Source organism: Pelophylax lessonae, assembly GCF_965119305.1.
Source record: "Pelophylax lessonae genome assembly, chromosome: 3".
Lineage (NCBI taxonomy): Eukaryota > Metazoa > Chordata > Amphibia > Anura > Ranidae > Pelophylax > Pelophylax lessonae.
This window is the reverse complement of record NC_138770.1, coordinates 219,084,053-219,156,141: the sequence shown is the minus strand read 5'-3', so window position 1 is coordinate 219,156,141 and position 72,089 is coordinate 219,084,053.

The following is a 72,089-nucleotide window of genomic DNA, read 5'->3' as shown; positions in this document are numbered from 1 at the left end:
TTAGCATCCAGATAAGGGTGTTTGAACGAACACATGTGAGTGAGAACCGAGGCCTTAAATAGCCATCTAGTCCGGCGCTGAGTGATGACAGCTCCAGTCTTAAAGGTGTATGCGCACCTTTCCAAAAGTAAATGGTAGGGCGCATACACTTGTGGAAAGTGTAATTTAGGGTACCAAAGGTACCGGAACATTACAATACCCCCCCCCTTAAGGCCTGCTCCTGAAGGCCTCTGGAGCTGGTTTGTCTGGGTATCTCGCATGAAAATTGCAGATTAATCTAGGGGCATGTATGTCAGAGGTGTTTAGCCAGGTGTCGTCTTGGGGCCCATAGTTCTTCCATCTAACCAAGTACTGAAGTCTTCTTCTGTAGATACGAGAATCCAGAATCTCTTTTATCTCGTATTCTTCTCCACCTTCAACTTGTACAGGAGGGGGAGGTGGAATATTAGGCCTTATTCCTTGGTCCGGAACATGGGGTTTTAGTAGCGACACATGGAAAATGGGATGGATTTTTAGGTCCATTGGCAATGTAAGCTGCACTGCAGCTTTTCCAATAAGTTTCTTGATTGGGAAAGGTCCCAAGAACAGAGGTCCAAGCTTTTTGCTAGGGATCTTCAGTCTCAAGTTTTTTGTTGAGAGCCAAACGAGGTCCCCGATAGTATACTGTGGAGAAGGTCTTCTACGAAGATCATAGTACTTCTTTTGTTGACTGTGAGCGTGTGCAATGGTAGTATTTAGTAAACCCAGAGAATCCTTTATTTGGGAAAGATAGTCTGAGGCTACTGGGTTATTTGAAGGAAGGATGCGTGGAGGGAGAATAGAGGGATGGAACCCATAGTTCAAGTAGAACGGACTCTGCTTGGTTGTACTGTGAGTTGCGTTGTTGTAGGCAAATTCTGCCAGGGGGAGAAGATCCAACCAATCATCCTGTTGGTAAGAAGTGTAACAACGTAAATACTGCTCGATGCATTGGTTGACTCTTTCAGTCTGTCCGTTGGTCTGCGGATGGTAAGGAGAAGTGAGCTTCCGCTCAATCCGTAGTATGTGACATAGTTCTTGCCAGAATTTAGAAATAAATTGGGATCCACGGTCAGACAAAAGAGTTTTTGGGATACCATGTAATCTGAAGACATGTTTCATCAGGAGTTCTGCCGTTTGTTTGGACGAAGGTAGTCTGCGAATAGCAATGAAATGTGCCATCTTTGTCAGATGGTCCACTGACACCAAGATGGTATTAAATCCTTTGGAAGGAGGCAATTGTACGATGAAGTCCAATGACAAACCTCCCATGGAGTTTGGGGTATTGGTAGACTGCATAGTAGACCGGATGGTCTCGTAGTGTCAATTTTGGACCTGGCACAGACATTGCATGAAGAGACGAATTTTTGTATAGATGTTTTCATGTCAGGCCACCAGAATTGCCGAGAAATCAAATTGAAAGTCTTTGTCATACCCATATGTCCTGCCATAGGCACATCATGCGATAATTCCAAGATCTTGGTGCGTAGGGTAGGTGGTATGTAAAGTTTGTCGTTGTAGTAGAGGAAGCCTTCTGCATCGGTAGTTAGTTGTGGTGGGGGTGAATCCAACCTTATACCATGCAGAACCTCTTCCTTCAAGGAATGGACAACTCCAATAATGCGTTTGTGAGGTATTATAGGAACGGAAGGAATTTCAAAGTAGTTTTCTTCAGTTAGTCGTGATAGTGCATCCGCCTTTTTGTTCTTATCTGCAGGTGTGTAGGTCACTAGGAAGTTAAACCTTAGAAAGAATAGTGACCATCGTATCTGTCGATGCGAGAGAGTTTTGCTTGTCTGAAGATATTGGAGGTTTTTATGATCCGTGTATATAATTATTGGTAATTGGGTGCCTTCGAGTAAATGTCGCCAATTCTCCAGAGCCAATTTTATAGCAAGCTGTTCCTTCTCACCCACGGGGTAATTTATCTCGGGACTGCTCAGGGATTTAGAAAAAAAGGCGACTGGATGAAGTGGTGAAGTGGGGGTAGGTCGTTGGGAGAGTATTGCTCCTACTGCCAGGTTTGACGCATCTACCTCCAGAATGTATTGGAGGGATGGGTCTGGATGGCGTAATATGGGAGCGGAAGTAAACCTTGTCTTTAACAAGTGGAAAGCCTTATTTGCTTCTTCTGACCATTTAAATGGTATTTTTATGCTAGTGAGCTGTGTGAGGGGTCTCACAATAGCAGAAAAGTTTTTTATGAACTTCGTGTAGAAATTTGAAAATCCCAGGAATCGCTGTAGCGCCTTGCGTGTAGTTGGTGTAGGCCAATCCTGAATGCAGGATATTTTACTCATGTCCATCTCGATTCCTGTTTTGGATATGATGTAGCCTAGAAAGAGTACCTCATCTTTATGGAACAAGCATTTCTTCAGCTTCACATAAAGATTATGTGCAAGCAATCTCGATAATACAAGTCTTACATGTCTTATGTGTTCAGACAGGGTCCGTGAATATATAAGTATATCGTCCAGATATACCACAACACAGACATCTAGTAAGTCTTTAAAAATATTGTTTATAAATCGTTGGAAAACTGCAGGGGCATTGCATAGGCCGAATGGCATCACAAGATATTCAAACAATCCGTATCTAGTTCTGAACGCAGTCTTCCACTCGTGTCCATCACGGATTCGAATGAGATTGTATGCTCCTTTCAGGTCTAATTTTGAAAAATAGGTAGCTCCACGCACCTGCTCAATGAGCTCAGGGATAAGCGGTAGAGGATAGCGATCTTTTATTGTGATAGCATTCAATTTCCTGTAGTCGATGATAGGTCTGAGACTTGAATCTTTATTGCGAACAAAAAAGAGTCCTGCTGCTGTGGAAGAAGTGGAAGGTCTAATAAAACCTTTTTCCAAGTTCTCATCCAAATAGGTTTTGAGATGGGCAAGTTCATCCTGTGAAAGAGGATAAACATGACCGAACGGCAATTTGCTATTTGGGAGTAGATCAATGCTACAATCATAGTCTCGATGAGGAGGTAATGCTTGAACATTTTTCTCAAGAAAAACCTCAGAAAGATCCTGATAACATAGTGGTGCAATCTCATCTGTCACCACAGACAGAATCTTCCCGGAAAACGGGAGGTTACACGTTTCCTCGCAATAACAAGAAGGGAAGGTCAAGGACCGTTTCTTCCAATCTATGGTTGGTTGGTGTGTGTGCAACCAGGGAAGTCCCAACACAATGGGAAAGTGGGGTGATGGTATTAAATCGAAGGTAGAAGTCTCCCTATGAGACTCGTTAATAATGACTAGAAGTGCTTGTGTCTGATCGGTGATCGGACCAGAGGATAACGGAACACCGGTAATAAGACTTACTGAGACAGGTTTGAGTTTAGAAATAATAGGAATTTTATTTAAAGCAGCAAAACATATATCCATATAATTTCCACAAGATCCTGTGTCAATCATGGCCTTAGTAGTAATCCTGTTCTGGTCCCACTGTAATGTCAAAAAAACAAAAATGTAGGGGTTAGTGAATGAAGTTGTCAATCCTCCTAGAGAGACATGTGAACACTCACCCTTCTTTTTGTTGACTAGGGGACAGACGTTTATCTTGTGATCCGGGGATGCACAGTACAAGCAGAGATTTTCATTTCGTCTTTTGGCTTTTTCCATAGTTCCATAGCAGTACTCTGCCTATTGGGGTCATCATATAGGCTAGTGAGCTCTGCCAGGAACAAGGCATAGGAGTTGAGAAGCTGGTCGTTTTTCTCAAAAAGAGAATCTGCCCAGGCTCGAGGATCGCTTGATAGGTAAGAAATAATAGTACAAACCTTAATGTGATCAGTAAGGTAGGTACGAGGTTTTAGCAAAAAAAGTAACTCACATGCGTTTTTAAATTCGCGAATTTTTTTGCGATCGCCTGTAAATACCAAAGGGGGATTTATCTTGGGTTCAGGGGACTGAGCAGAGGTAAGTTGTGTCAGTCTAATTACCTGCTGCGACAGAGCCTGATTGTCTTCTTTTAATTCAGCAAGTGCGTGTATTAACGCAGATACTAGCTGTTTTAATTGTGTCACCTGAGTGGTTATTTCTGGAACTATTTCTGCTGAATCCATTTTTTGGTTCGTTCAATCTGTAACGCTCCTGCGTTTTTATATGGTGTGGATTTTCAGCTGCAGAAATAGTTCCACGTCAGTAGCCATGTAAGAGATATGCTGAGATACCATTCCCAACCTCAATGACTTATCATGTGTGGAAGGTCTTATTTCAGCCAGTAAATACACACAATTAGCAAGCTGGTTCTTAGAGTGACTTTATGCATGTGGTAACACAATGATGAAGGTTGAGGGATAGGTTGAGTGGAGGTGGTAGGTGATAGACACTTGAAGGTGAGACAGTAGCAGATGGATGCAGGAAGATTTAGCAATGTTGTATGATAGCAGATGACAGAATAGCAGGTGGACATACAAAAGAGATCAACCCAGTGCAGAAAAGTAGCAGTAGTCTCAAGAGCTAGCAATCTAGTTTATGCAGATGTGATAAACAGTCTCTACTATGCAGAGCTAGATAGTGTAAGCTTAGTATAAGTTTATAGAGAATTCCCCTGCGGGGTACTTAGCACTATTAGCGATACAGCCGAAGGGTGGTTCAGGAGAGGCGGATGATCCAGTAGCGGGATACAGGGATCAGCGCAGCGAGGTTCCGTCAGCGAAGTAAGCTTGCAAGCATGGAAGCTTCAAGCAAGGTTAGCATCCAGATAAGGGTGTTTGAACGAACACATGTGAGTGAGAACCGAGGCCTTAAATAGCCATCTAGTCCGGCGCTGAGTGATGACAGCTCCAGTCTTAAAGGTGTATGCGCACCTTTCCAAAAGTAAATGGTAGGGCGCATACACTTGTGGAAAGTGTAATTTAGGGTACCAAAGGTACCGGAACATTACAATAGTACATTGATGATATCACATGTTCACAGCATATTGTAGAGTTAAAGTGATACAGGTTTCTTTTCTGCACATATTAGGTTAGGAAATTACATTTAGCCCACCCAGCAGTCCAAAAATCCCATCTACTGTATTTGCCATATATTCTCAGAAATACTTACGTCTGGATCAGTCTGATCTGTAGAAAATCAAACAATTTTTTTAAACCAGGCAATTATGATTTATGAATTACTGTATTTATCGGCGTATAACACGCACCTTAATTTTATGAGGGAAGTTTCAGGAAAAAAAACTTACATTTTAAATAAAGAACTTTGAAGCAAAATAAGGTTCAATGCCCATCAATGCAGCCTTATCAGTGCCCATCTGCAGCCTCATCATTGCCCAACATTGCAGCCTGATCTGTGCCCATCATTAAAGCCTGATCTGTGCCCATATGCAGCACAATCTGTGCCCATCATTGCAGACTGAACTGTGCCCATCGTTGCAGACTGAACTGTGCCCATCATTGCAGCCTGATCTGTGCCCATATGCAGCCTGATATGTGCACATATGCAGCCTGATATGTGCCAATATACAGCCTTGCCATTGCCCATCATTGCAGCCTGATCTGTGGCCATATGCAGCCTTGTCATTGCCTATCAGTGCAGCCTGATCTGTGCCGGATTACTCAGAGGGATCTCTGTGTACTCAGCGCTCCCAGTCACACACATTCCCGCCTCCTGGACTGGCTCTTATGATAGACAGAACACTGGTCCAATGCTGGGACATGTGACATCTATCCTAAGAGCCATTCCAGGAGGTGGGACTGTGTATGTCTGCGAGCGCTGAGTACACAGGAGATCCCAGCTCACCCCACCCCCTTCCGCCCTGAGCCAGCCAGGTACAATATCGGCGTATAACACGCACACATGTTTTATTCCCTATTTTTAAGGGGAAAAAGTGCGTGTTATATGCCGATAAATACGGTATATGATTCCTTGCAGGCTGGTAAATATCCGTGCATGAATTCAGGATAAATAAACAAATAAGCAGGTTTTCTTGTTTTTCAATAAATGTAGTTATAACTAAGTTATACTGTTTATGTATGGTAAAATTTATTCCTACAAAGTTCATGTGAAGCTCTGACTGCCCTTTGAGAGATTTCAATCAATAGGCAAAAGCCTATCATGCCTAATTTTGCATCCTGAATGGAGGTCTTAATTTTTGCTTTCACACATTTAATGCAGTATAAATATACCATTATAAATGGAATAACACTTATTATTTACTTTAATATTTCTGCTCAGAAGAGCTTTCATTTTTCTTTGAGTACCTGAAGTCAGGATAGCTCTTATGCAGCCTGTGCATTGGTATTTTTAGGAACAGAACAGTGATATATGTATATATATATATATATATATATATATATATATATATATACAGTATCTCACAAAAGTGAGTACACCCCTCACATTTTTGTAAATATTTTATTATACTTTTTAATGTGACAACACTGAAGAAATGACAATTTGCTAAAATGTAAAGTAGTGAGTGTACAGCTTGTATAACAGTGTAAATTTGCTGACCCCTCAAAATAACTCAACACAGCCATTAACCGCTTGCCGACCGCCGCAAGTAGATTTACTGCGGCGGTCAGCCCCGGCCAGGCAGAGTGACGTTAATTAACGTCACTAGCCTGGGAGGGTCTGGGGAGCGAGCGCGCGCCCGCGGAGGCGCGCTCCCGCGCGGTCACGGACCCCCCCGCGCGTGTGACTGGCGGACCCAATGTCCGCCGGTCACTCGGCGATCGTCGGGGGAGAGGGAGAAAGTCAGGCGGCTTGTGTAAACAAGCCACCTGTCATTCTCCTCAGTGTAAAGACACGGATCAGACGGATCTATTATGTAGAACCGTTGATCAGTGTCCTTACACCTCAAGCCACAGCCAATCACAGTAGAAAGCATGCCCCTAGGGGCACACATAGCCCCGCCATTTAAAAAAAAGTTAACCCCTTCACTGCCAGTGTATTTTTACAGTAACAGTACATATGTATAGCACTGATTACTGTAGAAATGTCACTGGTAACCCCAAAAGTGTCAAAAATGTCAGTCAAGGGTCCGATCTGTCCGCCGCAATGTCGCAGTATTGCAAAAAAAATCGCAGATCGCCGCCATTATGCGTTAAAAAAAAAAACAACAAAAATGACAAAAATCTTTCCCTTTGTTAGTAAACGCGATAACTTTTGCGCAAACCAATCAAAATACGCTTTTTGCGATTTTTTTTACCAAACATAGGTAGGATAAAACAAATTGGCCGAAAATGTTAAAAAAGTTTGATTTTTACATTTTTTTGGGGGGAATTTCATATAAAAAAATGTGAAAAATATTGTTATTTTTGAAAAATTTACGCTCTTTTTTTGTTTATAGCGCAAAAAGTAAAAAGCGCACAGGTGATCAAATACCACCAAAAGAAAGCTCTGTTTGTGGGAAAAAAAGGACGTCAAATTCGTTTAGGTACAGCGTCGCACGACCGCACAATTGTCCGTTAAAGTCACACAGTGCCGAATCGCAAAATACCCCCTGGTCGTTTAGCAGCCAAATCCTCCGGGGCTTAAGTGGTTAATGTCTAAACCGCTGGCAACAAAAGTGAGTACACCTAAGTGAAAATGTCTGAATTGGGCCCAGTTAGCCATTTTCCCTCTCTGGTGTCATGTGACTCATTAGTTACAAGGTCTCAGGTGCGAATGGGGAGCAAGTGTGTTCAATTTGGTGTTATCGCTCTCACTCATACTGGTCACTGGAAGTTCAACATGGCATCTCATGGCAAAGAACTCTCTGAGGATCTGAAAAAAGAATTATTGCTCTACATAAATATGGCCTAGGCTATAAGAAGATTGCCAAGACCCTGAAACTGAGCTGCAGCATGGTGGCCAAGACTATACAGCTGGTTAACAGGACAGGTTCCACTCAGAACAGGCCTCAACATGGTTTACCAAAGAAGGTGAGTGCACATGCTCAGCATCATATCCAGAGGTTGTCTTTGGGAAATAGACTTATGAGTGCTGCCAGAATTTCTGCAGAGGTTGAAGGGGGTGAGGGTTCAGCCTGTCAGTGCTCAGAATATACGCCACACACTGCATCAAATTGGTCTGCATGGCTGTTGTCCCAAAAGGAAACCTCTTCTAAAGATAATGCACAAGAAAGTCCACAAACAGTTTGCTGAAGACAAGCAGACTAAGGACATGGATTACTAGAACCATGTCCTGTGGTCTGATGAGACCAAGATGCATTTTTTAGGTTCAGGTTGTTTCAAGCGTGTGTGGCAGCAACCAGGTGAGGAGTACAAAGACAAGTGTGTCTTGCCTACAGTCAAGCATGGTGGTGGGAGTAACATGGTCTGGGACTGCCGTCACTGGGGAGCTACAGTTTATTGAGGGAACCATGAATGCCAACATGTTCTGTGATATACTGAAGCAGAGCATAATCTTTAGGGGGTAAGTCCACGCCCCGCACTATATAAGGCTGCTGCTTACACGGCAGCCGTGTATAGTGTGTGACAATAGAGATTAGGCAGATAGTTAGTGGATAGTGAGCCAGTCAGTGTAGTGTACAGGCATACCCCACTTTTAAAATGTATGGATATGTTGTAGTCCTGGGTGCCCTCTTTGTGCTCCCCAAGTTTGGTGTCCCTGTCACTTATGGTTCAGGAGCAGTGCCATGTCAAGCTAACCAATATTTCCCATAGATGCCAATGTTAAAGACAAGGAGCAGTACCATGTCAAGATGATCAATATTTCCCATAGATGCCAATGAGCGCTGAAAGCTGAAAATTGGTCTGGGCAGGAAGGGGGTGAAAGTTCCCTGTATTTAAGTGGGTAAGGGGAACCCTATTAAAGAATTAAAAAAAAAAGTGCATAGGGCCCCCCCCAAATCTATACCAGGCCCTTTTGGTCTGGTATAGATTTTAAGAGGAACACCATGCCTGAATTTTAAAAAAGATGGCGTGGGCCCCCCCCAAATCTATACCAGGCCCTTTGGGTCTGGTATAGGTTTTAAGGGGAACTCCACACCAAAATAAAAAGAAGACGGCGTGGGGTCCCCCACAAAATCTATACCAGGCCCTTATCCGAACATGCAGCCTGGCAGGCCAGGAAAGGGGTGGGACGAGCAAGTGCCCCCACTCCTTAATCATACCAGGCCACTTGCCCTCAACATGGAGAGGGTGCTTTGGGGTGGCCCCCAAAGCACATTGTCCCCATTTTGAAGGGGACAAGGGCCTCTTCCAGACAATCCTGGGCTGTGGTTGTGGAGATCTGCGGGTGGGGGGCTTATGGGTAGCTGGAACCCCGCTTTAACAATGGACCCTCAGATCCCGGTCCAGCCCCTATGTGAATGGGTATCAGGTACATCGTACCTCTACTCATTCACCAAAAAAGTGTAAAAAAGTAAAAACCGCAGGAAACTGTTTTTGACAAGTCCTTTATTAAAAAGAAAAGAAAAAATAGTGTCCCTCAATATAAATCCATCATCAATCACGATGCCTGCCGGACCCAAAAAATAGAGAAAAATTTAAAAAAATGCTTCGCCTCTTAAGAGGCTGCCCAACATATACCCTGTCTTTGGCTTTGACAGTTCTTTCACTCGGCTACGTCACATGGTGGCACCGCCCCTTCTGACATCACATGACGTCACATCACCACCGGATGATGTAGCTGGGTGGCCCTGTCCCTTGCCTATAAAAGAACTGTCAAAGCTGAAGATCAGGCATACGGCGGGTAGCCTCTTAAGAGGCAAAGCATTTTTTCTTCTTCTATTTTTTGGGTCCAGCAGGCATTGTGATTTATGATGGATTTACATCGAGGGACACTCTTTATTTATTTTTTTTAAAAAAGGACTTTTCAAAAACTGTTTCCTGTGATCTTTACTTTATTACACTTCTTTGGTAAAAGGGTATGGGTAGGATCTACCCGATACCCATTCACATGGGGGGGAAGCTGGGATCTGGAGGCCCTCTTGGTAAAGCCCCCCACCCGCAGACCCCAACAAACACAGCCCAAGGTTGTCGGGAAGAGTCCCTTGCCCCATCAACATGCCCCAAAGCACCCACCCCCCATGTTAAGGACATGTGGCCTGGTACGGTTCAGGAGGGGGCGCACTTGCTCGCCCTTCCCCCCTTTCCTGACCTGCCAGGCTGCATGCTCGGATAAGAGTCTGGTATGGATTTTGGGGGGGACTCCACGCTGTTTTTTTAAAAACATTGGCGAGGCTTTCCCCTTAAAATCTATACCAGACCCTAAGGACCTGATATGGACTGGGGGGAGACCCTACGCCATTTTTAATTTTTTTTTAATCTGTGCTGCCGGAAGCCGACAATACATTATAGCTGCGAGTAAGTTTAAATGACATTTTGTCCTTTAGAAATGTCAGTATTGCTGCAGCAGGCTCCATACATTGTGCAGATGCACCACTTTACAGGCAAACTAAGGGGACCCCCCAGGTACGCTATTTCAAATTTTCATTTTTATTGTTTTACTTTAAGCATCATTAAAATCACTGCTCCTTTAAAAATGCATGTTTTCTGGAACTTTTTCTCTGTTCGAGATGTTCTGGTGCGAACCAAACAGGGGCAGGGGGATGTTCGGCCCATCCCTAGTGTATATATATATATACCCTCAGATCTTTTCAAATGCCATTGGGTGCATGATAAAATTAAATGCAATGTAAGTGGAAAGGAAAGAAGCCTACACAAAAAATGCCAAACCAAATCAGATGCAATATATGCATAGTTATGTCAATTAAGGTGAATTCTTACTGGTTGAAAGCACACTTGTATGTGCCTTTATTTATTAAGCCTATTAGTATAAAACATTATTGAATTAGTTGAAAATACATCTTCCCTATATTTTATTGAATTGTAGGAATATTTCTGTTCAATAACTCTACATAATTGGGTTGATTTACTGGCGAGTGCAAAATTTGCTACAGCTGTGCGAAGGAACCAATCAGCTTCCATTTGTTTTTGTCAAAGCCTTATTGAACAAGCTGAAGCTAGAAGCTGATTGGCTACCGTGCAGAGCTGCACAAGATTTTGCACTCAACCCCAGTCTTTCATGTTGCAGTTGGACTAGAAATAGAAATTCACAATCTTTAAATGTATTTCTTACCATAGCAAGGTAATCAGTGGATGGTGACAACATAAATGCAATCACACATTAAAAAGAATCTAAAAAGCTTATATGATGGTTGAGTAATATAAGCGTATACTGCAGCCTCTGCTACTGTCCTTATCGCTTACATTCAGGTTTTTCTGATGTCTTGCCTTCTAGCCTAGCCATCATTTACCATCATTTCAGTGATGATCTTTCCTCTGATTGCTCTGTATTTTCTGCTCTTCCCAGTTTCCCATCTTATTGTTGCACCTTGTATCCTGACATCATCAACCAGTTCTCCACTTTATCTTTCCTCCATGTCATTATGTCATCAAAACCTTCTACGGATCTCACTTTCAGTTTCTCTCTCCCATCCCCCCTTAGTTCTTCCGCTGTGCCTCCTTTTCTAATAGAGGAAGAGACATCAGGCAGCATGCAGTGAGACACATCAGATGCTTCAGACTTCAATTGTTTCTCTTTGTGTTTCCCCAGCTGCTTTCAGACTCATTCACTACTAGACTGCTCTCTAGCACAAGGATAGCTGGGTATATCCATGGTCAAATACGACTTGAACAGACAGAAAATAAATAGTTTTTTCTTTTCCTCTAGTTAGTGTATAATGTCTTCCTTTCTTCTCTAATATTCATCAATACTCCTGTAGCCACAACTCCACCATGTTTTCCTCATAAATTGAAGGTAAGAAGGAATTGAAACTAACTGAACAATTTTGCCATTTGTTTTTTTTTATATAATTACAAATTTCCGTCGAAAATATCTGTAATATGTAACTATGGGTATTCTGTCTGATGCAAGCCATATGTAGTGCAAAAAAAATACAAGGTTATTAAAGCCCACCTCTGAGTAAAAATGAGTCCATCCTGTGTGTTTTTGTTTCTCTTACCTTGAAAAGCAAGATACCATATACTTTCTGTAAATCCACTGTGGAGGTCTTTCAATTACTTTATTTCTGGGTGCCGAGTGGCAGATGTGCCCATGCCAGCTGGTCCTGGTCGGTCCTATTGAGAGTCTTCTTCTATCTTCAATAGAACATGACCTTAGGCAGTGATGTGGACACCTGAAGACGGACCCCACCTTCTATACATAGAAGTAGATGCAGGCCTAGAGTGACCACAGATTTAGGTGTGTAAAAGGGGCATTTTGGTCGGGTTGTTTTTAGTAATGCCAGGAAATTAGTTAGAGGGTATATAAATAATAGGGGGAACCCACAGAGCAGCTTTAAAGCCGTTCTACAGGCAGAAGGTTTTTTTTTTTAATCTTAGTGCATTCTATGCATTAGGATAAAAAAAAACCTTCTGTGTGCAGCAGCCCCCCTAATACTTACCTGAGACCCATTTTGATCCAGCAATGTTGCACAAGAGCCTGATTTGTCCAGGACTCCCCCTCCTCATTGGTTGAGACAGCAGCGGCAGCCATTGGCTCCCACTGCTGTTAATCAAAGTCAGTAAGCTAATGAGGGGAGAGAGGGGATAGGGCTCAGCCGCGGCTCCAAGTCTGAATAGACACACAGAGGAGCTGCTCAGCCAGGGTGCCTCCATAGCAAGTTGCTTGCTGTGGGGGCACTCGGCAGGAGGGAGCTGCCAGGAGAGCCAGTGAAGGACCCAAGAAGAGAAAAATACAGGCTGCTCTGTGCAAAACCAACTGGAAGGATTTGCCCTCTTAACCTCCCTGGCGGTGATCCCGAGCGTGACTCGAGGTTAATTTTTTCTATCAGGAGCGGTAACCCAGAGTCACGTTCGGGGTAGTATTGCAGAGTGCCAGCGGAGCCCCCTTAGCTCCCCGGGTAATGCACTTACCTTGTCCCGCCGATCCAGCGATGTCCTTCGCTACGATCGCCGGGTGACCGGCGTCTGACTTCCTGGTTCCGTTCCCTGCGAGCAGAGGCGGTGCACGGGAGCGGAACTGGGCAGGAGTTTCAAATAGTAAAGATAAATAGAAGAGGTGATACAATGTAATCTGAGAGGATTACACTGTATCACCACAGATTACCTCAGATCTGACAGTACAGTGCCCCTTCTGACATTATACTTGTGATTTGTGCCCAAAAAAATATATATATTATGGCATCAAAAAAGCGCCAGTCTAAATCGCTTTTGGACCAGCTGTGTGACAGCCGCAGCGACAGCGACCCGAAGGTGCTCGCGGAAGTGAGCGATAGCGAGTCATGGGGGGATTTGTCGTCTGACACTGACACGGATCTGGTAAGTGACAACGGCGATGACCCTGCACCTGACCTGAGCGATGTGCGCACTTGGTGCGCTATTGATTGCGATGCGGACCAGGTAGCGCCCCCAAGATTCCCGTTCACTGGATCACCTGGGATGAAGGTAGATGTCGAGCGTGACAACCCTCTGGCATACCTGCAATTATTCCTCACTGAGGAGGTAATTGAAAAAATTGTCACGGAGACGAATCGCTACCAAGAGCAGCAATCCGCTATGCTGCATGCCAGGTTTTCCAGAAGCAGAAAGTGGGAACCGGTGACAAAAGAGGACATGTGGCTGTTTCTGGGACTCCTCTTTCTTCAGGGGTTGGTGGGGAAACCGTTCCAGAAATGGTACTGGACCACCAATAGGTTACTGGCCACTCCGTTTTTTGGCACCGTGATGTCTGAGTATCGCTTCTCCCTGATTATGAAGTATTTCCACTTCACAAACAATGAGGAGTTTGATGAGGCCATTCATCCTGCGCCCAAACTGAAAAAAATCTGGGAGGTATGGCAAATTATTGTGGCCAATTTCCAGCGGACCTATGTGCCAGAAAGGGACGTCAGCGTGGATGAGAGTTTGATGGCCTACAAGGGACGCCTAAGCTGGATTCAGTACATTGCAGCCAAAAGAGCGCGGTTTGGCATCAAATCATTTATGCTCTGCGAGTCATCCACGGGGTACATCTGGAATTCGGTAATTTACACCAGTAAAGGCACTAAATTCAACCCCAGGTACAGCGGCTATGGGATGGCCACATCATCTGTCCTTACATTTCTGGAGCCATTGCTGAACCAGGGATATTGTGTGACCACGGACAATTTCTACACCTCCCCGGAACTATATGAGGTTTTGCTACAAAATAAAACCGACACATGTGGTACCGTTAGGCCTAACCGATGAGACATGCCATCTTTGTTTGCCAAAAAAAAAACAAAAAAACGAAGAAATGGTTGCCTGGCAGAAGGGTAAGATGATGGCAATGCGATGGCGAGACAAGAAGGACGTGTGTCTCATGAGCACTGTGCACAATACCTCCACTGCCATGGTCCACACAAAATGTGGGACAGATGTGCTGAAGCCGCAGGTCGTGATAGACTATAACAAAACAATGGGAGGTGTCGACAGAGCCGATCAGGCCATGACCTTCTATCCGGCTATGGGAAAACAGCAAAAAAAATATTATAAAAAAATATTCAGACATCTTCTGGAACAATGTCTTTGGAATGCATATATCCTGCACAGAGCAAAGAGTGACAAGCCTCTTGCTCATTCCGAGTTTGTCTGGAAGGTGGCTGAGCAGATTTTTGTAAAGCACCAGACACCATCAGGAGTTGTAAATAGACCTGGATGTCGTGCTGTTGACGTTGTCAACCCAGAACGTCTGACCGGCCGTCACTTTGCAGACTATATCCCGCCAACTGCAAAAAAGGCAGCACCGACCAGGATGTGCGTAGTTTGCTGCTCAAAACGCGATAGCAATGGAAAGAAAGTCCGAAAGGAAACCAGGTTCCATTGTCCTGATTGTGACGTCGGACTTTGTGTAGTTCCTTGTTTAAAAATTTATCACACGCAGGATGTGTATTGAATTTTCTTTCTTTGACAAATTTCCTTATTTACTACATTATTGAATAAAATTACATTATTTATGAGATTGTAATTCATGATTTTGTGTTTCAAAGTTTATCACATCTGGGATGTCTACTAGAGTCTTGTTTGGTCAGGTTTAAGTAAGTAATTACTAAGAATTGTAGGCCTATAATACATAACACCAAATTTCCATGCAAAAAATTGTACCGCTTTTGGTATAAACTTCCAGACATAATCATACCGCCAGGGAGGTTAATGACCAGGCCATTTTTTGCGATACGGCACTGAGTTACTTTAACAGACAATTGCACAGTCATGCAAAGCTGTACCTAAAAAAAAAAAAAACAAATAGAGCTTTCTTTTGGTGGTATTTGATCACCTGTGCAATTTTTATCTTTTGCGCTATAAACAAAAAAAAGAGTGACAATTCTGAAAAAAAAAAAAAACAATATTTTTCGCTTTCTGCTATATAATATTCCCCCCCACCCAAAAAATGTAAAAATCTATTTTTTTTCATCCTTTTAGCCCAATTTGTATTCTGCTACATATTTTTGGTGAAAAAAATCCCAATAAGCTTATTTTGATTGGTTTATCGCATCTACAATGTAGGGCAAAGATTTATGTCATTTTTATTTTTTATTTTTTACTAGTAATGGTGACAATGTACGATTTTTAGCGGGACTGCGACATTGCGGCAGACAGATCGGACCCCTAACTGACGTTTTTGACACTTTTGGGGGGGACCAGGGACATTACTACAGTAATCAGTGCTAAAGAAATATGCACTGTTACTGTAATAATAACACTGGCAGGGAAGGAGTTAACCCATGGATGATCAAAGGGTTAAGTGTGAGCCTAGGGGAGTGTTTTCTAACTGTATGGGGGAGGGACTTGTGAAATGAACACAGAGACCTGTGATCCTATATAGGAGGATCACAGGCGCACTGTGATCATTTCAGAGAGAACAACGGTCTGCTGTGTTTACAACAGCTGACCGTCATTCTCTCTCAGTGGGGAGTGATTGTGGGTGCCCAGTGGCAATTGGTGCCGCCGGTCCCGTGGATCAGCATCCCCATTGCCTCGCCCCCAGGAGCACTCCCGCAAACCGCCATACAGGTACGGCGATTTGCGCAGCTGAGCTGAGCCAGCCTGCCGCAGTATATATGCGGTGGGCAGTCGGCAAGTGGTTAAACAAAAAAAAAAACATGACTTTAATATCACTTTAAGTAAGTCAACTCAAAGTTTATTGAAAGTCTGACGAAATCACTCATAGCAACTACTAGTAAATAATCAACTTTATTTATTTATTCATTTAGCTATTTATATTGCTAATTTTAATTGCAGTAACTCAAAGTAATCAATAATTAGAATGCTAAATGTCACTCCATTTAAGAATTAGCGCATAAGGCTTGTTTACACTAATGGTAGCCCTCTGAAGAATAATCCATGGCATTATGTTGCCTCCTTGCTGTCTGTTATAACCCCCCTAAAAGGCCACCCAGACCCTGCAACTGCATGCATGTGATGTTCCCTCATTGTGTTAGATGTCTCTGCATCCGAGATCTGTTGAGTGAAATTTATCGAGGAAGGAGGGAATGTGTGCTGTTGGTGATTTTAGCTCAGGGGATAGTTTTATTGTAGGAAAGAGGGTATTTTGCTTACAGGGTAGCTGCATAGTGGTTAACCCGCCTCTGACCTCTAACCTCTGCACACCTCAGTGCGTTATGTACAACTAACCTCTGAACAGTGCATTACATACTACAGACCTCTGAACTCTGCAGTTAGTACTGATCACCTCTTCAATCTTGTTTATTCCAGACCCTTGCACTCTGCGCTTCATACTACTGACCACTGCATTCTATCTGAGATAGACGTAAAGTTTTCTTTTAGTTCAAACCAGCGGGCTGAAAAAAAAAAAAACATGGCAGATAGCCATACTAACACAAGCAATGTTAGTGCGCCAATATCCCCCGCTGTGCCTTTGTGTTCTGACAGAGGGACTGCCCCCCACCAGAAGACGCTGATCAGCAGTCGCAGCTGTTGGCTGTGAGCGCTGATCAGATGCTGAATTTCCAGCATGTCTCTTCGACAAAAGCTAGTCATTAGACTGGCTTCTGTTAGAAAGACAGTTGTACACACTAACCGAATGCCAGATGATTCCTGTTGAACTGGCCAATACCGAACAATATTTGGCCAGTGTGTACTCATCCTTACTCCTGACCCCTGCACCTTGTGCATTACATACTACTGACCCCAGAACTTTGTGTTACCTCTTACTAACTCCTGAACTCTTCAAACCATTTCTGCTTTAATGGGTCTGTGCCAAGGTAACTCCTTAAACAAAGAGTGTGCAGCACCATGGTGATCTTCCATGTTGTTCATTTAGATTAGTGGTTCTCAAACTTTTTATGCCTCACAGGAAATGATTTTTTTTTTTTGTTTGATCACTTTCATTTGATTTATTTTTTTCAATGATACAATTTGCTCATAATTTATTCAGTGCATATTCTTAGCCCTGATCACTGTATTAGTGTCACTGGTTCCCAAAAACTGTCAAAATGTAATTTAGTGTCTGATTTTCCCCTGCAATATCGAAGTCCCGCTATAAGTCGTTGATGTCCGCCATTACTAGTATATAAAAGTTTGAATTCCAGTATATACCATCATTTTTAGATGCTATATCTTTTATGCAAACCAATCAATATACGCTTATTGGGATTTTTTTTTTACAAACAATATTTAGCAGAATACATATTGGCCTAGATTTATGAAGAAATTCAATGTTTTTATTTTTTTTTTTTATAGAATATGTTTTATAGCAGAAAGTAAAATTTTTTTTTTTTTTTTTCAAAATTGTCAGACTTTTTTGTTTATAGCGCAAAAAATAAAAAACACTGTTGTGATCAAATACCACCAAAAGAAAGCTCTATTTGTGGGAAAAAATTACATACATTTTATTTGGGTACAGCGTTGCATGACTGCATAATTATCAGTTAAAGTAACACAATGTAATTTCGCAAAAAATTGCCTGGTCATGAAGGAGGGTAAATCTTCCGGAGGTCAAGTGGTTAATGTTTGCACCCCCTACAAAAATCATATCACATTTTAAGATGAAGATTTGAACTTTTGAGATGATGATGTTATGAGTAAAACAAAATTAAACGATTATGTCAAATGTTGCATTATAATGATTTTAAAAGCAATACTCTAACAATCAGTTACTTACTTTACCTAGATGTTTTTTCTATTATTCTCTCCTTTGGATTAAAGAAAATACACTACTATCTATGCAACACAAGCACCTAATACTTCTACTGAGGACACACTGGCAGCTGATTTGTGAATTATCACTAAGGGGCACCAGCCACTCCTTGTGGCATTCCCTAAACTCCATCTCAAACCATGGGTGTCCGCAGAACTTTTTTCAGGGGGGGGGGGGCATCATTTAAGGTCACCCACACTATTTTGAGTATTTATTTTTAAAGGGCAAACGGCAGTATTTATTTTTAAAGCATTTGTTAACCTAAAAAAAAATATTGATCCTGTTCCCTTAAAGCATGTTATACAGTACAGTGCTTGTGCTGTGTAATTTTGCACCCCCCCGTATCACCTAAAATACCTGGCTGATCCTGCCTGGCTATGTCCTCCCCTCTGTAAACTGACCACAGTATACCATGGCTGCAAAGCCCTGATACCGTGGTCAGTTTACGTGCCTCCATTATCCACAGCTCACCTGTCCTCCTCTGTCCTCTCTCCCCCCTCCCTCCCTCCCTGCCTGCTCCTGTGTCAGTGCCCCTTTTGCTGCTGTAGTTTAATTTAAAGTTTAATATCCTACAGACTGTTTAATAATCCTGTGTGCCCCTGTGTATGTGTTTTATAAAAATAAGCCATTCTGTACAGGTTTTCAGAGTGCCAATTGCCGCTCACGTGACCCGCCGCCTCTCCCCTCCTCTCCCCCTCTCTTCCTCCTCCCCTCCGGACTGACGACAGTGAGGAATCCTCAGCCCCACCCACTGCAGGCAGCTGTCAGACAGGGAGAGGAGAGAGCTGACGGGTTACATGAGCATGGTGCTCGGCACTCTGAAAACTGGTAAAGAACGCCATATTTTTTTAAAACACATACACAGGGGCACACAGGATTATTAAACAGACCAGACAGGATGGTATAAAGTGGCTTAACAACCAACAACCTACCTGCGGAAGCCCATGTCTCAAACCCCCTGGAGGTGTTGGCACCCCTGATTGGGAACTCCTGAGTTAGATCTTAACCTCTCCAGGTTGTTCAACCCTGTTCTACAGTACTATATGCTTTGTGCATTTCTACAAACATTTTTAGATATAGCATAAGTAGGCATTCTCCATGTAGTTAAATATAAGACCAGACCTGTCTAGCAGTTCATTACAAAAATAATGTAATATATTCCAGAAGCTGGCACTGAACGGTTTATGCTGTATAGTGTTCTACATGGATCAATACTACATTTCATTATACAACAAAGAAAGAGTTGGCTTATTGTGCATTTGACAGCAAGTATCCATGTAACCCATGAATGCTGTGTAGCACATTCTACTCAAGCATGTCATTACCAGATTGCACAATGCAAAAAGGAGTACAGGTCTACTTCTCTGAAGAAAAAAAAACACAGTCTTCCAACCCTCTATTTTATGAAATGTGGTAATATTACAGATACTTAGCCAAATGCTGAGAAAAAATCTAAAGAGAGCAGCTGGACCTTCATTCAATGAGAAGTAGAGAATTAAAGGCTGAAACACAACCTAATCATTGAGCACAGGTTACTGTGCTTAATGATTATTCTGCTAAATCTTTTTTATTCCTTCATTATTTCGAAAGCCGGCCATACAAGAATTCAAATTTGGCCGTTTCAGCAGGGACTGGCCGAATAGTGATCTATGTATGGGCAGGTTTGTAGTGTACAAGTCGATCTATCCATCGACTTGTGTACAACCACCTTGTCAGGTTTTTCCTGAATGATCAGTGCCACCAGCTATAGCTGGCAACACTGATCATTGTAATCTGATGGTGGGGATTTTTCAGAATACACAAACACAGTGGGAGTGATTCACCCATCCACATCACATGTGTGGATGTGGGAATCAAAGTTTGGCCAACAGTATGGGACTAGAGACTGTATAACAATCAAATTTAATGGTGGGGATTTTTCAGAATACACTACCACAGTGGGAGTGATTCACCCATCCACATCAAATGTGTGGTCCACAATGTGTAAGATGTGTGGATGGGGGAATCAATGCATTTTCTTTAATTTAACTTGCTGGTTGAACAAAAAAAAAAAATCAAATGTATGGGCTGTCAAAGTTTGACCAACAGTATCGAGTAGAGATTGCATAGCAAGCAAATTTAATGTTCACTTTGCGAAGTTAACATTCACTAAACTAGTGAGTAAGGTAAAACTATGTTTACTTTGAATTCAGGAGCAGAAGAAATGAAGAAAACAAGATTTTTGATTGCTATTGTTTGCATGATTGAAGTGAGCAACAGTTTCAACGTATTTACTAAGCTCGGTGAACATTCACTATACAATGTGAATATTCATTCTGCTAATTGAAGAGTTTCTACTCCTTTAGTAAATCAACTCCAATGTGTTCCAAAGAAAAGAACCCACAAGAGAAGGTCCATAGATCTTAATGAAAACCTGTAATAAAATAACAGAAAAAAACTTGTGGGTTGTCATTGTCAACCTTTGCTGCTAAAATGCTAGCTGTAGGGAGTACAACAGACATATAAGGACACAAGCATATACAGAAGTTCATTTGTCCACTACTTAGCTACTTAATGATGTGGCAGGGGGCAATAGGCTGGAGAAACATTAAGGCTGGCCATTCACAGTTCAAATCTCAGCCGGTTTAGTAGGAACCGGCTGAAATTCGAACCGTTAATGGGCAGACTGAATCAGTGGCGAAGTGTGTGTGTGTGTTTGGGGTGGGGGGGGGGGCAGCCTGGTCGGTGCCCCCAGGCGCAGCATCTAAAGGGGCGCATCCCGTACCGGCCATCCACAATGTCAGTCTGTTGCATTCATAACTATTTACATCTTCTTACTGAGCTGCGCTCTGAGGCCAGCTGACGCTCTCTCAGCCTGCCTGGCTGCCCGGGCTCAAAGATTAGCGGCAAGCGCCCTGTGATTGGCCGAACAGGGGCAATGGGCAGCGGACATAGGCATCCTGCGATTGGCTGAACTTGTTACATGCGGAGGCAAGGCTAGCCTGTGGGTGATCATGGTCTGCACCTTTGCAGATGTTTGCTCCTGGAGTCCTGCCTCACTGCCTGCCGTGCTGTGTCTCCTCTTTAGCAGACAAATCAGATCTCCTCATTGTATCAGTCTGGCACTGGTAGAGCAGATGGGAGAGGTGGATGGGAGCTCAGTGGTATGAACAATATTATGTAAACAGTGGTGTTATGGGGTATTTACAGGAGCACACCCCCAAATGTATATAAGAAACCAGATAGTAAAGTACGTGGTTTTAATAGTGCTTTCACTATGCAAGAAGGAAACAAAAAAAAAAAAAAAAAATATATATATATATATATATATATATATAAATATACATTAGTTGTACATTAGTATACCAGTAAGGCTTGTAGAAGCGACGCATACTGTAGGGTGTTTTTGTTTCAGTATATGTTATTGACCACAGATGCTGTATGTGGCTAAATTATGCACTTGATGGTGAAGTGCTTCTTATTACTTTATTAATATACAATAAACTACTGTGTTTTTATATGTATATTGCGCTTTCTGATCCCTTCCTGCAAAGTGTAAGCTTTCTTAAAGCAGCATACATTACTCTATTTGATTTCTTATAAAAATCAGAACAAAATTGTAATATATTGCAGCTTTTTTAACAATTCTTAAAAGGGAAGTAAACCCATCAATTTGGCCTTTTTCCCAAAACAGTTACGTTCAAGGCATGTCATGCATGATAACTTCAGGTGCTATTTTGTGCAGTTTAGCTCTCAACCGAGTTGTCAAGCCTTAAAATGGTTGTTGTCTTGGCTGATCACATATGTAGCACCATTTTGGACAATTTCTTGCTTCCAACTTTGTGGGAACAGTTTGGGGATGGCTCCTTCCTGTTCCAATATATATATATATATTTTATATTTTTTAGTAAGAGCCTAAACAGAATCCTGTAACAATAACTGTCTTTTCTATTATGTTTTAAACCCAGTTATGTGAACTAGAAATTCTTTGTCTTGAGATTTAGAATTTGCAGGGACAATGCAAGGAGTTGCCAATCCAGCTAAAACATTTCAGAAGGGAGTGCTAAAAGTCCATTGGTTAGGGGGCGCAATTTACTTCCCTTGCCCTGGGCACTGATAACCCATGCTACGCCATTGGGCTGAATGTAGCAAGTTGTTTGATCTAGATGGACTTGTAACTATGTAACTTGGGTACACCCGGCCTGCTGGATTATCTTGTGATTATCGCTAGCAGCTGCTGTACCCGCTACGCTAGTAATAATCATTGTCTTCTCCCAGTGGAGATGCTTCCTTCCACCCCCCCCCCCCCCAGCAGGAGAAGACAATGGCCTGGCAGGAGGCATTCCTGCATCCACATTGTCTGTGTTGATGGGGGAATCGAGCAAATTTATTTTTTCCATCCCATGGTTGCAGGAAAGAAATCAGCTCCTTGTATCGCTAGCTCAAGAACTCTTTCAGACATGCAGGCAGAAGATGCCTGCTTTTTGTTTTACTTTTTCATTTAAATTGCCAAATGTCAAATTTACATTGCAGGACCATGCACAACTTTGAGCCAACAGTTTGGTTCACATTTATAGTCTGGCCTTATTGGTCTCAAAAGTTGACTTTGACTGGTGATTCTTTCTGTCAAACTCTGCAGCCTGAGTTAAAATTGCCGTGGCAACAAAGCAAAGCATTGTGGCCACGGCATGTGTACAACTCTGTCAGGCTGTAACATTAGAATTCTGATGGGTGGCTAGGGGACAATAAAACCACAGCTCATCCATGTCTCTTTACTGCCCCCCAGCCACCAGTGTGAAAGAGCCCTTATGCTGATAATCAGGATCCGACAGCTTCATTGCCCATTAAATTAGGGGACTCCCTGAATATCCCCACTCTTGTTTACACATACACATACAGTATTGCTGGGAAAGCACCCTAAGCTGCACATTCAGTAGCTTACTGTTTGCTTACTGTACAAACTAAGGAAGGTAGGTATGGACCATAGGGTGAGTACCTGGATAGAGAACTGGCTTCAGGGGAGAGTCCAGAGGATGGTGGACTCTACAGCTGTTTTTTTCCTAATTCTAATAGGATTTGTTTGATATTTTAGAAAGATGTTTCTGCTCCCTTATTTCAGCTTTAACTTCTACCACATTTGTAAGTAGTGATAAAGTAGAAGTGTCTACTAACATTTAAAAGAGCACCTGAAGGACTATATGTGGACATTTGGAGGTTGTTTAATTAGGTAGAAGAGCAAAGTTAAAACTTTGTTTCAGGACTATGTGACATTTACTTACATCGCTATGTCATGTCCAGAACTTTCAGCATTAAGTACATAAATGAACAAAAGAATGATGAAAACTGCAAAAATAATGTGCACATCCATTTTAGCTGATGCCTCAGAACCAGAAAATATAAGGAAACATAACCATATTTGTCTACAGCTCTTTGCCAAAACCAGCTGCCACCTGCCCCATTAAACACTTCATACTTGTTTCGGATGTTTTCTCTTCTAGTCATCAAGGGTAATAGGTTTTTAAATGCTGATCATCAACAGTTATACTGCTGTTTATACCCTGACCTCTATCTGAATCCAACCTAAACTCATTTATACATTTTTCGCGCATTTTTAAGTAATCAGATGCATATCATATGTCTTATATCTGTAACAAAACTGTAAAAATATCTGCCAAGCCTCTTTAGATTTTTATTTAGCTTTGGGTAGGATAGGAAATGGTTAAAACGTCTGTCAGTTTTTTTTTTCCTGTCTGTGTTCCATTGGGGAGATTTCTCTTCACTTCTTGTTATGGAGGCACAAAAGAAAGTGAGAGAAAATCTGTGTATAGTGTAAGTGCACCATAGTGTGTATATAGCGTACGGGTAATAAAAGCCTAAATATAACTATTTTTAAAAAAATTAACCCCCCCCCCCTCTCCGACCTATCTTGCTTAACCTGTATAAATAAAAAATTGTGTGTACTTCTCTATCTTTAATCCATTCCAGTCTGTTTTAGTTGATCCCACTGCTCTGGCTCCCCTGTGCCTGTAAACAGGTGTTGCAGGTGAGAGGAGGGAGCATGGGAGCCTATGGGTGATCCCCTGGGCCCTGGCTCATGGAATTCCAAGCTGTTATTGAGCACTCCCTGAGTCAGAACTGAAGAATCGTGTGACTGAGCTGATTAAAAAAAGGTAAGTACACACATCTTTTTAAATAGGATAAGTAGAAGAGAGGAGAGGAGAGGGGATGGGGGGACACTTTGAAGAATAGTTAGCCAAAAATCCCTTTCACACGAAAAGTCTGATTTGGTCCAGCTGTCTATTATTCAGCCAGGCCAAATCGAACCCTCCATTCTCCTCTATGCGCAGTCAGACGTGAATGGATTGTGTCCGTTTACACCCAGCTACCTCCAGTCTGATCGAGCAAAAACAATGAAAAGAGGGATCCATTCCCTTGCATTTAGCCAGATCAGATCGGAAGGCAGTCAGGTGTAAACAGACAGCCGGTCCATTTACATCTGGCTGCCCATAGAGCAGAGCAGGCTGTGTCCAGCCTGTCATCTGGCTGCTCCGCTCAGCTCAGAAGGGGATCAGCGGATGGATCTCCTGCTGAGAAAAAATGATCTGGCCCACGTGAAAGGGGCCTTAGGGTTCTCTTCCATGTTAAAGGGGAGTTCCGGCTTCGGAGGTCAATTTGAGCTAAAAATACCCCCGGGACAGTCAGGGCTAGTACATTCCATAATGCAAGAGAAAGCAAACAGAGCGCCTCTAAGTGCAGCATTTATTGGTAGGCATCAAATACATAACTGTAGCAACTCACATGTTAAAAGAGTATAACAGGCTTGGGAACTCCAGTGGTATGTCTGATGTAGGTCCAGGGGTCCTGGAGAGTGGAATGCCAAGAGCCAGTCTGAAGGGCAGATCGATGCTGTGCAGGGAATCGTCCGTCTTCCGGACATGGCTGGGCGCCAAGGACCAAGCTGGAATGCAGCGTACGCTGCGTGACGTCACCGGAGGCAGTGGATGACACGACGAGTTTCAGAGCTTGCACACGGCTCTCATTGGGCATGCGCGCTCTTTTGTCAAGTGTAGGATAATGGGAGAGTCTAAAAGCAAGCCATATATATGGAAGAGGAGGCGGAAACAAGTGGGAGGGGCAGCAAAAAAGCCTAGATAAGACTATGAACAGCGGAAAAAACATTACGGATGTACAAATCAATGCTGGATACTTTTACCTGCACAGCTTCTGGGCATGCCCAGAAGCTGTTTAGCAGTGAATGCCGCGCCTGCACCGGAAGTGATGAGAGGAGCCGGTGCAGGCGCATTGATTCCTGGGAGCGATGACTTTCAGCTCCCAGGAATCATCACAAACCGGAAGTGATGGCGCGGGCCGCGGCCACAGAGGGAGGAAGTGGAAGGAAGGTGAGTATATTTTCTTCTATAATAAGGTAAGTGACCAAAAAAAAAATCGCCAGTATCCATTTTCTTTTTCAGGTTCCCCTTAGCAAGTGGATGGCCCAAAATCGATTTCGTGACCAGAACTCCGCTTTAAACATTGAAATTCTAAACTAAACGAAGATTTTTAAAATAATTCCTCAGATAGATTGTAGAGTGGACCCCAACTAATATCAGGGAAGGGGATGGTGGTGGAATAGCACTTATAAGCTTTTTGATGGGTTGATAGAAAAATATCTTAGTTCAAGGAAAACACAGCAAATTACAAGCCAGCATATTGCAGAAAAGTAGTCTGCACCTGTACAACCCCATATGTTTAAGACAAATAAATGTATGCCAATTATTATTATCATTTCTAAACAAATTACATACTCAGTGGTTATAATGCCCTCATCATTATTCTGAAGCTGAACATAAAAGAAAAAACAAAGGCAATCGGTAACTGGGAGCTGTGACATTTCAGAAATGAATGTTAATTGCAAATATTTCCTATTTAACACCTTACTAATTGTGATCAGTTAACTTTGTGACATTCAGCAATACACTGAAAGTAATGGCTTGCTAAAGAGGCTGGACTCTTGGTTTAATTCCCCAGTGACTGATTTGATTAGTCTATTTGAGTGAGAATAGGGCAACACAAGGCTATGCTAATGGAAACTAAACAATAAGCCATCACTAATCAGAGACCTCAAGGTTGAAGTGAGGTTAATTGTCATGCGGGTTGTATTTGGAAAAGAGTGTTGACTGGTATATTACACTTTAGGGTTTGTTGTATTAGAACATGTAGCCTTAGGGGTTGAGTTTTTGTTTTTTTTCACCTCTGAAATGCAAAGTTTCATTACTTTGAATGCTCTGTACTTACATTTGGAATATACTTGAAAACATCACAGGGTGAAAATGCAAACTACAAATGGGCTTACCTAATAAGGCAGAGCAAAGGACAGAGATGATGTGTGAAGTGCAGGAACTGACTGCAATTAATCAGACATTTTCTTTTGTAATTCCTTGTATACTATCAAAAAAGACCCATCTTTACAAATGCACCTTCCTGATCACTATCTATGTGTGTTTGCCTGATTAAACAGTATACTGGTGACTATGTAAAATGGACATTATAGTCCAGAACAAAGAAGCCTTTTTATGAAAAGTGCAAGACCTCCAAGCAGACTTCATGCCCTGCATCTGTGGTTATGTTGCTTTTGCTTAACTGCCTGTTCTTCCTCTAGTGAATGGTGTTGCGTTGGGGTAAGTGTCCCAGAAGAACTTTTTTTTGGTTTGGGATGGACTGTGGAAAAGGTGATATCTTTTCTTGTTTTAACAATTTCTGCTTACAATTTGGGAAGATTTTTAGTCACTTCACATCCTTATGTTCACGCAGAAACCATTAAATATGACAATTTTTAAATTGACACTAGAATTACCTGCGCGGGATGCACAGATGCTCTGTGCAGCCCTGTGTAGACAGCCTGTTCAAATCCATGACAATCAGCTGACTGTATGGAACTGCACAGATACCCAATCACATCCCCAATTGTACAACCATGTGGGTCGAATGCGATGATCAGAATGCAGACAAACTGCATTCCGATTCTTGCATTGAACCAGCACAGATGTATACTTCGGGATCTGCTTGGAGATCCATGCAGGTTCATGCAGCTTGCCACCCTATATTGATTTGAACAGGCTACTTTTATGTCCCCATTCAAATCGCAGCCTATTGCTGGCTATGGCACTGTCCCAATCGGTGTGCAGTGCCGCACCGATTTCCAAAATTTGTCCCTGCACTACTTTTGGCGACTTCTGGGGCGACTTCAATAGACCCAACAAAGATGTATTTCAAGTCACCCCCTGAAGTCAGACTTAAATTCAGCTTTGAAATTGTGCAAATTCAGAGGAAGTCGCGTGAAAGAGGGCTATGGGTCTGCATGGAACACCAGTGCATCTCATGTGAGTGATGATGGCCTTTCAAAATAGTGTATGAATCAGTAATGCAATGTGAATGAGGCCTAAATCAGAACAATAAATACATTTACAGTGAGCTGAACAGCTTAAATGTAAAGTACACATGTGATCCTGACCAGGTGGAAATCACCCACTATTCAGATTTAGTCCCTCACACCTGATCCCCAGTACTCACCTGTAGACTATGAATTGCAGTTGATCACAAGCAATCCTATTGTTATTGAAATTCCTGTTCTTTAAGAAAAGTGATTAGAAAGAAGTTATTTTTACTCTGAATGCCCAACCACATGTAAATGAAAAAAAAAAAAAAAAACACAGAAAAACGCAAATGAACACAACTTACTCATTAAGCTAAGAGAACGTTTACTTTTCAAACTAAAAAAAAAAAATCACTACTCCAGAGTTAAGTGCAAACTGTTCATATTATAATCAGATTGTCTTTTGCTGTCAGAGCTGTTTTTGTGGTTATGTTTTTCACACATGTTTAAAAAAAATTTTTTAGGCCTGAAGATTAGTTAAAACCCCCAAGCATTTTATATTTTCTGAAAGCAAACACCCTGAAGAACAAAATAATACCAATTTTTTTATGCAATGATTTATCAAGCGCAAATTTTCATTAAAAAATACGCTAAAGTTCCTTTTAGGGCACACAGATGCACAGTATTACCCACTTTTTGGATGAGATTGCACCATGTAAATAGATACCCAATACGTCAAGATTTAAAATTGAGTATTTTAACAAATAGGAATAAAATCTGTTATCCTTTATTTTCCATAGGCGATGCTGTCAAAGCCTCTACAGGTTTATCACTTTTGGGTTAACTGTTAATAATGACTCTTATATTATTGCTTTCATATTATTAACTCATATTATTATCAACTCATATTATTAACTCATATTAACTCATATTATTATTAACTGTTAATAATGGCTCTTATATTATTGCTCTCCCCAGCATGCACAGTGATATGCATAGCTCAAGTGGCATTTTTGTACATAGACATCCTTGTATGATTGTATGTGTGTATTTGTGGGCAGGACAGACTCAAAATTATCTTTACGGTGGGTTCAAAGGTGTACCTTCATTTTTCTACACTTTTTTTTTCACTAAAACCTAATTTATATCGCATATCATTTTATTTTTATGACATTGAGGACAAAATGTTCCAGGGGTCATTAGAAAAACGATAGTTGGCTTGTAAAGTGTACACACATTCCTGGCTAATGTAGCAATTGGGATTGTGCGTAAAATCCCACTGTTGCCACTGTATGCATGAAAAGGGTTAAATACAGCCTGTTTTATTCCTTGATACTTATGTGAAATTAAAGTTAAGTTTAAAAATAGTAAGGGATACAAGCATAGCTAAAAGCTGATACCTGCTGCTGAAACCAATAGCATATTTTGCATATCTTCTGCTTGTAGCTACACGCCATCGATTTAAATAGCCAGCATCGGCAGGTGTAGCATTTCGCCACTTCCAACAGTTCATACATTGTGCTAACATATTTAAAATGCTTGCAAAACGGACATTGTGTGATCTACTTTTCTAAATATATAGCTGCACACAAAGAAAAAGCATTGTAATCAATGTGCTAGCACTGACTGCAGGGAAAAATTGGAAAGCTACAAAAAAATCAAGCTAAAAGGGGTGTCTACATTTTTTCTGATAGTGGGGCATTAATTCCTGTTCTAAAGAAAACCTCAGAAGTTCAACCCTGCACAATACATATAAATACTCTAGCATGTGTGTAAGTGCTGCCACATCAGCATAAACCAAAGGGTTTAGGGTACCCATACATCGACTGATAATAGGGAGATGTAACCATGGGGGAGGCAGGAGGTGCAAGTGCTAGAGATTCTTAAGGCTATAGGGGTCATGTATTACCCATAACGGTTTGTACATTTTTTCACACAAGATTCACACATTTTTTTCTAATCAGTTTCAATTGGAAAAATTTGTAAATTCTAAAGTTTTGTGAATCTTGTGTGAAAACCTATATAAATAGACTCTTTTATCTTTCCTAGTTACTATACAGGGTATTTGTAAGATGCTTGTGAGGGCTCATTCAGACAGGCGCTGACCTGTGTGCAGGAGCGTGCGCTCAGATCCGTGTACCCGCTCCTACACGCATGTCACATTTTGATACGTGGCTGTGTCGGAGCAGCCACAGAGTCTGCATCCACTTGTATAGGCTGCCTTGCACAGCACCAAGGTAGATGCAGAAAACAGCCACTCAGCATGCAGGACGGGTGTCATCGCCCCTCTGAATGAGCCCTATATCTAAATTTGCTAAACTAATTTGAAAGATTGGGATGAGAGTAGAGAATTTTACAGGTTTCAAAAGGGGTATCCATGTAACTAGAAAAGCTACAATTTCTGGGGAAATTGTGTGAAGTGTTTTTGCCTCCGCCAGTCATATTGTGAAAACTATCAGGACTATGGCTTAGCCGTGGACATTTTTTAGTGGCAGCAGGGATAGCTGAACGTTTTGATATAAGATTTGTGTAGGTGAAAATGAGGGAGTGATGGCAGTTTAGAAATCATGTCCTGATTTTTCAGCTCCCACTCTAGTTTTGAACATTCCGCCATTCATTCCTATGGGACCAATTTTGCCACAAAAACGCTGATATTTTGTGAACCATTCAGTGAAACGTTCCACAAAGTAATAGCACACCAATCGGGAACAATCCACATGTTACGGTATATTACTGTCTATGTAGTGTAAAAACTGTGGGAGGAGTTACGGTGGTAAATTTGGCTATAATAATAAGAATATATATGTGGTGATAACAGTAAGTGGTCTTGCCATGCAAGAACACTTAATTAACAACTATCATCTGCACTATTTTTCAACTAAGAATAACATATTTTTAAGGAGCTTAAACCCCTCCACAGTGTATCAACCTGCTGCCAGTACAACAATTTTAAATATACATAATAAGCACAACACATAACAAGAATGCTTTTGAAATAAAGATGTATTAATCACTTCTGGACCAGAAGATTTACCCCCTTAATGACCAGGCCATTTTTTTGCGATTTGGCACTGCTTTATTTAAACGGACAATTGCACGGTCTTGTGGCGCTGTACCCAAAAATAAATTGATGTCCTTTTTTCCCCACAAATAGAGCTTTCTTTTGGGGGTATTTGATCACCTCTGCAATTTTTATTTTTTGTGCTATAAACAAAACATAAAAATAGCGACAATTCTGAAAAAAAAAAACAATATTTTTCACTTTCTGCTATATAACATTCCCAAAAATGTTTTCATCATTTTAGGCCAATTTGTATTCTACTACATATTTTTGGTAATACAAATCCCAATAAGTGGATTTTGATTGGTTTGCTCAAAAGTTATCGTGTCTACAAACTAGGGGAAAGATTTACGTCAATTTTATTTATTTTTTACTAGTAATGGCGGCGATCAGCGATTTTTAGCGAGACTGCGACATTGCGGCGGACAGATCGAACCCCTAACTGACATTTTGACACTTTTGGGGGGACCAGTGTCATTACTACAGTAATCAGTGCTAAAAATATGCACTATTGCTGTAATAATGACATTGGCAGGGAAGGGGATAACCCAGGGGCGAACAAAGGGTTAGGTGTGAGCCTAGGCGGGTGTTTTCTAACTGTGGGGGGGGGGGTGGGCTTGTGAAATCAATACAGAGACCTGTGTTCCTAAATAGGAGGAACACAGAAGCTCTGCATTCATTGCAGAGAGAACAACGGTCTGCTATGTTTACAACAGCACAACGCCGTTCTCTCTGGACGAGGAGCGATCACGGGTGCCCAGCGGCAATTGCATCTGCCCGCAATGTTGATCGACTTCCTCGTTTACAAGTAGGGAAGGATCACTCCCACGGACCGCCGTAAAAGGATCACTCCCGCGGACCGCCATACCTGTACGATGATTCGCGGGAACCTGCTGACCTGCCACCATATAACTGCGGCGGCTGGTTGGCAAGTGATTAAGCATAAAAACACAATAATAAAATAGGTGCAAATATTAAAGTATGTCATATCACAGCAAGCATAATACAGCAAAGGTATTTGCTGCACAGTGAATTACAATCTATAACCAAAAATACGGGCATGTCAATAGGTAAAATGAGCACCTTTGTATAGTGTTAGGGCTCATATACAGTTAAACATATAAAACAGGACCAGCGCTTTTCCTAAAGATCCCAAAGTCCAATGCAGTCCATAAAGATATTGTATTCTCTCACCAGAAAAAAAACAGATCCTAAATATTAAATATGGCTCAAATAAAGTCTGTGATGAACAATCATCCACATATGTTGTGTGTTTTTTTTCCCCAAGTCCACTTTCTCCTCAAGACATACATTGTATCCAAGGACCAAATTAAACAAAAACAAACATAGCGTGGTACGTCCCAAAAAAAGATTCTAAATTTAAAAATGATTATTTTTATGCTCACTCTATTTTAAAAATATCATGCGCTTGATAAAACACCCGTGTTCATCAGTGCAGGGAACTCCTTTATCACAAAGGATTTGACGTCCTTTAAAGAAGTTTTATTGGACAAAATCCAGCAGGAAGTGACATCAGACCAGAAGTACCTTGTCAGCCATTTTATGCTCTAACCAGAAAAACAGACCCTTAGTATTATCTACACTCGCCAGCCACTTTATTAGGTACACCATATCAATTGCTTAGTAACACAAATTGCTAATCAGCCAATCACATGGCAGCAACTCAAAGCATTTAGGCATCTGGAACGTGGTGAAGATGACTTTCTGAAGTTCAAACCGACTACCAGAATGGGAAAGAAAGGGGATTTAAGTGACTTTGAATGTGGCATAGTCGTTGGTGCCAGACAGGCTGGTCTGAGTTTTTGTAAAAACTGTTGATCTACTGGGATTTTCACGCACAACCATCTCTAGAGTTTACAGAGAATGGTCAAAAAAAGAGAGCGAGTGGCAGTTGTGTGGACGAAAATGCCTTGTTGATGTCAGAGGTCAGAGGAGAATGGGTTTGAGATGATAGAAAGGCAACAGTTACTCAAATAACCACTCGTTACAACCAGAATGCCATCTCTGAATGTACAATACATCGAACCTTGAAGCAGATGGACCACAGCAGCAGAAGACCACACCAGGTTGCCTGTCCTGATGAGTCTCGATTTCAGCTGTGACATTCAGATGGTAGAGTCAGAATTTGGCGTAAACAACATGAAAGAATGGGTCCATCCTGCCTTGTATTATTGGTTCAGGTAGGTAGTGGTGGTGATCTAATGGTGTGGTTGATATTTTCGTGGCACATTTTGGGCCCCTTAGTACCAATTGAGCATTGTTTAAATGCCATGGCCTACCTGAATATTGTTGCTGACCATGTCCAACCCTTTATGACTACAGTGTACCCATCTTCTGATGGCTCCTTCCAGCAGGATAATGCACCATGTCACAAAGCTCAAATCCTCTCACCGCTGGTTTCTTGAACATGACAATGAGGTCAATGTACTCCACACTCACCAGATCTCAATACACTAGTGCACCTTTGGGATGTGGTGGAACAGGAGATTCGCATCATGGGTGTACAGCCAACAAATCTGCAGCAACTGCGTGATGATATCATGTCAATATGGACCAAATGTTTCCAACACCTTGTTGAATCTATTCCAGGAAGAATTAGGGCAGTTCTGAAGACAAAAGGGGGTCCAACCCGGTACTAGGAAGGTGTACCTAATAAAGTGGCCGGTGAGTGTATGTGTCAAATAAAGTCTGTTGTGAACCATGAGACTCTGAAAAGTTTCCCTCTTTTCCAATATCCAGATAACTTTTACTCCACTTAAGAATTGCATGAAAAAGGAAGATAGATAACAACAGTGTGATACTGTTTTAAACTGGGTCCCATCAATATAAGTCAATAATCATATTTGCCCACATTATAAAGTGCTCAAACAGGTGCCAAACCATCCATGACTTGCATAAAAACATGCATTCACTCCCTAAAGCACAATATATCTTACTAGACCCTCAGCCCATTGGATTAGGGTTCTGTATGGGCACACATACAATCCAGTGTTATCCTCCATTTCCACTCCACCAAGGTTTCTAAACATGACACTACAGCATGTAGTAAGGATTCAAATATGCCAATAGTGCAATATTTTCCTAAAATTACATTTATCAAATATTAAAATACTTTCCCTTCATAATAAGGTTATCAGCACGTAGAAAGCCCCCCAACAAAATGGCTGACAAAGTACTTCTGGTCTGACGTCACTTCCTGCTGGATTTTGTCCAATAAGACTTCTTTAAAGGACGTCAAATCCTTTGTGATAAAGGAGTTCACTGCACTGAACAAAACACTGAGTGTTTTATCAAGCACATTGCATTTTTAAAATAATGTGAGCATAAAAATAATAGTTTTTAAATTTAGAAGCTTTTTTGGGACGTACCACACTATATGTTTGTTTTTGTTTTATTTGGTCCTTGGATACAATGTCCTGAGGAGAAAGGGGCCTGGAAGAAAAAAAACACAACACATGTGGATGATTGTTCACCACAGACTTTATTTGAGCCATATTTAATATTTAGGATCTGTTTTTCTGGTGAGAGAATACAATATCTTTATGGACTGCATTGGACTTTGGGATCTTTAGGAAAAGCGCTGGTCCTGCACTATATGTTTTCATCTGCTCAGGGGGGCTTAGTTTTCCAGCTGCTGGGACTGTATTGAGTTTTTCCTGTGCACTAATTTAATCTTTATAACTCATTTACAGTTACAGGTTTTGGAACTGTAAAGCAACATGGTTAACCCTTCGGAGCTGCAGCCTCCCGGGACTTTAAAGGGTTTAGGATGGTGGGGGACGGGGCGGGTTTAGGATCATGTGACCACCATGATTGGCTGTCACTGTGGTCACAAGATCTGAAAGCTAACTGATTACAAGCAGCGACCATGAGCTTTTCGTTAGCCGCCGGTAACTGTGCTGGAAGCACGATTTTGGCACAGCTTTATTTGTCCTAATGAATGCAAATATGTGACCACTCGGCACCAAGGCCCACCTGCTTAAAGGTTGCCTTATTGCGTACTGTCAGTACACAGAGGTTAAGCAAGGCAGTGGTGTATGACTGCTGCAGCTGCAATGCTTTGCTTTGCTGTTGCAGTAGGAATTACAAACCCTGTTGCATTCAGAGGTCACTATTGTCTACCAAACATGACCCATTCAAGTTAATGGGGCCATGTATTGTGGTGCATTATCTCACAAAAATAGTGCAGATTTTTTTTGCATTGAGATGCATTGACATCCCATTAAATGCCTCAATGCAACTGTAACAGTGTATATGAGGTCTTAGTGTAAGGTATGAGGTTACATCATGTTTGAGTTTTGTAGCACCCTCCTAGGTAGGTGCTAGGTAAAAGCATCTTATGCTCCTTCTGCTTATCAGGGGAGCCTAATCTATTAGGTTGTCTGTTGCATGTTTCCAGGTGTGATTCACTGGGTCTGAGGGAGTGTCCCCACTGAATCCAATAATGGAGCTTGTTGGACAGTGGAGGAAACCCAGCCAGTGACATATTGGCTTTTGTGGGAGTCTCAGTGGGTGGGCATTCTTGCAGTGCATCCAGGGATTGCACATAAAAGCCAGGGAGACATGTGACAGGCAGTGTTGGGGGTAATGAGTTACAAAGTAATGGATTACAGTAACTACATTACTTTTTTTGGTAACGAAGTAACGTAACTAGTTACAATACTAATATTGATAACTACACTACTTTACTAGGCTATAGGAGGTAACTACACTACTTTACTAGGCTATAGGAGGTAACTACACTACTTTACTAGGCTATAGGAAGGCGCTTTCCTGCGTTACCCAAGCCGTGTTATACAATCGTTATTTCGAAGAATAGAGAGGGATGAAGTTTATGACTTTTTGTTGCACTTTGTTTTATTCTGTTTTTTCAGGTTTTGTTCACATGTTTCCCAAAGCCTGTGTTTATACAATAAACTCTATGCAGAAAGAGTGTCATGTATCTTCTTCTACACGGTCAATTAAGAAAGAGGAGAGTAAAGTAATAAATAGTGAAGTTACTTTTCAAATGCAGTAACTAGTAAAGTAATCTCATTACAATTTACAGAAGTAACTAGTAACTAGCTACATTTTTTGAGTAACTACTCCAACACTGGTGACAGGGCATCCTTGGCAGGAAGCAGAGTCCCAGGAGGAGGCTGATGGCTGGCCTCTACTCCTGTTGCAAGAGGAAGGTAGTCTTAGGCAGTCGGCCTAGTGAACCAGGTGGGGAGCTGAGCTGCAGAGGATCCAGTGGAGCTGACAGTGGAGCTGCTGGCAGAGTCTTCCGGGAAAAACAGTGTCCGTGAGTACCAGGGGACTTGCCAAAGGGTCTGCCCAGGAAAGGGGACCACTCCAGTGAAGTCAGCGGATCAAGGGGTCAGCTCACACATAGTGTCAGATTAAAGGGGGTGCTGTGTAAAACCCTGAAGAGTAGGGACAAAGGGGGTGCAGAGTAGGACCCTGAAGAGCGATTCACAGTACAGTACAGTTCATCTAATTCTTCTTCACTTAGTGGCAAGGTGAAGCAGTGGCCTTGCCACACTCAGCTTTATTCAGAAGTCCCAGCAATTGTGCACAGTTTATTCAGTTGCAGTATCCCACTCATCCCTTCTCCCATCCCAGTTCTTCAGTAAAACAACAAAAACCCAAACCCCTGGGCTTTTTTCTGACTGAGCCAAGCACTTAGAATATGCTATATTGTCAAGTTGTTGCTATGGGTACCCCAGGGGAACCCGTAACCAGCAGCTCCCATGCAGTGTTAATTTTGGCAGCAAATTTAAATTTAGTTTTAGTCTTAGTCTTAGGACTAAAATGGCATTTTAGTTTTACTCCCATTTTAGTCTTCTGCAAGTGTTTTAGTTTTAGTCGTATTTAGTCAACTAAAACTCCAATACATTTTAGTCGACTAAAACTCATTTTAGTCATCCATAATCTAATGGGTGTAGTAGTTCAATTGTAATTTGTAATGCATTATTTAAGCATTTCTCTACAATTTCCAAACTCATTATATACTACTGCTGGTCCTGGAGTGAAAAATCTAATATGTTATTATTTATGGTATTAAGCATTGAGCATGCACCAGTGTTAATTTTGGCAGCAAATTTCGATTTAGTTTTAGTTATAGTCTTTTGACTAAAATGCCTTTTTAGTTTTAGTCATATTTTAGTCATCTGAATTGTTTTAGTCGTATTTTAGTCAACTAAAATTGTGTTAATTTAGTGGACAAAAACGTTTTAGTCGGTTTTAGTAGACGAAATTAACACTGCTCCCATGGGAGTAGTGCTACAGTTACAATAAGGGTCTAGTGAGGTTTAAGTTTAAGCTTTAGGATCAGGGTAAGAAAGAGATTTAAGGTCAGGAAGATGTTTGTGATTGCTTTTATTTTTTTAGCTCTTAACTTTTTGGGCCAATTATTACCAGTGCTGGGTTCTGAGCTTTTAAATCAAATGAACTAAAGAAAGAGAAAGTAGAGAGAGGTGTCAAGAAGTATTGGAACCTTGCATGGGAAACCAATGGAGGAAAGTACTGTATGTGCTAGAAACATTTCATTTTGTAAAGATTGCAGATATGGTATTTTGTTTCCTTTAATTTAGCTTTTCAGTTTAATTATATTTGATATGTTTGAACCATCTTAGACAAATATGCTTTATAAAAATATTCATCCTAATAGCTGAACAGAAACAATCATTCAAAACAATCATAAAATTATTTCTGCCAGTGAGGGACTCTGTACCGGCCAGCTGAGAGATTCCAGGCTAACGGGTCTTGGGTGTCACTATCTAGCAGGGCATGTTTAGTTCTAAACTCTTAGGCTTTTGTCAACCATATTGATAAGGTACAATTGCACTGAATATACAGTGTTTAATAAAATGTATCCATCTTCTTTTACATTTTCATTTTTTATTCTCGCAGTGGATTCCAATTTGATTTTTGCACTGGTCAACAGAAATAGAAAACAGATTTCTGCAAAGGGATTTAAATTAATTACAAGGATAAAACACAAAATAACCGACTGTATAAGCATACCGCACCTTTAATATGACACACATAACTCAAAGTACTGTATCTGTAGTATAAATATACATGTATCTGGAAAAAACTGTATCCTGGCATAACATTCAGCATGAAGACAAACAACACTCCAAGCAATTCCATGAATAGGTAATTGAAAAATCAGGAGATAAATACAAGAACATTTCAACAACAACAACTGTTGCCCAGATGCTTCACCAATCGTAGCTTTAGAGAGAGTGGAAAAATAATGCCACTGTTTACCAAAAGCCCATTCACACCATTGTTTTGTGTCAACATATGGCAAGGTATGTGCTATTAATTCTGAATGACACCCCAATGCATTTTGCCTACAGACATGCATTGCAGCTCGATGTGCTGCCAGAAATGCTGCATGCAGATTTTGGGTGCTTTCTGGTGTTACCTCTCCCCCCACATCTGTTTACCCCTGTGGACCAAAGCAATTTTTACAATTTTGCAATGAACCTGTTTATTCAGTAGTAACTTCACCATTTCTTAAAGTGGAGTTCCGGCCACAAAAAAAATTTCAATGAACATACCCCCGGGACAGTCAGGGCTAGTACATTCCACAATGACTAGCCTCTGATCTGTCCCGGTTCGCACTTACCTGCAAGAAGAAATACTCACTTATAAAATTTCTTCTTCAGCGTTGCCATCTCTGTTGTGGGCAGCTGAAGCCAGCGCGATCCTCTTCTGCATCCTCTTCCGTGTCTTCTTCTCCCAGAATGCGCCTGCACCGGCCCCTCTCGTCACTTCCCGTGCAGCGCCCCATTCCTCCACAGCTTCTGGGTATGCCCAGAAGCTATTTAGCAGGGAATGCGGTGTCGCACCGGAAGTGACGAGCGGGGCCGGTGCCGTCGCATTGATTCCTGGGAGCTGTGACGTTCAGCTCCCAGGAATCATTGCAAACCGGAAGTGACGGCCCGGGCTGTGGCTGCCGAGGGAGGAAGTGGAAGAAAGGTGAGTATTTCTTTCTACAATAACAAGGTAAGTAAAAAAAAAATCTTAACTATCCATTTCCTTTTCAGGTGAAGAAAAGCAAGCGGATGGCCACAAAATCGATTATGTCGATTTTGTGGCCGGAAATCCGCTTTAAGATAACATGGTAGTGCATAGATTGTTTTTTTTTTTTAAGACAAACAAGGCTTTCTTTTGGTGATATTGTCTTACAGAAATTATTTTTTTCATAATCCTTAGATAATAAAATGTAACAAAACAAAATAAAACATACTTTTTCTTTTTTTTTGACCAGTATTAGTTTAAAAATAAATAGTATTACTATAGATAAAAAGTGTACGTTTTATTCTGTAATTTGCTTTGTTCTGTTCTGTTTAAAATTACATTAAAATTATGATTTTGGTACATGGCTCTGCAAAGTTATTTACAAATGAGGTAAGTTTTTTCAATTATTCAATTCTTTGAATGTGACAGTAAGGCCCCGTTCACACAGGGGCGATCCGACTTCGGGGGGCGACCTCCGAGGTCGCGGTGCGAGCAGCACGCCGCGACCTCGGAGCGGCTGCCACGGACTTCATAACATTGAAGTCTATGGCGGTCGCCTCCGGGTCGCCCCAAAGAAGCTCCGGACCCTTTTTCTAAGTCGGAGCGACTTGTGTCGCTCCTATTAGAACGGGTCCGCAGCTTCCCTATGGAAGGCGACCTACGGCGACCTGTGAGGCGACCAGGTCGCCTCACAGGTTGCCTTAGTGTGAACGGGGACTAAAAAAGTGAATAAAACAAACAAAAACAAAGAAAGTTTAAATAATAATGGTTAATAAAATAGAAATGAACAAAAAAAAACAGGAGGAAAAAAATAGTTGAATTGAGAATTGAGTTAATTAGAGCTGATTATTTTAAACTAAAGGTTAATACGAGGTTGAATGGAGGAACATTTTTTTGAAAGCCTTTTCTTACGTGTCAGGTTGCTTTACCTGGCATCATCTGAGATCAAAGTTCATCCCTTTGATCTGCAGATGAATATAACTGTAAAGATACAAAGGCAACAGCGTTACTTTGTATCTTTCTATTTCCCATTTGAACTTGTTGACCAACACTTAGTCTTTTTTGACAGCAGCCCCTGCCAGAACTGCTCTGTGTACACAGCAACTCTGGTTTTGATTAACCGAAACTGGGAATTGCAGGGGAGTGGGAGTGAGGGTCCCAGCAGCAGGACACGCTACATACATCCTATGTACTATATTGACTTTTTGTGCATGTGTAGCATGTCCAGTGTCTTAAACTGGTAAACACAATGCGCATTAAATTGTTTATTACTCTAAGCAAAAAAAAAATGGATCCTGTTCCCTTAAAGCATGCAAAACAGCTGTGTAAATTGCCCCCCTGTATAACCTAAAAAACCTGTCTGATCTTACCTGTCTATGCCCCCCCCCCCATGTAAACTGACCACGGTTTATCATGGCTGCTGAGCCCTGACACTGTGGTCAGTTAATGTACCTCCGTCAACTGCAGCTCTCCTCTCTGCTCTCCTCCGTCCTCTCCCTCCCTCCCCTCCCTGCCTGTCTACTCCCCAGCCCTTCCCTCCTGCTGCTATCATAACGCAATAACCTTGCTACAATTCCCTCTGTTATAATAAATAATGCCCCCAATTAATGTGTTTTTTTTTTTAAATGCAGCTGTTTTCAACAAAATATGGTCCCCTTGGCTTGCCTACTTACAGGTGTTACAGGTTAACTAATCTAATCATACGAATAAGTCAATACAGGATATCCGGACTGATCCAACTCCTTTCCTCTTTTCTTCTCCTTTTATCTCTTTCATTGTTTCCTTGATTCCTGCCAGCCTTGGCATCACACTCTATTAGCTTTCTTTCTCCTTATTTAAGTTTTTGATGTTACATTTGGGGGCCCGAAGTCCCATATGGGGGACTGCTGCAATGTTTGGAAATGAGTAGAACTTTTTGTGAACCATGTTCACTGGATGTGGGCTTTCCAACCTGGTGGAATGGTTGGGATGGTCTCCATCTCATAGTCTTGGGTTTTACTGTCCCATTTAATTATACAAGGGATGATCATGAGGATGACCACCTCCCATATAATGTTCTTGTTGTTCTATATCCATGTTATCACACAAAACATGCTAATCCTGTTCACTTTCTTTGGTGGCCAGATGCTCACTTGTGATCTTAGAGAAGACCTAACTCGATTGCCAAGATTCTCTGTTGTTCTACTCCCCCCCCCCCCCCACTTATGTACCATTTCCTATTGTCTAAACAGAGCATGCAAGGATTGTTTGCTGCTATACACAGTACTCCTGTTACTTTTATTCTTTCAAAATATTAATAAAAATGATTGAAATAGAAAAAAAATGTTGCTGTGTACCTCATTTCAGAGCGCTGATTATTGCTTATCTAACAGGGTGCCTCTCTTCTCTTCTCCTTTCCTCTTCTACTCCTGGCTGATGTCAGCAAGGGTTTCTCCACCCGCCCACTTTGCTGTCATATTGAGAGAGGAGAGACAGCCAGTCATGTGAGCGCCAGTCATGTGAGCGCTGATAAGTGCTCTTAAATGAGGTACACGGGTACACAGCGGCATTATTTAATATAGCAGAGGGGATTGTAGCAAGGTTATTGAGTGGCTTAACAACCACTTTAGTTCTCAGCATAACAGGTAATATGCATATGCTAACGCAGCACAATAATGGTAATGGGTCCTAAACCTCACATGACATCTATGCTAACAGTTTGGTTGAAGGCACCTTGGACAATTTGAAGAAGGTTATATTGCATTATGAGACTGCAATTTTACTTTTACGCTATCACTCCAAACACTGTGTTTGGTGTACTCCAAACACTGTGTTTGGTGTAAACCAAACACTGTTCTTCATTACAAAGACACCAACCCCACTGTGAAACATGGTGGAGGCAGCATCATACTGTGGAGATGTTTCTATACAGCAGGCCCTGGGTAACTTAAGAGGGTGGAATAAATACATCAATATACAGGTAAATCCTAAAGAAAACCCCGATGCAGTCTGCAAGAAACATAAGCCGAGGGAAAAGATTTTCTTCTAAGAAGGAAATGATAGCAAGCATAAGCCCAAAGTACACAAACATGATCATAGACAAAATTCAGAGGTTGGCTCTCAAACTAATAGAGAATTTTTTTCTGTATTTAAAAAAGGCTGTTCCTTCAGCATCCCCATGTAACCTAAATAGATGGCGCAGTTTTGCAAAAAGGTAAAATTAAAAATTGCCGTGTCAACATGAGACCTATCCCTACAGACATAAAGCTGTAATTGTTGCCAAAAGTGCATTCTACTACATACTAAATTGAAATGGTATATATTAAATTGAAATGGTACAGTATATGCCTAGCCAGTCAGTTATTTTGTGTTTTTTGTTTTAATTTAGTTTTGAAGAGATCTGTTTTCACTTTGACTAGAAAAGTCTATTTTTTCTGAAAAAAAAAAGCTGTGATTCAATGTTCCTTGTCAATAATCATGAAAATATTCAAGAGGATGACTACATGGGCACTGTATAGTGATAATGACTGTATAATGAAAATTGATATACTTAGATATGAAACTGTTAGAATATCGGGCTTGGTCACACATTGCACCTGACAGCAAATGTCAACTTCTGTACAACCCCAACTTGACCATATCTATGGGAATTCTGATCCATCATGCTAAGCAACTACAGGAACAACTTTTCACTGGGGCTTATATGGATGGAGACTGTAGGGACTCTCACTGAATAAACAGTATTACCCACTTTTAGTAAATTCCAGATCATTTTTGTACTAGCTGTAGAGTGAATTAGAGTCATATATATGATGTAGTATGATACAATGAATTAACTAAGACCAGGTATTGTGTTGAGCTTAAATGTATTGTATAAAGGAGAAAAGAAAAATTCAGGACATTTTTAGATTTTGAGTGTGTAAACTTGAAATACAGATTACTGCTATTTAGTGGTTGAGTATATAGATGATTTTCAGTATTTACATGTTAGCACAGATGTTACACCATTACCCAAGAGCAGTAATGATAGTATTTATAAAGTGTGGATGTGTCAACAGGAAGCTGTAGCATAGATTTAATTGTTTCTGAGAGTTTATCTCCACGTGCTGCAATGATATGTTGATTGTACGGATTCTCAGAGGAGCTAGTTGTGCCATTCATACAAATATTGGACATGTGGTTTTGAAGAGCACAGCTGCTCTTAGTGGAGCCAGTGATTTTCTGGCTTGCTCAAATATTGTCTCAATACTTACTACTGTACAGGCTGTCCCAGATATGTGACTGAATTCAATAGACAGACTTCATTATAGTAAATAAATATCTGTGGTTTTAAGGTACAGTAGCAGGTTTTGAAGGTTTGCCCTTGGAAATATTTGTCCCTGAAGTGTCCTGGGTGTTTGTTATGGACTTGTTATTGTTCCATGAAAACCTATTTTTCTGCATGTTCAGTTTTGGTTGGATCACATTTCTGTTCTTTCCTTTAACGTTTAGGTTGTTGTTTATTTAAATGCAGCATTTATGCAGAAAAACAAAAAAAAAAACATTAATTTCTTAAAAATTTTTTTTTTTGCATTATAAGCTTGGGCATACAACTTCAACAGCAAATTATTTTAAAGCAGGGTTCAAACAAAACTTCTTTTTACTAAATACTATGTTGTTAGTAGATAAGCACATTCGTTTATTTTCATAGCCTTAATGATTTAAAGAGATCCTGTCACCGGACCATTCATTTTAACAAATATCTTCCTTTAAAGTGATGTATGCATTTAACTTTTTATATGCACATTATTTACCTGTTAAAGCCTCCACTTGTTTAGACATCCCAAAGCCCTGAGACTGGTACTGTGTTCTGCCATCTTGGATGTGATCGTATTAGCCCCAGAAGATTCAATGCTGTCATTGAAACTCTATAGCAGTGATGGCGAACCTTGGCACCCCAGATGTTTTGGAACTACATTTCCCATGATGCTCAACTACACTGCAGAGTGCATGAGCATCATGGGAAATGTAGTTCCAAAACATCTGGGGTGCCAAGGTTCGCCATCACTGCTCTATAGTATTCCCTTTCGTGCCTTTCTATAGTATTCCCGTTCGTGCCTTCCCCAGCAGTTATAAAAAAAAGATTATGAAGGCATGTGAAGGGAGTGGTGGAGGAGCTGGGCCAGCATGGATAGAAATGAGATGCTCACAGAAGAGGTGAGGGCTATAACCCACATTGAGGGAGGGCCTCTGCCTGGAAATTACTCTTCCTGGAGTAGTCACAGTTTATAGCATGTTCAAAGGCACATTGCAAGTGAATAAAAAAAATTAACTAAAAAAATGTGGGTAATTGTTAATACACTGCATTTAATTGATACATTTGTATGGGTTTAGTTCCAGATGTGTGCCTATTAGGGAGATTTCCCTTTATTTCCCATCAGCAAAAAAAAAAAAAAAAAAAAAAAAAAAGAAAATGATCAAAAATTCAATAGCAACACAAAAGCACATTCTTGGCAAAGTTAGGAAGGGTTTATACTTCTGACAACGTTTTTATGATTTCCCTGATGCAACTCCCACATCTTGCATCCAAATCCCGCTGAATACTATTAAAATCAATGGAAGTTTAATGGTAAAAAACAGTAATAGCAATTTTCTAGGCTAATAGGTATTCTCAAACACATGGCATGGAGAGCTTGGGCACTGCCCTAGGGAACATGTACCAACGCAAAAAAAATTATAAAAAATTCTGTTCTGACAGGGGCAAATTACTTTAAAAATACTTTAAGGTCAACATAAAAAAAAAAAAAATTTAATTATTTTAAATAACATGCCTGGGGTGTTCTCTTAACCTACCTTTCTTCTACAGCAAATCTGATATTTACAAAGGAAAAAAATGCCATTTAAATTGCCAACAAATGACAGCTTTGGCTATACAAACAAAGGAGCTGTGGAAAAAACATTGTGGGGCTTCTCCCTTCAGATCTGGTATGAATTTTAAGGGGGAGAGGCACACAGGAAAACAAAATAAAAGGCATAAGGCTCATCAAATTCCATATGCATTTTCAGGGAGAACCCAACACAAAAATATTTTAAAAAAAAAGTGTGAGTACCCCACAAATCAATACCAGACCTTCGTACAAGCATGCAGCTTGGCTAGTCATCAAACGGAGGGGGGGGGGGGGGTGCAGGAGTGTGCAATCCTCCTCCTGAACCATACCAAGCCACATGCCTTCCTGGCAAAGCATCTTGTCCCTAAGGGCCAAGGGCCTCTTCCCCACAACCATGGCCCTGTGGTTGTGTAAGGGTTTGCAGGCAGTGAGCTTAAAGGAATCTGGAAGGCCCCTAATAATAAGTGCGTGTGCAGATACCAACCCCGTGTAAATGCGTAAGAGTTAAATAGTACTCCTACTCATTTGCAAAATAAAAATATCATGAGTAAATAAATATTTATACACAAGTCCTATATAAAAAAAAGCCCCATGATGTACATCCTTTATCAGTCACATCGTTCAGTGAGGTAGATCCACATCACACATGAAGAGGTAAACTTCACTGACTCACAGAAAGAAAGAAAAAAAGTACACAGCAACACAAATTTGTTCCAGTCACTTTCCTTGCTCCAAAAGATAGGTCAGGTTCCAGCCATTAAAATATAAACAAAGAAGCAGGGTTTCCCAGGTGATGTCATTGACCATATATGGCCATGACCATATTTGGTCACTAATGTTACTGGATCCTGTCCCTTTGACCAGACCTGTCATGTAGCACGAGGGAAGTAATAGGAATAAACATATATTGGCAGTCATCTTTTCTTTGTCTGATATCATGATTGACATGGATCTGCATTGCTGGACAATGTGATTGATGATGGATTTACATCGTAGGACTTTTTGGGGTTTTTATTTATTATGACTTGTCAAAATTTGTGTGTTTATTTACACTTCATATATATATTTTTTGTGAATGGGTAGGGCTATTGTTGAAAGGGCTTTCAAAATTCTTATAAGACGCCCACTGCAGTCCCCATAACCAACAGGTTAGGGTTGTGAGAAAGAGGCACTTGTCCTCATCAACATGGAGACAAGGTGCCTCGTCAAAGGGTTCCTCCTGGCAAGGATCTCCCCCATTTTTAGGGCTTGTGGACTAGTATGGTTCAGGAGGAAGGGGCCTTTTCTTTAGAGTTTGCATTATTAAAATCACTGCTTGTTGCCTAAATACATTTTAACCCCTTATTTAATTTGCTTGACAATTACTTGTATATTAGCTTAGGAAATGGGCATTCATTTTTTTATATTTAACTCCTATTGACTTTAATGGGGTACAAATTCTCCACCCAAACTTTAGTCATGTTTGATGAATCTATTTGGTCATCACTAATGTACAGGGGAGCAAAAGGGTTAAAAAAACAATCCAACATTAAAATTAGTAACATTTTTGAAATTTGCCATTGCCTACCCTTCATTATTTAACCACTTGCCGACCGCTCACCGCAGATATACTGTCTATATTATACTATTCTTACTATATTGTCAGAATACAATAGCTAAGTGAGAAGGATTCCCCCATCAACATTGAATGTATGGGTGAGCAAATCAGATCATCTTTTTTTTTTTGTTCAACACGCTATTTGAATTAAAAAAAAAAAGGATCATGTATGCTCATCGTAACCACTTGCCGACTGTATACTGTATATATACGGCGTCAGAGTGGCTCTCCCAGGCAAAACCATGTTTAAATACGTCATTTGCCTGGGAGGAGCGGCGCGCTCCCGCCCCCGATCGTCAGCAAGGAAGCCCGCGCGCGTGTCATGTGGCTCCGATTGCCATCTGACCCGGCAATCGCTCCCAGCTGAGAGAGAAGAACGGTCAGCTGTTGTAAACACAGCCGACCATCCTTCTCCCTGGGATGATCACAGAGCTCATGTGATCCTGCTATATAGGTGATCATTTCACAAGCCCAACCCCCCCCCCACAGTTAGAATCACTCCCCTAGGCTTACATTTAACCCCTTGATCACCAACAGTGTTAACCCCTTCCCTGCCAATGGCATTATTACAGTAACAGTGCATATATTTAGCACTGATTACTGTAGTAATGTCACTGGTACCCCCAAAAGTGTCAAAAATGTCAGTTAGGGGTCCGATCTGTCCGCTGTAATGTTGCAGTTCCACAAAAAATTGCAGATCATTATTACTAGCCATTACTAGTAAAAAAAAAAAAAAAAAAACAATAAATCTCTCCCGTAGTTAGTAGACGAGATAACTTTTGCGCAAATCAATTTAAATATACCCATATTTCGATTTTTTTTCACCAAAAATATGTAGCAGAAAAAAAATTGGCCGAAAATGTTAAAAAATTTTGATTTTTACATTTTTTTTTCAGGAATTTTATATAGCAGAATGTGAAAATATTTTTCTAAATTTTAAATTGTCTCTCTTTTTTTGTGTATAGCGCAAAAAATAAAAATCGCACAGGTGATCAAATACCACCAAAAGAAGGCTCTATTTGTGTGAAAAAAAAGAATATTTATTTGGGTACAGCATCGCACGACCGCGCAATTGTCCGTTAGGTAACGCAGTGCCGAATTGCAAAATAGGGCCTGGCCATTAAGGGGGCAAATCCTTCCAGTCCAGAACTGGTTAAGAGAAGTTTGTTGTTGGGGTTTAAGTACATGTTAAGTGAACAGCCTCCACTCCTTTAGTAAATCAATTCAATTGTAAACAGATGATGATAGAGAAGATAAAGTGATCAATTTAGAACAGACAGAATTAGAAAACAAAATCATGATTGGTTGCTGTGACTCACTCTACACATTGCTGTTTTCCTCATAAAAAATATATTTCTGTAACTTTTGTTAATGGCAGCTGTACAGACCTTCAAGTATATAATGCAAGCCAATGCATGTCAGTGATTAAACACACATGTTTTTTTTTAAATAATCCAAGAATATAGTCCTGCAGGGATTGACAGTGTTTAGGGAAATAGCATGTTCTCATCACTAAAGTTTCAACAGACTTCCAAATTAACTTCAGCATATGCTAAATTCATCTTTGGTGTATCCCCTTTTATACAATGTTTGCTCATTGCTAAGGGTGATTGGCAAAGCACACCGTGCTACTGAGCAGAAGACAGTCCATTGGGCCTACAATCTGCTTAAGAAAATGGCAGTCACTGGAAAAAAAATGAAGTCTGTATAAATAGTATATCTACACTTCTGTATACATATGCTTGAAATAAATAAGACTATAGATAGCTGTAACCATCAAGACTACATATATTCCATTTATATGTGCTGTACATTTTTTAATTCAGAAGAATGAATGCCCTCTTTGATTGTACATGTTTTACTTTAATATTTCTATCATGCTTAATTCCATGAGAGCACATTTTCCTTAGTAACTTCATGTCAACAGCTTTCCAGAAATGATGACTGATGAGTACAATATATTGTCATATAGTATTACATGAATTGGACGATAAATTGTCTAGACTGCTCCCTTCTTCTACTCTGTGAACTCACAGAAAAGTCTAATATTTCCTTTTAACTATTTAATTTGACTAAATAACCTAAAACTGAAGTCTACAGCATCCTAATTATTTAAATCTGTATACATGCATCAATGTATGATTATAAAACAAATTTATGCAGCGCTAGCATCAATATTAATAGTTAGGTGAAAGAGTATATATATACCATACAATTATAAGCTCAAATATTGTATGCATAAAGTGCTCAAGTGCTAAAATTAAATATATCCAAGTGAACAATAGACAATAAATATCAAGTGCATAAAAAATCCTTGTGTTGTGATCCAAATAAAGTGCTATAAATTATTCAAGTGAACAATAAACAATAAATATCAAGTGCATAAAAAGTCCTTGTATTGTGATCCAAGTAAGGTGCCAAAGTGCCAAGATAAATAAAGGTGCTTGCAAAGTGATAAGGTGCCCCTCTCGGTTCCCCACTCACCAAATTGCCAATGTATAAAGACCTTTGTAAGTTATTGCACAATAGCCCAGGATCTTTAGGAAACAAATTGCCAATGTATAAAGACCTTTGTAAGTTATTGCACAATAGCCCAGGATCTTTAGGAAACTTCTTCAATGAGACCTCCAATAATGTATGGGTCCGCTTCCGCTTCCACCATTAAATAAAAAAAGGCCGTACATGGTGAAGTAAGTATATACTGGTTTATTTTCCAAAGAAGTCAATTGAATACTTACAAGCGTAAATTGTATTAAGGCATGTAACAATAAACTCGTGTTACGCCGCTCTCGGCGTGCGTTCCACGAACAGAAAGTTCCTGACCGGAAGTGACGTTCTGTCTGGTCCGCAACCGGAAGTACGTCAACGCGTTTCGCCGTCAATTACAGCGTCTTCAAAGTCAATTACAGCGTCTTCAATAATTCACATAAAATCCATGAAGTCCCAAGCCTAGAACCTTCCTCCTCATGATGAAAATGATGAGAGTCTCCTTTTCTTTATATTTCTTTGGGTGCCCGATCACTTAGAGATTTGAGCAGCTGTCTTATTTCTGCAAATCATAAACCAATATAGTTTTTCTAATAAAATATAATAAATACAATATAAACGATCTAATTTTTGTATTAAAATGAGGATTTCTGTTTCACAACAGTCTTGTCCACAGATTGTCAAATCTATGCTTTTTAGATGTTCACACAAAACAATGTATTTAAATATAAATAATCACATAACTGCATATTGATTATGTATCTTAGCACATAACACAGTTAGCTTTTTGCGATTGTATGAAATGGATGATTCCCATCCCCTCTAGATTTATATCACTGCACAAATTCAGGATGGGAGCTAGAATTTCAGATCTCAATTTTCAGACCTTAAAGCAAACATGACCTGTCTACCAGCATGTTTAAACTAACATTACTATTAGACTGTAAACAGTGTTTGCAGTTGGTTTAAAATTTGTTTTATAGTGCCTCTATGAGTAGCATCCTTGACTCAGGCTGTATAGAGAGACTTTGCTTTTTTACAAGTTAAGAAAGTTCTATCACTTTTCTACCACCTGCGCTAAGCCTTTCTCACATTACTTAACTGTCAATGTTGGAGTTATTACTGGTTGGTGAGATTTTGGTATGAAACATTCAATTGACAAGGGGTGGGGCTTATTTTCCTGTTGAAGTCAAATGGAGATCGTGCATGTACCTTGTAACATTTGTTTGGGATCCAGAGTCTTCCTCAGGCATACAGGTGTTTATTTAAGGGTAAGCACTTTTATAGGGGAAAAAAAAATCAAATTAAAAAAATATATAATATGGCATATACCAGCAGTCACCAACCAGTGGTCCGTGGACCACTGATGGTCCGCAAGTAAACTGTGGTGGTCCCCAGGGTTTCTGCCGCAAATCTACATTGTGCAGATGTATACTGCCCAATGTTGTTTCCAGTGTTATTCTCAATGCAAGCTGAAAGTCAATATTGTTAGCGCGCATTGATACCCGATGCCTCCTCTGTAGTTTCGGCTCCTGTGAACTCAGAGAGAGGTGTCGGGAGTAGTGCAGAGAGCAGGAGGTGGAGAAAGATGGACTTCCAATCGCATCGCTGATCACAGACTCTAGGAGGGAGCACGGAGCTCAAGCACATGGCTGGAGGCAGCAGGATGATGCAGAGTGCAGGGGGAAAGGGGAGCAGAGGGGGGCAGAGAGCCAGAGCACTGTGTGTATAAAGCAACAGTGTGATCCAGGGGGAGGGGGGCAGAGAGCCAACGCATTGTGTGTATAAAGCATGTAAAATTCATTTTTGTGGTCCACAGGATTCAAAATTGTGAGTTTAGTGGTCCGTGAGGTCCGAAAAGGTTGGCAACCACTAGCATATACTGTTCAATTGCTACATAATCCATATTGTAACTGAGTGTAATTAAAAAAATGACTGCTCCTTTTCAATCTGCAGTGAGGTAATGTTCTATTAAATTCAATGCTATATGGCAACCTGGGGGTGTTCCATACTCCATTTTTGCATCCCCTGCAACATAAATGTCATATTTGTGAGATACGTACAAGGGGTTAACCACTCCTAAAGGGATGCGGACCATGCATTTTTTTCATTAGAACAGTCAGCTGATCAATAATGAAAAATTAACTCCCAGATTTTGATTAATTCTGAAGAAAACAAACAGCTTTTTGCAGAAACAGGTAAGACTCTGCAACAAAGTTCGTTAAAATCCTTGCAATGTTCAGCATCACCCAGTTGGGATTTTTTTTTTTGATTACAATAAAATTGGAGTTGCTTTAAAAAGACAAATGTTAGTTCTTGCAGACACCACATGATGCATACAGTTTACCAGGAACTGTGGGTTTGATAAACTTTGGGAGACATAATAAACTCACTTTAAGTGTAGCTAGATTCATGAAATATTGAACCTATTAAACCAATCATGGGCATAATATTGTTAGCTGCATAAAAGTAAAAGAAAACACATCCAGAAGCTGTTCCCTTTTTTATGCAACTAAACCAGTTACACCATTGATATGCAATGTGTTTTGTTTACAGTGCAGACGAGTGAAACCATTTTACACAAGAAAAGGATAATGAAAAGGAAAGAAGGTAATGTTTGTTATATGTGACCATGGACAGTACTTTGTTCTCTTGTTTGTTGTTTATCATACAATCAGATGCCATATGTGTTTGCTTAAACAATACATATTCTTTGTGCGAGAAAGTGACCTACATATGAGTCATGTTCCGAAGATGTTGTGACCTGCTAAAGGATCACACAATTACGTAAACACAAGAGTTTTAAACTGGCAAAATTAGCAAAAGGTGAATTAACCACTTTACCACCGGAGGATTTTGCTGTCTTACGTCCAGGCCACTTTTTGCAATTCGGCGCTGTGCGACTTTAACTGACAATTGCGTGGTCGTGCGACGCCGTACCCAAACGAAATTTACGCCCTTTTTTTCCCACAAACAGAGCTTTCTTTTGGTGGTATTTGATCACCTGTGCGCTTTTTACTTTTTGCACTATAAACAAAAAAATAGCGTTTATTTTTAAAAAATAACAATATTTTTAACATTTTTTTATATGAAATCCCCCCCAAAAAAATGTAAAAATCTAATTTTTTTAAAATTTTTGGCCAATTTGTTTTCTGCTACCTATGTTTGGTAAAAAAAATCACGATAAGCATATTTTGACTGGTTTGCGCAAAAGTTATTGCGTTTACTAACTACGGGAAAGATTTCTGTCATTTTTGGTGTTTTTTTTTTAACGAGTAATGGCGGCGATCTGCGATATTTTTTGCGGGACTGCGACATTGCGGCGGACAGATCGGACCCTTGACTGACATTTTTGACACTTTTGGGGGTACCAGTGACATTACTGCAGTAATCAGTGCTATATATATGCACTGTTACTGTAAAAATGACACTGGCAGGGAAGGGGTTAACTTTATTGGAGAGGGAGGGGTTAATGTATGCCTGGTGCTTACTGACGTGTGGGGGGGGGAGGTGACTGAGTGACAGAAGGACAGATCGGATGTTCAGCTATGCTGAACACTCCGATCTGTCAGTTCCTGTCACTTAGGAGATCCGCCCGCTCTGTTTACACAGGCGGGAGGATCTCCTCACTCGATCCGCGACGATCGGGGCAGAGCAGCGATGTAGGTCTACGTCGCTGGACGGGATCGTGCCACATTGCCGCAGTAGCAGCAATGTGAGCAGGGTTGAAGTGGTTAAACAGGGAGGGAGTTTACTTCACAGGTAAATTTACCTCAAAGGTTATATTTTATTATTTTTTTTACAGTGTAACCTGGTTTTTTAAAAATGAACATGTCACAAGCCAGCTCAACAGTGACATTTTTATAAATACTCAGGAAAGCGCTTATTGCAAAGTTCAGTAATAGCCAGTGTTGTACTGGTCTGTCTTTAGTAAGGTTAATCTTGATTCATTTTTGATTTTAACTGAGTATTGCCAGGGACATTTACATTTATGTGAGCATGTTTAAAATATTATTTATTGAAAATGTACCAAATTCTAAAAATCAGTTTCTAGAAGTTAACCATGAGGAAGTGTGTCCACTGCAATGAAGCTTACGTAGTCCCAAAAAATGTGTAAAATGTTTAGCTAATGCAGTATAAAACACTGCAAATAATAAGATTATAACGTTGCTCATACAGTATATGCAATAAGCTGCATATGGAACATGCTGATAGACATGAAAAAATATTAAAAATGGCCATATTTGATATGGATAACATTTCATAAATGTTAAAGAAACAGGAAGCAGGCAACAATTAAAAACAAAAAAAATATTTTAATCATCAGACATTTGATAGAGAGAATGATAAAATTGTAACTGGTAATTTTACACTATCTTAAGGCTTTTTTAGATGTTGATTTTGAAATGTGGATGCGGTGTTTAGCTAAATGATGACCCACAAGGAAGAAAACTGATTTGTGGGTAATTTCTCATGAAACTTACAGAACTAAAGTTTTTGTTATTTTTTTACATGCAAACAAATTAAAATTAGTGCATGAAAAAAAAAACTGTATTGTATCTTAATGTACGCTTGATGAGCAAAAAAGTCAGTTGGGCTAATAAGTGCACTTTTGGATATTAATATAAGCCAAGCGCAATTAATCCCATTGTGCTGAAAGCACAGTTCTCAGCTCTTTTGTATAAGGTAATGGAGCGCGCTCAGCAGTACCCAGTAGTAAAGACACACAGGCTGTTATCACATTGAATGCTCAATAGCATGTCCTGCCTAAAGCATTGAGCTCCATTTATTTATGGGACAACACAGGGATAACAGCAGGAAGTGATAGCTATACAATACCAGCCAATCAGTTCCAAATGTACAGTCACATGACATAAGTTACTCACATAAAATCAGCCAATGACACACCTGCATACATTTAAATATACAATAGAAAGGGGGAGTACACAATTGTGAACGAGCAGAACAGCGTGCAGGGCTTCCCGCAGTTGGTATGTGGAAATCCGTGCACTGCAGTTAACAATGAAACCCACATGTAGCGGAATTTGCCCCTAACACTACACAATGAAACCAATGTGTAGGACCGTGAACTCTGCTCTGAACAAACTAGTGCATGCACTCCCGCCACTACTACTAGTGTAAATCCCACTCAGTTTGTATGTATGGACCATAGGGTGAGTACCTGGATAGAGAACTGGCTCTAGGGGAGAGTCCAGAGGGTGGTGATAAATGGGGAGTACTCAGATTGGGCGGGTGTGGAAAGTGGGGTCCCAATCCTGTTTAATTTATTCATAAATGACCTAGTGGAGGGGATATCCAACACAATCTCTGTATTTGTGGATGATACTAAACTAAGCATGCCGATATCTTCTATGCAGGATGTGGAAACCTTACAAGCGGACCTGAACAAAATAACGGGGAGGGCAACTTCATGGCAGATGAGGTTTAATGTTGAAAAATGTAAAGTAATGCACTTGGGCGTCAGAAACATGAAAGCAAGCTACTTACTAGGGGGGGGGGAACCTCTGGGTGAATCTAAGATGGAAAAGGACCTGGGGGTACTAGTGGACAACAGGCTTGACAGTGGCATGCAATGCCAAGCCGCTGCAAGCAAAGTCAACAAAATACTGGCATGTATAAAAAAGGGGATTCACTCCAGATATAAAGAGATTATTCTCTCACTCTACAAGACTCTGGTCCAGCCACATCTGGAGTATTCTGTCCAGTTCTGGGCACCGGTCCTCAGGAAGGATGTGCTGGAACTGGAGAAAGTCCAGAGAAGAGCAACAAAAATAATTAGGGGAATGGAGGACATCAGCTATGAGGAAAGACTACAAGCATTGAATTTATTCTCTCTGGAGAAGAGACGCTTGAGAGGGGATATGATATCAATGTATAAATACTGTACTGGTGAGGACCCTAGCATAAGGAACAAAGTTTTCAGAGAAAGGGAATACAATAAGACACGTGGTCACTCACTAAAACTAGAGGAAAAACGGTTTAACCTTAAAATACATAGGGGGTTCTTTACTGTCAGAGCAGTAAGGGTGTGGAATTCTCTTCCACAAGCAGTGGTATCAGCAGGGAGCATCGATAGTTTCAAAAAACTATTAGATGGGAACCTTAAAGACCACAACATAAAGGGGTATACAATGTAAGGTTAACAGCAAACACATACACACATCATAGGTTGAACTTGATGGACTGATGTCTTTTTTCAACCTCACAAACTATGTAACTATGTAACTATGTGGGTTTAAAGTGTGAGGATTATTTGTTAAAGAGTGTTTACTGTATTACACTATGGACATCTCCTTTTTCCTTACATATATGCTCTCACTGGTTATGTGGTTCCATTAATAGTGGGATATCGCTTTGGATCTTTTAACCCATTTGTGGTTGCCTGCTCTTTCTGCCTATATGAGAATATTAGGTATTTACATTTGGTGGATTAATAACCAAAAGGGAGCGGTGACACTTATTCACGTGGTGCGGTGGAAGCTGATTTCTGCACTGAAGTTTTATGAACTGTATTTATGGACTGATCACTCTTCACTTTAAGCCACGGGTGTGTGCACATTGCATGCTACTATCTACAGCGACGTGGTGACGTCAGCACACCTTCCCAACGAGGAACCCGGAAGTCGGGCGGCAGCGTTCTTTGCAACGATCTATGTACAAGCGCTTTTGAATCTACATATATGTGAGTGTTTTTAACCTTTTTTGGGAATAAACTGTCTATGCATACTACACCATTGTTGCTCCCCTTTCTTGCATATACGCTGTGAGGATTGGTGAGAGGACGAACTCGATGTTTTACGGTGTTGGTGCATATGACCTCTTTTGGTGTTGGTGTACAGTGTAGCTCCCCGCTACGCTATAGAGGTTACGGGATCAGCTGAGATGAGGTGCCAGTCTCCCGGGTGGATCTACTGTTATATGCCTACACTCAATTGAGTTCTGGTAAGCCTGGTGTGAGCCTTTTGCATGCAGCACTTGATGTGAATGAAGGCACATTGATTTGGTGGAGGATTCCTTTCTACACCGGACACTCTCTGCTTGCTTACTATTGCTTTATTGGGACATTATTGCCATACATGGACTTGTACTGTGTGATATTATCATCTTTTTATTTGTAGCTTATTGTCTGCTTTACCTTATTGTTGGATTCATCATCAAGCAGTTTCAATTTAGCGCAGCTCTTTTTATATTTTTATACCGTTTTAGTGATTCCCACTACAGCTGCAGCTTTATTTTAGGCTTAGCGCAGTTATTTTTTTACTTTGGAGTAGATGTGGTTTTCATTCAATTTTTTTTAAAGTGGCAGCTGCTTTTCATATAATTTTATCTTCAATTTTTAAAGTGCATTTATTTTATTGCTGTGGCGCAGTGTTGGGATCTTTTTGAGTTAGGGCGCCCCCTTGTTGATCCTTTAGTTTTATAATATCAGGATTATGCTAATGTACACCTTTATAAACTCATATATAACCTGTTCAGTTTTAGTATTAGATAGAAAAAGGTGCAGCCAAAGGGCATTTACTTCTCAGGGGCTTTAGGTAAGGAAATTAGGGGCCTTACATTAAGCCAGAGTATGAAGGAGAATGGTCGGCAATTGGTACTGTAATTGTGCAGTCATGCACTGCTGTACTCAAACAAAATTTATATAATGTTTTTTCACACAAATAGAGCTTTTTTTGTTGGTATCTGATCACCAGTGGCTTTTTAATTAAATGATGAATTAAATTATGATTTGGGGAGTTATGCCATCTGCTAGTGTTGGTTCATTGTGTTTTATAAAGTCCAAAGTCAGCATAGCCCTCTACCAATAAATTCTAGAGCACTTCATGCTTCTCTCTGCAGACCAGCTTTATCAATAGGTTGATTTCATTTTTCAGCAGGATTTGGCACCTGCCCACACTGGAAAAACTACCAATATCTGGTTTAATGATCATGGCATTACTCAGTTTTGCCAACCGCCCGTATTTTTACAGGCAGGCATTTTTTTTCCCTGCCCTTAAATGCCCGTAATAGGAGAAAAGTGCCAGTAAAAAAAAAGCTGTGACTGGGTCCGCATGGAACTGTGCATGCGCAGTTCCAGAGCTGCCCGAGATGATCCGATCCTGTATTTGGCTGATGCTGGCGGGCAGAGCTGCTCAGGGGGGCGACTCTGACAGAGGTTATACAGCACCTTACTGGCGAGGTAAGGCAAGGTAAATGATGATATGGCACATCCTGCCAGGCCCGCCAGCCTTTAAAAAACCAGGAGCCGAGCATCCAAAATGGACAAACCCTCGTGGTGGTCTGGTGGAGTTTCCAGGCCATCCAGATTCCACAGGGAGTCAGGGACAGAGTCAGGAACCTGCCCAGCAGCTGGCCAGGCATCCACAGCACAAACAGACCAACCCAGGGCAGGCACACAAGCAAGGCAAGCCTGCATTCTCAGACTTCCTTACCTTAAGATATCAGATGATACTTCCCACATATGCACATGCAGTCTTGCTTGCAATCACCTTTGTTGATAGAAGGATGGGATCATGGAGTTATGGAGAGATGGAGGGAGAAAGGAATGAAGGGATGAGGTAATAAATAGAGGAGGTGATGGAGGTATGGAGTTTTGGATGTAAAGGGTGAAGGAATGACAGAGCAACAAAGGACAGAAGAGACAGGTGGTGATGGAGACTGGAGGTGATGAAGACTAGAGGGATGGAGGCAGGAGGTGATGGAGACTAGAGAGATGAAGGCAGGAGGTGATGGAGTGATGGAGACAGGAGGGGATGGAGACTGGAGGTGATGGAGGCAGGAGGTAATGGAGGGATGGAGGCAGGAGTTAATGGAGACTGGAGGTGATAGAGGCAGGAGGTGATGGAGGGATGAAGGCAGGAGGTGATGGAAAGATGGAGACCGGAGGGAATGGAGACAAGAGGGGATGGAGAAAAGAGGTGATAGAGGGATGGAGACATCAGGGAGTGCAAGGATGGTGACAGGAGGGGTTGGAGGCATGGAGGCAAGGGGTAATGGAGAGATGGAGACAGGAGGGAATGGAGACTGGAGGCAGGAGGTGATGGAGACAGGAGGTGATGGAGACAGGAGGTGATGGAGACAGGAGGTGATAGACACTAGAGGGATGGAGGCAGGAGGTAATGGAGGGATGGAGACAGGAGGGGATGGATGGGTGGAGGGCTGGAGACAGGAGGGATGGAGGCAGGAGGAGATGGAGGGATGGAGGCAAGGGGTGATGGAGTGATGGAGACTAGAGGTGATAGAGAGATGGAGACTAGAGGTGATAGAGAGATGGAGACAGGGGGGATGGAGGCAGGAGGTGATTGAGAGATGGAGACTGGAGGTGATAAAGGGATGGAGCTAGGAGGTGATGGAGACAGGAGGAGATGGAGACTGGAGGCATGGTGACTGAAGGGATGGAGGCAAGAGGTGATGGAGAGATGGAAGCAGGAGGTGATTTAGACAGGAGGTGATGGAGGGGTGGAGACAGGAGGCAATGGAGGGATGTAAACTAGAGGTGATGGAGACTGGAGGGATGGTGACTGGAGGTGATAAAGGGATGGAGCCAGGAGGTGATTGAGACAGGAGGAGATGGAGACTGGAGGCATGGTGACTGGAGGGATGGAGGCAGGAGGTGATGGAGAGATGGAAGCAGGAGGTGATGGAGGGATGGAGATAGGAAGCGGAGGAGAGATGGAGGCAGGAGGTGATTTAGACAGGAGGTGATGGAGGGGTGGAAACAGGAGGCAATGGAGGGATGTAGACTGGAAGTGATGGAGACTGGAGGGATGGAGACAGTAGGTGATGGAGGGATGAAGACAGGAGGTGATGGAAACAGGAGGTGTTGGAGGCAGGAGGTTATGGGGAGGTGGAGACTGGAGGGATGGAGACAGGAGGTGATGGAGGGATGGTGTGATGGAGACAGGAGGTGGTGGAGGGATTGAGACAGGAGGGGATGGAAGGATGGTGCGATGTAGACAGGAGGTGGTGGAGGGATGGAGTCAGGAGGTGATGAAGGGATGGTGTGATGGAGACAGAAGGTGATGGTGTGATGGAGACAGGAGGGCTTTAAAATTGGGGACATAAGTTCTGGTGATCCTAGCACCTACCTGGAATTTTCCCTCACTTTCTGTGGCAGGAATGTGAGGGAAAGTGTCCCTCCAGTTGGACATACTGTAGGTCTAGTTGACAAAAACTGATGGGCTAAATAATCCTCCCTTTATCGCCTATATCGAAAATAACAGCAATACATTTTTTTACCTTAATATTCACTTTAAATTACATTGCTATTTGCATATTGTACTTGATTGCAGCTTAAATACTGAAATTTGCACTTTGAACTGTAGTTTTGTAACTTTAGTAAAATGCCAGTAAAAACTTGGCTGTACCAGTAAGTTTTGGGTGTCGTGTCAGTAAATTTCAATCTGGTAGGTTGGCAACACTGGTATTACTGTGCTTGATTGGCCAGAACTCTTCCCTGACCTACAACTCCATAGAGAATCTCTGGGGTATTGTCAAGAGGAAGATGAGAAACACCGGACCCAACAATGCAGACGAGCTGAAGACCTCTATCAAAGCAACCTAGGCTTCCATGACACCTCAGAAGTGCCACAGGCTGATTGCCTCCATTCCACACCGCATTGATGCAATAATTCATTTAAAAGGAGCCCTGGCCAAGTATTGACTGCATACTATACTGTTCATGGACATACCTTTTAGTAAGCCAACATTTCTGTTTAAAAAAAAAAAAAAAAAATTATTAGTTTTATGTAATATTCAAATTTTCTGAGATACTGAATTTTGAGTTTTCACTACCTGTAAGCCATAATCATCAAAATTTAATAAAAAAATGCTTGAAATGTATCACTCTGTGTGGAATGAATCTATATAGTATCTGATTTTCACTTTTTAAATTAAATTACTGAAATAAATAAACTTTTTGATTATATTCAAATTTTGAGCATAGCATCAAGTCAAATAATTTCCTGGGATATTGATCTGATCAATTACGTAGCAGAGGGGGGTGTTAATCAGTTTCAGCTGCTTTGGTGTTAATGAAATTACTACTGGTGCACTGGGTGGGCAACAATGAGACGACCTCCAAAACATGAATGGTTTTACAGGTGGAGGCCAATGCCATTTTTTTCCCTACTTATCTTTTCTGACTGTTTTTCACTCATTTTGCATTTAGATAGGGTCAGTGTCACTACTGGTTGCATGAAGCAATACCAGGACCCTAAGGGCTCTTTCACACAGCCCGTCCGTCGGACGGATTCCATTTATCTCAGCGGGGGATTGATCCGCCGATCCCCCGCTGAGCAGGAGGATGACAGCTGTTCTCCATGCTGTGTGCAGAGACAAGGCTGTCAGTTCCCCGTACATCTCTATGGGGGAATCGGATGGGAAGGGACCGCTGGACGGATGGAAAATAGGGTTTTCATCCGTCCAGATTTGACGGATCGGATCAGATGTCAGCGGACATGTCTCCGCTGACATGCGATGCCCCATAGGGAGGCATGGGGGGACTGTTCAGATCCGCCAAAAAAACAGACAGGCAGATCTGAACTGTCCGCCTGTATGAAAGAGCCCTATAGAGCAGGGCTCAAAATTTCAAGCCATGAGCTACTAGCAAGGCCTTAAGAGTTACTCGCCACTTGTTGCCCCACCCAAACCCTACCCTGCTCCGCCCCTAAACACGCCCTCATAAAATATCTCATAAAATTACACTGTTAAATGCTTTAGCATGTCCCCTTAAATTGCAGAGCGCCCACAGCATGTCCCCTTTCATTGCAGAGTGCTCACAGCATGTCCTCTTAAATTGCAGAGCGCCCACAGCATGTCCCCTTTCATTGCAGAGCGATCACAGCATGTCCCCTTTCATTGCAGAGCGATCATAGCATGTCCCCTTTCATTGCAGAGCGCCCACAGCATGTCCCCTTTCACTGCAGAGCGCCCACAGCATGTCCCCTTTCATTGCAGAGCGCCCACAGCATGTCCCCTTTCATTGCAGAGCGCCCACAGCATGTCCCCTTTCATTGCAAAGCGCCCACAGCATGTCCCCTTTCATTGCAAAGCGCCCACAGCATGTCCCCTTTCATTGCAGAGCGATCACAGAATGTCCCCTTTCATTGCAGAGCACCCACAGCATGTCCCCTTTCATTGCAGAGCGCCCACAGCATGTCCCCTTTCATTGCAGAGCGCCCACAGCATGTCCCCTTTCATTTCAGAGCAATCACAGCATGTCCCCTTTCATTGCAGAGCGATCACAGCATGTCCCCTTACATTGCAGAGCGCCCACAGCATGACCCCTTAAATTGCAGAGCGCCCACAGCATGTCCCCTTAAATTGCAGAGCGCTCACAGCATGTCCCCTTAAATTGCAGAGCGCCCACAGCATGTCCCCTTACATTGCAGAGTGCCCACAGCATGACCCCTTAAATTGCAGAGCGCCCACAGCATGTCTCCTTAAATTGCAGAGCGCCCACAGCATGTCCACTTACATTGCAGAGTGCCCACAGTATGTCCCCTTAAATTGCAGAGCGCTCACAGCATGACCCCTTTCATTGCAGAGCGATCACAGCATGTCCCCTTACATTGCAGAGCGCCCACAGCATGTCCCCTTACATTGCAGAGCGCCCACAGCATGTCCCCTTAAATTGCAGAGTGCACACAGCATGACCCCTTTCATTGCAGAGCGATCACAGCATGTCCCCTTACATTGCAGAGTGCCCACAGCATGACCCCTTAAATTGAAGAGCGCCCACAGCATGTCCCCTTACATTGCAAAGTGCCCACAGCATGTCCCCTTAAATTGCAGAGCGCCCACAGCATGTCCCCTTACATTGCAGAGTGCCCACAGCATGTCCCCTTAAATTGCAGAGCGCTCACAGCATGACCCCTTTCATTGCTGAGCGATCACAGCATGTCCCCTTTCATTGCAGAGCGCCCACAGCATGTTCCCTTTCATTGCAGAGCGCCCAGAGCATGTCCCCTTACATTGCAGAGCGATCATCACAGCGTGCACTTACCTGCAGCGGGCGGCTTCTCATCAATCCTGTGCGTCCTCCGTGTCTCCCGAGTCCTCCTCCTCCTCGGCCAGTTACAATCTTTCGCCTTTTGGCCAATCAGGAAACACCTGCCTCCTGATTGGCCAGTAGGAGGATCAGGAGGAGGATCCCTGTGACAATAGCGAATACTCATTCGCTATTGTCACACAATGGGTGGGCTCAGGGCGCAGTGTTCTGCTCCCAGAGCCCATCCTTTTCTAAAAAAGAAAGTGAAAGTAATCGCCGGCTGCTGTTAATGGCGGCGGTGGCGGTGGCAGGCACAGCTCGCCATCCTCAAAATTCCACTCGCAAAATGCGAGTAGGCGAGTGGAATTTTTGAGGGCTGCTATAGAGGTTGCACAGGCAGTCCAACTCCTCCAGGATGACACATCAATACGTGCCATTGCCAGAAGGTTTGCTGTGTCTCCCAGCACAGTCTCATGAGCATGAAGGAGATTCCAGAAGACATGCAGTTACTCTAGGAGAGCTGGACAGGGCCGTAGAAGGTCTTTAACCCATCAGCAGGACCGGCATCTGCTTCTTTGTTCAAGGAGGAACAGGATGAGCACTGCCAAACCCTACAAAATTACCTCCAGCAGGCCACCGGTGTGAATGTTTCTGATCAAACAATCAGGAAAGGACTTCATGAGGGTGGCCTGAGGGCCCGACACCCACTAGTAGGCCCCATGTTCTCTGCCCAGTACAGTGGAGCTCACTTGGCATTTGCCATTGGAATACCAGAATTGGCAGGGCCACTACTGGTGTCCTGTGCTTTTCACAGATGAGAGCGGGTTCACCCAGAGCACATGTGACAGTCGTGAAAGTGTCTGGAGAAGCTGTGGAGACTGCCTGTAACATTGTTCAGCATGACTGGTTTGGTGGTGGGTCAGTGATGGTCTGGGGAGCCATATCCATAGAGGGACGCATGGGCCTTTACAGGCTAGATATTGGCACACTGACTGCCATGAGATATTGGGATTAATTTATTGGACCCATTGTCAGACCCTACGCTGATGCAGTCCAAATCTTGGAGGAAATACCCCAGGACACTATCCATCATCTCATTAGGAGCATGCCCTGATGTTGACAGGCATGCATACAAGCATGTGAGGTCATACAAACTGATGAATACCATTTTGAGTTGCTGCAATGAAATTTCAGCAAAATGGACTAGCCTGCTGCATCATTTTTTTCACTTTGATTTTTTGGGTGTCTTTGAGATCAGGCCTCTTTAGGTTGATAATTTACATTTTTATCAAATGATGTGGCATCCTTCCAGTCTATATCAGTATAGATATTCAGCATATTTTTCCCTATTGAGATCTGATGTGTTTTCAAAGTGTTCCTTTCATTTTTTTGTATATATAGCGTGTCACTTCACTTCACAATTATCTAGGACCGGATGGGAGTCACCTATTTCATCTATTAAGAACTTCTAACGTTATATGGACTTACCCACACAGTCACTTTTTTTGCTATGTGACACTCATTAATTTATATCAGTGTCACTAGTTTTTGTATTCGCTGCTATATTTATTATTTTTATTTTTGATATTTTTTATTTTGAATTGTGGTCACTATTATATTTGGATTCACTTTTACTTTTCACCTATACCATTTGTTCCAAATTCACCACTTTCTCCCTTTTGCTTGGCTTTTTTGGGAGCTTTCCCGTCCAAGAGCACTGTCACTTTATTCATTTTCCCATCTGCTATGGTTTTTAACATCTAGTCACTGGTTTTTACCTTAATTTTAGGTACTTCAGCACCCAGTCACTTTATATTTATTTCACTCTTTTGCACTTTATCAATAAATTTTGGGAGTTATTGAGTAATTGTTTATTTATGTATTTACTGTATATTGTGTTATAGTACACGCTTTTATATTATATCATTCACATCACTCCCCTGAGAGATATTTACACTCTTTATATTTTCTCACATTTATTTACACTTCATTATTCTGGCAGCGCCTAGTACCTTCCCCTTCTTTTCCATTTCTCAATTGGTATATTGCTCCTCCCAGAGACATATACCTTTTTTTGAAGGTAGGCTGCAGCCATTTCATCTGTTTATAATTTTCCATCAGCGCGGATTTTTTCATTTTTCCTAGTTCTGTGACAGCTCTCTGTGTAACTGATGATTTTAGTGTTCAATTACACAGAGATCACACAGACTGCAGCCATCCCCACACAGTATACCAAGCACAACTGTCCCTGTCCAAGTGCCCCCATGAACATCTGTACCAGTGTCAATTTCATTTGGGTACAGTGTCGCACGACCGCGCAATTGTCACGCAGTGCCGAATCGCAAAATAGGCCCTGGTCAGGAAGGGGGTAAAATCTTCCGGGGCTTAAGTGGTTAAACCACTTTATCTCTTCTCCACTTTATTTGAAACAAAAAAGGGCTTTAGATACACTTTAACATGCTTGTAAAGACAAAAACTTTTTGTCCAGCTTTGCAAAGAGTGTGGGGGGATTACACCACCTGTTAGAATGTTACTGCTATGTGGGACTCCATTAGAGGGGTTAATACTGACTTCCTGTCCTGCTGACAACAGTTTTCACACACAAGTGGGGGAAAAGCTGCAACAAGGACACAGACAGAAATAAAAATCTGACAGGAGTTCTAGGCTTCTGCTACTCATTTTTAATATTGTCTATGTTGTAGATTTCTATTCACTTCTAGTCTGGTCAGCAGAAAAATAAGTGAAGGGAAATCTCTAAAGCTGCTCCCTGAACAGAAGAAAAAACCTGACAGGTGTTGTTATCCTTCCCCGCTTTATCCAAAACGAAGAAAAAAAGTTTTGATTTTACATACGTTCTAAGTAAACCAAACTATTTGAACAAATTCTTAAACATAGCCTGAAAGGTCTCAACCAAGGTTGCATTTATATGGTACAAAAATCTCAGTCACTGAGCAGAAATAAATTATAGAAATGAAATCTGCACAGCCTCTGGCCTTCCATTGTGCCCAGAAATTGTTACATTAACAGGTAAAAGATTTCCACCATGTGAGAATACATGCCACCTGTCTCAGAACATTCATAGCGGCCACAGCCAACTGAACAGCTTGTTCAAAGGAATAGTGTTAGCATTTGAGCCTTGCAATAAAATATCTAGTCAAAGCCAAGGCCTTCTCCACAATGGCTGCAACATCCTGGCATTAGCATGTGAACAGATGATCCAGCGATTAATAAGTACATGTTAGAAATTCAGTTTAAGTAGACAGGTAAAAATCTGCTGTTTTGTATTACTAGCATGGGGTGCTATTGTTATATGCACATACAAACTAATACTGCTAAAGCACAAAAAATATTTATTGGACTTTAATTTTTTAATTAATATATTTTATTAAAAAAAATATCTTACATAAAGCTGCAAGAAAAAAAAAGTTTTTTTTTTTTTTAATAATGCAACGTGTTAGTTTTTCAGTATATATATGAAAACATATATATAATGTACTGCCCATAAAACTTTTTTTTATTTGCACTGACACTTAAAATTTCAAGATAAACTTTTAGGGTGTTCCCTTCTTCTGTGTCCAACAGTACTGACACACAAAAGTTTTAGCAAAAATCACTCAAGGAGAGTACACCCTTCACATTTTTGTAAATATTTTATTATATCTTTTAATGTGACAACACTGAAGCAATGACACTTTGCTACAATGTAAAGTAGTGAGTGTACAGCTTGTATAACAGTGTAAATTTACTGTCCCCTCAAAATAACTCAACACACAGCCATTAATGTCTAAACCACTGTCAACAAAAGTGAGTACACCCCTAGGTGAAAACGTCCAAATTGGACCTAAAGTATCAATATTTTGTGTGGCCACCATTGTTTTCCAGCACTGCCTTAACACTCTTGGGCATAGAGTTCACCAGAGCTTCACAGGTTGCCACTGGAGTCCTCTTCCACTCCTCCATGACGACATCATGGAGCTGGTGGAATGTTAGAGAACTTGCACTCCTCCACCTTCCGTTTTAGGATTCCCCACAGATGCTTAATAGGGTTTAGGTCTGGAGACATGCTTGGGCAGTCGATCACCTTTACCCTCAGCTTCTGTAGCAAGGCAGTGCTGGAAATTAATGGTGGCCACACATAAAATTGACACTATACGGCGGCCGGATCTTCCGTCTGATGCTGTGTGCCCGGCTTCCGTCTCCTGCGAGCGTCGCAGTGGGGTGGAACTGGCGACAAATTCAAATAGTAAAACACACAAACACACTGATATATTGTAATCCTATTGGATTACATTACTAAAAAAAAAAAAAATTGACATTAGTTTACCCCTCAGCGCCCTTGCCTGCAGTTTTACTGTACTATATTATATATATATGTGTGTATATATATATATATATATATATATATATATATATATATATATATATATATATATATATATATGCACAGATATATACACGTATATATATATATATATATATATATATATATATATATATATATATATGTGTGTGTGTGTATATATATATATATATATACTTTAACTTATTTATAGTTCTTATATTATAATTTATAATTTTGTGTTTCAAACTTTATCATACCCGAGATGTTATAAAGAAGAACGCACAGTAAAAAAAAAAATCATATGGGCTGCTCATCCTTAAGAATTACATGCAAAATAATGGTACCGCTTTCAGCACCTAAAATCAGAAACAATCATTCTGCCAGGGAGGTTAATGGCTGTGCGTTGAGTTATTTTGAGGGGAAAGCAAATGTACACTGTTATACAAGCTGTACACTCACTAAAATATTTAAAAACATGTGAGGGGTGTACTCACTTTTATGAGATACTCTAAATGTAGAAATACCAATTTATTTGTATGGCTTTATATATTGCAATAAATTATAGAAATGACCTAGTGCACTATTGTGATTGATAAATCTTTAAAAATATCCATATATAGGTAAAATTACAAATAAAATAATCATTATACAGAATTTTCAAGAGGGGTTCAGTAACACATACCATGCACTCTGAGTTATCAGAAAGATTGCTTGATTATCTCTGCATTTTCTTAAGAAAATCATTCCAAGGTTACCACTTTTGTGAGCAGCAGTGAAGAGCAAGACCATTTTCATAAACAGGAAAATTGGGGTGTAATATTAAGCATAACCAAAGCCACTTTCCTATGTGTCCTACCTACCCCTAGCTTATAGAAATGTTTTCTTCTCTAGTTGTGATTGTAGTTGTGACAGGACATGTGCTATCTAGAACTCGAGACTCTATAATGTAAAAAATATACAAATGTGCATTAATTAAGATGTTACTCGCAACTTGCGGGCAGATGCCTACAAATTGTAGGGATTAAATATTCAGTGCTGCGGCGTGTCTTCCTCTGAATGACTCACTTTCTCCTTCTTGAATGATTATGTAGGAGAAGACCAGATCTCTTGGTCTGTCCATAGGACAGTTGTGTAAGACAAAATAGCAGATAAGTAGCTGTGTAGTGGGACCCTGGGATTGGTTCTGAGCACTGGACTACTACAACTACTTTTCGGGATTTCATTTAACACCTTGCCATTGACTGTATACGTACTGTATATGTGGCCTCACTGAAGTGGGTTTTCTTCCATGAGACCTTATAAATGTGTGCATATGTTTGTGTTGGGAGCACACTGCACAGTGGACTCCGAGCACGGAGACAGGGCTCTCACTGAGGGTTCCAGGCCTCGTACGAATGATTGGGAACTGGGAGGCCTAGATCCCCATCACCTGATCACTGTGATAGCCTCTGATTGGCTATTACAGTGATCAACCACTGTACGGCCCACCCCTGTGTGTTTTCTACTCTGAATGGAGAGAAAGATACATTGTATCTCTTTTCCCTTGCCAGGTAAGAAAAATGTAAACAAACAAAACTGTGTATAAAAAAAAAACTAGATCATGATTTGATAAAGGTCAGTGTCAGGGTCAGGGTCAAGATCAAAGTCAAAGGCCAGGTCAGAGCTTGGGGGTCAAGGATCAAGGCCAGTTTATTTTTGGTAGGATTTTAAAAAAAAAGCATTTTAACATTAGTATCAATGTCAGTTAGTGTCTGCGTAAGTGTGTTTTAGGTAGAATAATAAAAGCAAAATATACAGTATTTTGTAAGGCACTATTACTGATATAAACAACAAATAACATACAAATATGTGGTATCACAGTAATCACCATGAGCAAGAGAATCTAACTTGAGTTGTTCTTTTGTGGTAGGTTATGGCAATGGAATGAAATATACAGCTACATTAAAAAATGTTTTTTATGGGGTTTTTTTTAACTATTTTAGGCCAGTTTTCCGAATAATAAAAAAAATTGCTGATAATAATAACAATAATAAAAAAAAAAATCAGGAGATATCCATTATCATTTATAATCCAAATGAAAATCCAACTTTTCCTGAAAAAAAACAAGGTATAATCCACCTGGATACACTAAGTAGTTGCAATGATATGTGCAGTTTTACTTACACATGTCAAAGTTGCAAAATTGTGTGCAGGCATTTGGATTTGTTTTTCCTTTTGTCAGGAAGGGTTTAAGCTAGAAAAAGGTATGGTCAGCACCACACAATACAGCACAGCCAAATACCTTGTAGAGCATTACTAGCAAGTGAAAAGGAGAATGTACAGTCACGATTGAATGTTGCACTATATATATATTCCTATGGAAAATGCATAGAACTGTAAATCTCATTGCATAATTCAGTAAAGACGTTATGATTAGGTAGAGTTGTCTGGTACTTGGGAAGAGTGTGTGCTCACAGTATATTGAAGAAATGGGATATGAAGAATACCATCACAAGTTAACCCATGGGGTTATGGAACAAATCATTACAGCAAACCCTTGAGGTTATAAAGTTAGGGTTGTCAAGAAGAAGGAGCAGCCAGCTCAGGAGATGGAGCAGTGTGGCTTGTGATGGAGGTTTCATAGGTGGGGGTAGCCTTGTACTGGGTGGCAGGGTCCCTAAATTAGGCCCACTGTGGAACAGAACTCTCTAATGAATAAAGTGCAGTGGCTCCACCGTTTGCCTTCTGATTATACATAGCTGAGTGTACCCCTTCCCCCCTTCCCATACTGTCCTAAAAACTTCTTTGATTAATATCAGTACCGTATGGGAGGTGTAAAGGATATCTTCATCAAGAATCCCCACAATCTTTTGGCTACCTCCACAACAGTCACTTGGCTGGCTGACATGCTGTGTGGTAGCACCTGCAACTCTAGACACATCAATGGAAGAAATAGTCTCTAATGAACAAAGTGCAGTGCCTCCATCGTTTGCCCTCCGATTATATATAGCTGAGTGTACCCCCCCCCCTACATCCCATACTGTGCTACAAACTGCTTTAATTAATATCAATATCATATGGGAGGTGTAAAGGACACCTTCACCAAGAATCCCCACAATCTTTTGGCTACCTCCACATCAGTCACTCTTCCTGCTTGCATTGACTCCTGGGAGCTGAACGTCATCAATCCCAGGAGTCAATGCACCTGCACCGTCCCTGCTCGTCACTTCCAGTGCAGGCGCATCATTCCCTGCTAAACAGCTTCTGGGCATGCCCAGAAGCTGTGCAGGGATGACGCGCCTGCATCGGAAGTGACAAGCGGGCCGGTGCAGGGCATTCTAGGACCAAAGAGGACACCGAAGAGGATGCCCTGGCTTCAGCTGCCCACACCTGAGATGGCAGCGCTGGACAAGAAATTTTCAAGGTAAGTATTTATTCTAAAAGGTAAGTGAAACCTGGTACAGTTCAGAGGCTATCATTGCTGCAATTCACTAGCCCTGACTGTCCCGGGGGTATTTTTATCCTAAAAATTATTTTGAGGCTGGAACTCCGCTTTAAGTTCAAACATCAACCCCAGGCCGAAATGCTAGGCTGAAGTTGTAAAAGTGCTTAGTGTTCTTACATAGGGACTATATGGTGACAGCACAGAGAATAGCATGTGGATACTTCTAAACTTTTATCTTGTATGCCTTATGGTCATTATGTATGATTACACAAGTTTGCATGCATATGCATACCAGTTGGAGAATTATTCAAGAAGTTCCAGTTCTGTGTCAGTTACATGGAAATATCTACATAAAGGTCTATAAATAGCTCCACCTTTAACTAGTAAGTTTAATGTTTTCTTTGTTTCATATTGCCTTTAAAATGATGTGTCCTGGAAAATCCCTTTTGAAAAATGTCCCCTCTGTGGATGTTCCAGATACATTACTAAAATATTGAACATCCTAACACTTTTCACTCAACATTATCTAAAACAAAAAAAGAGCTTTAGCTTTAGATACACTTTAGGGCAGTGATGGCGAACCTTGGCACCCCACTTGTTTTGGAACTACATTTCCCATAATGCTCATTGCAGTGCAGTTGAGCATCATGGGAAATGAAGTTCCAAAACATCTGGGGTGCCAAGGTTCGCCATCACTGCTTTAGGGTAAATGCAGAACATGATACAAGTCACATTTGTTAAAGATCCCCAAAATGTAAGCACTATGGCATGACCCTGGAAAGCCTGCCAACTATTTAAATATTGTGCAAGGCTTTTAAATATGAATCTTTGATGCTCTCATAATATACACTTTTGTAACATGTTAGCATCCACCATCATATAATTATATATTCTTAGATTGTAAGCTCTAACGAGCAGGGTCCTCTGATTCCTTCTGTATTGAAGTGTATTGTATTTGTACTGTCTACCCTCAAGTTGTAAAGTGCTGTGTAAACTGTCGGCGCTATATAAATACTATATAATAATAATAATATACTTTATCTCTTATTTGTATCACAGAATACCTGTACGTTTAGAGACTGGCCTATTTCCCTGTTGTGGTACTAATATTCCATAACACTAAATGAATTCAATGGCCCATGCATGCTGTTGTTAGACAAACATAAACATTAGGAATCTTGTTTATCTGATAAAAAATAAGCTTTACAGCATTCCACTATACGCCATTGTGGGTTAAAATAAAATGCCTATGGTTTGTTCCTTACACACCATGTAGGGCTGAGGGAGCACAGCTACATCTTCATTTTGTATATTCCAAGCATAGAATTAGTGTATCTCTTTAGCCTAGCTGGAGTGCTTGCATGTTCCAGTTCCTTCACTGCCAATCTTACATCATCTCTTCAGGGAACATTTGTGTTACAATGTTTTCTGTTGAATCAAAGGAAAATCTTGGAGATTCATTTATTCAGCAGGCCAGATGCCACAGAATGAAGTCAATAACTAGTGTACAAGGCAGAGGTTTTTAAATCAGTTATTTATAAAACCAGCGTTGCCGTCTCCTTTTTGTTCCTTGAGATTGTTTCTACAAAATAAATGATATATACTGTTTTCAAAATGTATTCTTCCATTTCTGCCTTTTTTTTTTAATCATTTTATCTTGATTAGTGTAAAATGGTGGAGTTACACTTTAACACCAAAGTCATGAACACAAGAAAAAATAAGCTGGGTTTTTTATCACTATTTTTCTGGTTCCAAGATTTCATTTGACTTTATTTTTTTACAGCAATTTATTTTTCCAAGTAAGACTCCATTCAGAGAGATGGAAGTCTTGCCACTTTTCAAAGCACATTTCATAGTGTATAGCAATCTGTGAAGAGCTCCTCACACATTCGCACTCACAAAATGATTGCATGCATCTCTGATATTATGAAAAAGTGATAAAAAAGACATCTCTACTCATTTGTTTTCCCTGCCACTAATGTATTCATACTTACATTATATGCAGACTAAAAAGGTCTGGCTTCTATGAAGTAATTCTAGAATCTTAAGCAAACCTTCAAGAAGTATAAGAAATGCAAGTTAGATCTTAAAAAAAGACACATAATATAGCTCTCTGTAACAGGCTAGAATCCCCCTTCATATATGTCTTTGAGATCAGCAGTGCCATTGTGTTGTTTTCATCAAATGTTTCTGTTATCTTTTAAACCTATTCTTTTCCAATAAAGCTATTCTAGCTAAGGTTTTTATGTGCTGTCATTAAAACGGTTGTATTATGCAGAGTTTATGTTTAGAGAAATTTATTAGATCACATTAAGCCTTGAAGTTGTACAATTAGAAAATGCAAACTCTTACAGCACTCTTTTTATACTTTAACCATCATCAATATCAGACTCCTAGTGCTTGATTTACTAAAAATCAAAAATGAGGTAAGCAAAGTCAATTGTGTGGGTCTAAAGCTGGCCATACATTTTACAAATTTCTTACAATTTTCTTACAATTTTCTGTACAATTTTCTGTACAATTTTCTTCAGATTTACCTTGAAGTATGTAGTAGAAGGGACACAATTGAAAGTGTTTTTTAGTTTTGACTTCATATTATATGGTTTATGGTAATTCTAACAGAAAATTGTACAAGAGAATTGAACATGTATGGCCAGCCTAAATGACTAAAGAAAATGCATATATGCTGGCACAGTGACCAAATCTTAAGCCTTGTACACACGCAACGAATTTCCGCTGACAGGTCGTCCGTCTTTTGTCCAGAGTGGTGTCTGTTGGTTGGAATGTGCTTTAGACTGCACACAAATTTTCCTGC